Raw genomic sequence first — 71,459 nt, forward strand, 5'->3', positions numbered from 1 at the left:
ACCTATAATAACCAAAAGAACTTTGAAAAAGATGCAGTTGGATGACTGTATGACCTAATGTCAAGACTTACTATAAAACCATAATCAGAACAGTACATCGTAGAAAGTAGATCAATGGAACACAATAAAGAATCCAGAAATAAACACATGTAACAACAGATATTGACAAAAAACAACTGAATGGTACCAGGATAATAGTTCTTTTCTTTTTAAGATTTATTTTTATTTATTTGAGTGGGAGAGAGAGAGAGAGAGAACACGAGTGGGAGGAGCAGGGAAAGAGGGAGAAGGAGAGAAACCAAAGCAGACTCTATGCTGAGCATGGAGCCCGACTTGGGGCTGGATCTCATAACCTTGAGATCATGACCTGAGCCAAAACCAAGAGTTGGGCACTCAACTCATTGTGCCACCCAGGAGCCCCATGACAGGATAGTAATTCTTTTTGTTTGTTTGTTTAAGAATTTATTTATTTATTTATTTATTTATTTATTTATTTATTTATTTATTTATTTATTCAAGACAGAGAGCAAGGGGAGAAGCAGAGGGAGGGGGACAAGCAAATTCCATGCTGAGCACGGAGCCCCACCTGGGGCTTAATCTCAGGACCCAGAGATCATGACCTGAGCTGAAACCAAGAGTCAGATACTTAACCAACTGGGCCACCCAGGCCACCCAGGATAGTATTTCTCACAAATGTGCTGGGTGATTATATCCACATGTAAAAAAATAGTATCTTCTATCCATACCTCATATGATATATAAAGATTAACTCCAAATGGATCATAGGCCTAAATTAAAACCTTGAACTCTAAAACTTGTAGAATAGAACATGAGAGATAAATACCTGAGACTTTGGCTTATGCAAAGGCAGCACCGAAAGCACAATTCGTAAAAGTAAATATTGATACATGGGACTGTTGTGATAATGAAAAGACAAGCAGACCAGCAGAAAATATTTGCAAATCATATAGCTGAGAAAGACTGGCATCTAGATGGATTAAAGTATAAAGAATCCTCAAAACTCCATAATAAGAAAACTTACAATGCAATAAAAAAATGGGCAAAAGTTTTAGATACTTCACCAAAGAAGAAATAGATCATAAATAAGCATGGGAAAAGGTGCTCAATATTATTAGTAATTAGAGAAATGCAAATTAAAACCACAAAGAGCTACTTTAACGCACCTGTTAGAATGCCTGAACTCACCAAGACTGACTACATCGGTGTCGATGGGATGTGGAGACAGAAGCCCCTGAACACTGCTGTCAGGATTGTAAAATGGTACGACCCCTTTCAAAACCAGTTTGCCAGTCTCTTAAAAAGGGAATGGTACATCTACGAGTGAGCCAGCATTCCACTCCTATGTATTTACCCAAAGAAAGTAGAGCATTTGTCCTTACACAGGCTTGTATGCAAATATCTATAGCCGATTTATTTGTAACGGCCCCAAACTGGAAACAATGTAAAAGTGCATCCCTAGGTGAGTGGATAAACCAATTGTGGTATATCCATACAACAGAGTACTGCTCAGCAGTAAAAAGATAGGAATGATGGACAAGTGCTACAATATGCATGAATCTCAAGGTAATTCTGGTGAGTGAAAGAAGCTAACCTCCCCCCCCCAAAAAGTACATACTGTATTACTTCAATTATGTAAAATTATAGAAAATGCAAACTAATCAGGGCACCTTGGTGGCTCAGTCAGTTAAGCTTCCAATTCTTTTTTTTTTTAAAGATTTATTTATTTATTTATTTGAGAGAGAGAGAACGAGAGAGAGCACATGAGAGTGGGGAGGGTCAGAGGGAGAAGCACACTCCCCGCTGAGCAGGGAGCCCGATGCAGGACCCGATCCAGGGACTCCAGGATCATGACCTGAGCCGAAGGCAGTCGCCCAACCAACTGAGCCACCCAGGCGCCCTAAGCTTCCAATTCTTGATTTCAGTTCAGGTCGTGAGTGAGATCAAGCCCCGAGTCAGGCTCCACACTCAGCAGGGAGTCTGCTTGGGACTCTCTCTCTGTCTCCCTCTGCTCCTCTCTCTCTCTCAAATAAATAGAATCTCTTAAAAATGCAAACTAATCTAAAGTTACAGAAAACAGATCAGTCGCTACCTGGGGGTAACTTTTGGAATAATGGAAATGTTCATTATCTTGACTGTGGGGTGGTATCATGGATGTATGCATATGTCCAAATATCAATTTGTACATTTTAAATAAAAGAAATGATTAATAAAAATATTTTTAAAATACACATTGGTAAACCACCTGTCTCTAGGCAATTGTCCCTGCGATGGGGAGTTGGTTGTGATCTTGGAAATCAAGAGGCTTAAAGTCTGGTCCCCACTCGGCCACAGACTCCATGTCCTAGAAGCAAGCCCCTGAATTTCTCGGGATTTCTTCCCCATGTCCATTGTACCGACAGCGTTCCCTCCATCAGCTACCCCATGGAGGTGGCACAGCCTTGGAGAGCAGAGTGCTTGACGGCACTTAGCGTATGCCTTCCCAGCGCTTCCAGCAGGTGCTCAATAAGTGCTTATTGACCGGGTTTAATTCCCAACCAGGTGACCCGGGGCTCCAAGCTGTAACAGCCGCAGCCCCTCCCTGGGCGGCCTTGGCAGCATTGTTGTTCTGAGGTTTGGGGTTCAGACTGAGTCACTGCACGTGCCCCCGTCTCGTGCTTCGTGTGAGAATGAAGAATAGTTCTTTGTACTTTGCTCGGTTAACACAGCAATCTTCATGCCTAAGCCAGGTGCTGCAAGGACGTGACTCTGCAGATAAAGAAGGATGCCTAGGTCAAGGTTCCCAGAAGGAAGGGCGTGAGCCGAGATCTCGGGGTTCTAACTACTTGATTAACAATCTGCCATATGTTGTGTACTTGAATGAAGAAAACATACAGCATATTGTAAGGATCCCACAACTCAGGCTTCCTTGTAATTCGGACCGTGCCGTTCTCGGCTTGACCAAGAGTGACTTAGCTGTTCTAGAAGCCCAAGCTTGGCCGCCACTCCCTTGCCTGAACCCCGCAGTCCCCGAACTTGGGACCTCGGTGATGGTCTCATCACTGTCCTCATCTTACAGGTGAGGACCCTGAGCCCAGGAGGGGCAGTGGAGCCAGCCTTGTCCACGTGGGGTCTGGACTGCCCTGAGCTTCCCTGAGGCTAACAGGGCCCACGGGCATCAGGAAGGGCTTGGGGGAGAGGCCTCCGGGCTGGCTGATTGCACAGCTAGCAGGGTTTGGGCTCTGATGTGCTGTCCCCCAGGTGTGGGGCCAGGTGTCTCCCAGGCAGGCCCTCACTGCCTGCTTGGTGGCTAGTCCGCTAGAAAACCAGCCCGCATGTCAGTTAATTGCCCGGCGAGTCCTGTGTGAACTCGAGGGGGCAGGGGTGTATTCGTGGGACTCTCAGAGCCCACTCAAGCGGTGGGGGGCGTTTTAGCCTCTCCGCAGCCCTACCCATTCAAAAGATCATGGATTTCAATACTGAAAGGGACTTTGTCTCTTAGTCCCTGTCTCTGGTAGGAATCCCTTGTTCAACATTCCTACCGTTGTCATCAGGCCTCTGCTTGAATGCCTTCATTGATGGGCAATTCACCACCTCTAAACACAGCCCAGCCCATTCCAGCCGGGCTCTGGAGCCAGACAGCATGGCTTTGAATCCCGGCTCTGCCACTCGGGTAAGTTACTTCTCTGCCTCATTTTCCAATCTGAAAAATTGGGATAATAATAGGATTTGTATCTACCTTGTAGTATTGTTGAGAAGATTGACCATGTCCGTGTCCGGGGTTGGGGGCTTCTTGGCTGAGACTCTGTATGACTGGCTCTGCTCTCCTCTTTCCCCGAAGACGTTCTTCTGAGCCCAGGGTGACCCACGAGAGCTGGGGGTGGCTGCCCCTGCAGCAGCCCTGCCCCCCACTGGCCGGTGGAGTTGATGTGCAGACGCCCCGGGGTGCCCTCATCCCTCCGGTGGGATCAGTCCGAGGGTGTTCTACACATTTGCGCAACTCTGGGGGATGAAGCAGCGGCACCTGCTGATTTTCTTTCCCTTTCCAAATGACAGACTTGCCCTGGAATCCTCGATCAGGCTCTGCTTCGGGGGAAGCCAACTCAGTCAGCTTGCAGAGTACTGCTCGCAGTGGGTGACCCCAAGTGTGTGCGTATTCAGTGTGAGTGAGAACAGGCAGCTTCCCCCAGCTGGATGTCCTTCCCACATGGGTCCCCAGCCTTCCTGCTCGGAGCCCAGCCCTTCGTCCCCACCTCTGTATGGCCCCCGTCCCTTGGTCCCGTCCTAGACCCCTGCTCGGCATCTCAGTGAGGGTGGGCGCAGACATCACACCCTCCTTTGTCATTCAGGTCCAAGGGAACCTGCCATCTCAGCCACCTTCTGTCCCCAGAGTCTGCCCCCAGGCCATGTCCTGGTGGAAAGGGAGCCCCACTGATCATTCCCATCCTCCGGACGGGAGCCTCAGAGTGAAAGCCTTTTCTTGGGTGATGCAGGGTCTGTACCTACATGGACTGGTGGGTGCCAGCACCCTGGCCCTGTCTCGGGGTCACCAGGGAAGGAAGGACTTGAGTGCTTTGCTTTCTGAGAGGGACAGGTCAGCACCACTGGCCAAGGCTGGAAATGGGGCGTGAACAGGGGTCAGGGATCCTGTCAATTTACCTGACTTTGCAATTCACCTGTTCGCTCCTGTAAGGGGACAGGATGTGACCAACCATGAGGGTCCCGGGCCCCATTTCTTGTTCCCCTGCTGTCTCTGTTCCTGTTCTCAGTCTAGAAAGGCTCTAAACACCTACGACTCCTAGACACGTCCTTGTAATGACCCTTTCCCCCCCTCAGGAATAATTCTTAAAAACAAAAAAACAAAAAAACCTTATAAATTTGCCATATTTCCTCTCCTCCTCCTCCTTCTTTGTTGAAATATTTAAGGGTAAATTACAGACATCATGACATTTCATCCTGAAATATACTATGGATCTCTAAAAAATAAAGCCTTGTTGGGGTGCCTCGGTGGCTCAGTCAGTTGAAGATCTGACTATTAATTTTGGCTCAGGTCATGACCTCAGGGATGTAGGATCAAGCCCCACGTCAGACTCTGTGCTGAGCAAGGAGTCTGCTTGAGATTCTCTCTCCCTCTGCCCCTCCCCCTCCAAATAAACAAATAAATCTTAAAAAAAAAATAAAGCCTTGTTTTTATACAATACCTTTATTTCATATGCCAAAATTCAAAAGAACTTAATGTCACCTAAGATTCCCAGTCATTATTAAATATCTGCAATTATGCCCAAAATATTTTTGTGTTTGTTCCTGTCAGTCACCTGAAGTTGTTAAACTTTTGGTTTACTTTTTTCTTCCCTGTTGTTTTTATTTTTGTATTCTTTTAACATGCACATCATGTGCATTTGAACCCTAAAGCCAGCAGAGGGCTGGCCTGTGCTTCTGGAATGCCAAGGCCTACGTTTTTTTTGTTTGTTTTGTTTTTAAAGATTTTATTTCTTTATTTGACAGAGACACAGAGAGAGAGGAAACATAAGCAGGGGGAGTGGGAGAGGGAGAAGCAGGTTTCCCACTGAGCAGGGAGCCCGATGCAGGGCTTGATCCCAGGACCCTGGGATCATGACCTGAGCCGAAGGCAGACGCTTAACGACTGAGCCACCCAGGTGCCCCCCTAAGGCCTATGTTTTTACCCCTCCCCCAGTGTCTGAGACCTGGACCGTCAGGTTTCCTCGCCATTTCCTGTTACTGGGTGGACTTCTTTCCTGCTCTCCCTTTTGCTGAAGATCTTCTCTCCAGGGTCCCACTTTGGATGGGGATCTCTATTCCAGGTCTCCCCCTTGGCTGTGGAGCTGAGAGGAGGGAATCCTGCAGCTGCTGGGACCCACCCTGGGGGGGAAGGCTTACGTGAGAACAAGACCCGCAGAGGGCAGAGCAGAGCTGAGGGACAATGAGCTCCACGCTGATGACATGGTGTGAGCACTGGGATCAGCTCTGCTCGAAGCCAGACCTCACCTGAATTTTCCAGTTAGGTAAACCAATAGACTTCCTTTGCTGCTAAAACCTGTTTGATCTGGATTTGCTGTCTCTGAAAACAGTCTTATATAAAATAGTTCCCTAAAGAACAAAGCCAATCAGAGCAATATTTCACTGCCAGCTAGAGATTTAGACCTACTCTATTAGCTTGCCCTGTAATGTTTTCGTTTTCAAAGAGAAGCTTGTTGACCATAGAGGATTTTTTTAAAGGTTTTATTTATTTATTTGAGAGAATGAGTGAGCGAGAGAGCACGAGCAGGGGGAGGGGCAGAGGCAGAGAGAGAAACAGACTCCCCGATGAGCAGGGAGCTTGACTCGGGACTCGATCCCGGGACTCCAGGATCATGACCTGAGCCGAAGGCAGTCGCTTAACCGACTGAGCCACCCAGGCGCCCCGGATTTTTTTTTTAAACTCACAACCCTGAGATCAAGATCTGAGCTGAAATCAAGAGAGTCAGGCACCCTGACCATAAGGGATTTTTAATCTCTGATGGTGAACTTGTGACAGGAGCCCTACGAGGCCCACTCAGGTGGGAAATGTAGTAGAGAGATCACTGGCCTGAGAAACAGAAGACCTAGGTTCTAGATCTTGCTTTGCTGTTTCATACCCGAGGCACCTGGATCAAGTTGCTTGATGTCCTTGCACCTCTGTTCCTTGTTCTTAAATGTGGAGAGGTCCAGGTGGACTGGGTTTGGCGGACAGAGTGAGCAGAACATATGGTGCCCTTGTTCTTGAGCATGGGCAGTGGGGCACTGCCTCAGATGCCCCTTCCATGAACGTGGGGCCTTTTATCCTTGACAAGGGCTAGCGGTCCCATCTGGATTTTTACTTTCCTGGTCCAGGGCTCTGTTTGTCCATCTCTGTCTGCTTCTAGGACGGGTGGGCATCAGGGGCGCCTGGCTGGCTGTCGGTAGATCATGCAACTCTTGATCTCAGAGTTGTGGATTTGAGCCCCACATTGGGTGTAGAGATCACTTAGAAATAAAATCTTAAAAAAAAAAAAAAGAAGAATGTGCGTCAGTAGGCTTTTCTCATGTCTGCACTGAAACAGAGACCAACATTTGAGTGGCCCACCCTGGATTGGCTGGGGATCCCTCTCCCCTCAGCTTGCATCCACAGGCGTCTGTTAGGCTGCCAGGTGCGGGGCAGGGAACTCTGGAGTAGGGGCCAATGGAACATCTAACACGAGTTCGGAAGATGCTCAGGTCCCAACACCCAAAAACTCAGCCCAAGGGGTCTCCTTTGGTGAGGCTGCTGGTATGCACCCCAATGCACCCTCTTCTTCTTGCTGACTTGTTCCCTAGGCCAGTCCCAGGGGGCCGAAGCGTCAGCGAGAAAGTGGCTGGAACACAGGACTTGGAGTTGCGTTCCCACTTGTCCACTAAGAGGCTGTGTGTCAGAGCACACTCTCTGGTCTCAGTTTCCTAACCAGGCCCTCCAGCCTCCATGGTTGTTTCTGAGGCGCAAACAAAATGAAGGCTGTGTTGTGTCCTCGTTGGAAAGTGTGTGTTTGTGAGGATCAGAAATGCAATAAAATCGGCTCCATGGAGGCCTTGTGGGGAATTTCTGTGGAAGCCGAGGGCGGGCATCCAGCCGTCACCAGCAGCTCATTGCCCACCACCCTCAGCCACACTGACCCTCCCTCTCTCTGCACAGCAGCTGTCCCTGGAAGGACCTGGTGTCTGCAACCCGAGCATCCACTTGTGGGAGGCCCGGGGTTGCCCGTGCGGGCTCCCTCTGAATGGCCTAGGCACTCAGATGGCAGCGGGGCTCTAGAGGGGCATCTGAATGGCCGACTTGTCCCTTTCAGCTGGGGGGAGGCAGCCTGTGGTGACAAGAGGGTGGATAGGAAGAACTGGGCATCTGTCAGCCAGGTGTGAAGGTGCTTTGATATTCAGAAAACAGTGGAGGCAGGAGGGACCACAGCCCAGGGCAATCCCACGTCCGCCTTCCTGTGTGAGAAAGAACAGGAGTTCAGGGACATGCGCTGTGGTGGTTGTAACTTACCCCGAGACCTTTATGGGTTCCCCGTACCTCAGTTTACCAATGTGAAAAATGGGAGGAAAGCTCTCCCAGGGGCCCCGCCATCCTCAGAGTGGCCACTGGGGGGCAACACCTCATCTGCAAACCCAGCCCGCCTGCTCAGCCCTCCCATCCGTCTGCAGCAAAACCTTTGCTTTCCTTAGTTTTCACAAAATGGCAGCAACACAGAAGGCCTTGTGGAAAGTTCTGGCACTGGCGAGAGAAACACCCGGCTGAGAGCACCCTGGAACTGCTAACAGGCGGTATCTGAGGGATGTTGTGTTACTCACGACTGCTCTCGAGGACCTTGAAGGCACAGAAACCCCATCCTGGAACATTGGGATTGGGATTCAGGGCCTGCCAGGGGGTCTTCCCGCTTCTGCTCCCAGACCGGCCCTGTCTGGCCCCGAGGGGGCGGCCGCCCGTGGCTTTTTTCCAGTGACAGCGTGAAGCTGGTTTTGAGGCTGTTTGAGGAGCAGATTCTCTGTGCTGTCCCCGGGATAGGATGTGCCCTGGGACCTTCTGCCGCTGCCAGGGGAGAAAGCGCAGGGGAAACAAAACTGACCCCAGCAATTTACTTCAAAAAGTGTTCACAAGGACACTCTGAGGGAAAACAACATCAGCCTGAAATTAATACCGCCTGAAGCCTTTTAAGTTTTTTTTGTGGGTGTTTTTGTTGTTTTCGTTTTTAAACTAAATTCAGCCAGATTCCTGCTGTGTGTTGTTTGCAACAGTGAACAGCTGGGATCATAAATTAACAGTAAAGCAGTAACACAATTAGACAATAATATTTATAGTTTCCAGAGAAGTTGTAAAAATGTCAGTGGATGATTAAAAACTTTCATTTTCAACCTTTCAATACAATTAACACAGAATTTAATTGACTACAGAAAAGTGGAAAAATTGGTCCTGCTAGAAGATTCCAGATTTTTCCTTCTTTCTTTTGTTGTGTGTGTGTGTTTTTTTTCCCCCTCATTACAGAGGTAATGCTTGTTCATGAGGCAGGAAAATGTCATACTCTAACCCACCCAAGAAGACTCTATGATTTAAATCCTTGGTGTGGAAACTTCCGGATCTCTTTGTACACACACACACAAATGTCATGCCCGCCTGGTCTTCAGATGAATTCTTTAGGGTTAGACATTTGCAAAATTCCCAATTTCTTGCTACATCAAAACTGAGCAAGCTAATGGGCTGAAACGTACTAAGGTGTTTAAAAACTTTAATAGAAGAATATAATAATAATAAAAAATAAAAACTTCAATAGAAGAATTTTACCTGCAAGTGTTGCAGGGTGGACAGCCCCTCCCGGGGTCACTGCCTGGTCTCTCCCTTTCATTTCTGGTGCCTCCAAGGGGTCTCCCCCAGGCCCAAGGCCTCCACTCCCCCAGGAGCCCCTGGAAGGCCTGATGATGAAGGTGGCCCCTCGTCTTCAGCAGTTCTTGACATTGTCAGACTTTTGGAAGTTTGTGCCAGGCTGGGGGTGTGAAACGGCAGCTTATTGTGGTTTTCCTTTCCATTACCTTCGTTACTAGTGAGAATGAGCCTTTTCACGCATGTATTGGCATTCCCATTTCCTCCCCTGTAAATTGTCAGCTTCTCCCTGTTTATGATTTTTCTTGTAGGTCGCTAGTCCTTTTCTTGCTGAGTTTTAGGAATTTTTTCTGTGGTCTAGATTCATTCATTCAGCACATTGTCATTGAGCACCTTTAGACGCCAGCTACTCTTCTCAGGTATTTGGAATAGTTTCTTGGGAAGGACAGTCTTCATGGAGCCTTTGTCTTCCCGGTGAACACCTGGTCTTCTATCCCCTGCATTTTCCGAAAACTGCTCATAGCTACAGGCTTAATTAGATTCAGGCTCAAAAAAAAAATTCTCTTTTGCAGCTCGTCTTCACTGACACTGCTGTGTATGCCAAGAGGCACAGAATGTTAGCTTATTTCACGCGGAGTGATGTTAAAACTGCTGAGTATCTCCAAAGGTGGCCGGCCCAACCAGGCTGTTGGACAAAGACCTTCTCAACCTTCCACCCACAGGTGCTAGGAGCTGATGACGATCATCACCTGGGTCCACCACTCCACTGCGGTTGTAAAACGATTCCTTCTGAATTTATTAGCTGGAATTGCTCCAAGAAGAATTTCCATTCACCACCTGTAGTGGGTTGAATGGTGCCCCCTCCAAAAAAGATATATCCACCCAGAAACTGTGAATGTGACCTTATTTGAAAAAAAGGGATCTTTGCAGATGTCATTAAGGATTTTTAATTTTATTTTAATGAGGGATTCTGAGATGAGATCATCCTGGATTGTCGGGTAGGCCCTAGAACCGACGACAAGTGTTGTAAGATACAGACCGAGGGACACAGACACAGAGAGAAGTGATGTGAAGACAGAGGCAGAGATTGGAGGCAGGCAGCCCTGGGCAAGAAGAGCCTGGAGGCATCAGAGTTGGCAGAAACAGGGAAGGTCTCTCTCCTAGAGGCCTGGGGGGACCTTGGCCCGGCCAATACCTTGATTTCGTATTTATGGTTTCCAGAACTGTGGAAAAAAAAAAAAACATTTTTGTTCTTTTAAGCCAGGCAGTTTGTGGTCATTGGCTACAGCAGCCTAGGACCCACTATGAGATTTCTCCAAAATACAATTTGGACAGAAAAGGCAGGACAAACACTTGCTTCTTCCCCTCTATTTTCAATTTACAGAATAATAAATTGTTCCCCTAGCAACCTCCAAAGTTGACCAATGAGTTTTCTTTCATTGTTTTAGCACCATATGAGCTCATGAATTTTCTATATATTTGATATGTTTTGATCCACTGCAGTTTTATTCTTTCTCTGATATATATATTTTTTTGACGCTTAGGTTTTCCCAAGAGCCCATTCCAGATGGCCCCTGTGTCTTTTGGGCATGACTCCAGTAGTCTTAGGTAAATTTCTTGTTTTCTGGCCTAAAAAGATATCCCGGACCCATCCTGTATATCCTTGCCCCAGATCTGGACTCGGCATCTCTCCAGCGAGCCCTGGTTCCTCCTGGTGGGAAAGAGAGAGACCCCTGTCCAGGCACAAGGTGTCCATTGTTGCTCCTCATGGTTGTTTCCAGGCCTGAGAACTACATAAGGCTATAAAATACATGCCCCTTAGAAAACAGAATTTATCAAGTCACGCTGACATTTCCAATTCGAATTTACAATTATAGGGTTTTTACTTAGCTTTTTTGCTTTTATATTTGGATCTCTGTTATATTATCCTGAAAATCTTGTTACTGAGGGCATAAACATAATTATGTCCATATAGTAACATAGTGTAGCAATTACACACACCTGGGCACACACAGCTTCAAAGTAACAATACTAATACCGACCAGATACTGACAAGGTTCCTGAGTACTGTTTGGATTTCTTTGCAGTTCTTCTTGTCCTTAGGACATACCTACCCCACTAGGTGTGACAGTAAAATCACCATGTTTAAAGGTAACTTGGATGGGGCGCCTGGCTGGTTCAGTCGGTGGAGCATGCAACTCTTGATCTTGGGGTCATGAGTTCAAGCCCCACATTAGATGTAGAGAATGCTTAAAAAGTAAAATCTTTAAAATAAATAAATAAATAACTTGGATGGGAGCCTGGCTGGCTCAGTCGGTAGATCATGCAACTCTTGATCTTGGGGTTATACGTTGGAGCCCAAGTTGGGTGTAGAGATTACTTAAAAAATAAAATCTTTAAAAAAATAAATTAGGGGCGCCTGGGTGGCTCAGCTGGTTAAGTGTCTGGCTTTGGCTCAGGGCATGATGTCAGCGTCCTGGGGTAGAGCCCCACACTGGGCTCTGTGCTCAGTGGGGAATCTGCTTCTCCCTCTGACCCTCCTGCCTCTCGTGCTCCCCCTCTCTCAGATAAATGAATAAAGTCTTTTAAAAAATAAAATTAGTAAATTAAAATAACTTGGAAAAAATTCTTCTCTGTGATGCTACCAACTCAACATACAACCGTTTGGTCATTTTACTATGTTTTCACATTTTAAGTTAAGTTTTAGGGATTTAAAGAGATCTTTAAAATTTAATTTTGTTTTATAAGGATGTAAAACGGGGGCCGCCTGGGTGGCTCAGATGGTTGTGCGTCTGCCTTCGGCTCAGGTCATGATCCCAGGGTCCTGGGATCGAGCCCCACATCAGGCTCCCTGCTCAGCAAGGAGCCTGCTTCTCCCTCTCCCTCTGCCTCTCCCCCTGCTCATGCTCTCTCTCTGTATCTCTGTGTCTCAAATGAATAAATAAAATCTTTTTTTAAAAAAAAAGGATGTAAAAAGGAAGTTTCCAAAGTTAAAACTACGGAACAGGGTGCGCTCAGAAAAGCCCAACTTCCAGCCCCATCCTCCACTCTTCTTCTGCCTCCCCTTTTAGGTAACCATTATAATTAATTTTTGGTTCATTTTCCCCTTGTTTCTGAGCACAGACACGCATGTGTAATCCTGTTTATGTCTCTCGTTCGCTTGTTTACGTAAACCCCTGGGCTGTGCTGTTCACTGTCTCCACTGCAGTTCATCGCGGACCCTCGTTGCTGGTGGAAAGGATGAATCTTAGCACAGCGAATGCCATTTCCTTGCTGACCATCCTGCAGCAGCCGCCCATCATCACCCACAGGAGAAGATCCAAAACACCTCAGTGGCACAGAGGTGCTGGTATGCCTGGCCTCCCCCGTACCCCCTTTCCCTAGCAGCACCAAACTCTCCCTCCCGTGTGTTCTCCCTTCAGCACAAGCTACCACGCCCCCAACCCCCCCACCCCGCTTGCGGCGCCCCTCGCCTTCCCGCTGGGCTCCCCAGGTGAACTTCTTCAACCCAGGCCAAGCCCCAGCCCCTCTGCGGAGGTCACAAACCGTTGTTCTCTGGGGAGAGGGCGATGGGTTAGCTCAATGTCTGTCCTGCTCACAGGACTTGAGCTCCCAGTGTGGAAACCATCCCTCCCGCCCCATCTCTGTGGCCCGGTCCTCAGCCCCACGCCTGGCACGTGGCAGGTGCTTTACGACGCTTGGATAAATGAAAGGGAAGCCTTCTGTAGCTGAAACAACTTGGATACAAAAGACCAGGCTTCAGATCCTGGCTCTACCATCTTTTGCCCGGGAGATGGTGGGCGAGTCACCGGGCTGTCCTGCATCTTGGCTTCTGTTTCAGTAAACTGGGGGAAATGCAGCTCCGCTGAGGACCGCCCTGAGGGGTAAAGGAAGTCAGAGGTGATGGACGACAGTGTGTGCGGGAACAAAGCCAGTAAGGAGAGCGGACAAAGGAACTGGGAAGAACGGGGGGGCTGGGCCGGAGACGGGGGAGTCGAAGAGCGAGTGGTGAGAAAGGGGCCTCAGTCAAAAACACGCATCAGTGTACCCAAACCTCGGTGATTATCGCAGTAAGCGATTATGACAGTGAGCAGTAGGACTGGCCCTTGAACCCAGCTCTACTGACAAGGCCCAGCCACCATCTGACTGATGAGGATGAGATCTGCAGGGAGGTCCTCTCTCCTCTCCTCCCCATCTCTCCTGGGAGCCCGCAATCCTGCTCCTCTATTTTTCCTTTGCTCACACAGCCTGGCCAGGGCTCCAGACCTTCCCACCGACAAGTTCCCAAGGTAAGACTCTCTCCTTTTTCCTAAACTTGGTCCTGGAACCCCTCCCACCTTGATCTCTGTCCCATCCCCGGTGTCCCTGGGGGGATGGCAAAGAAGGCATATTCAAAGTGGTACTAGGAAGAGAAAAGAGAAATTTTCAAATGACAAATTCCCAAAGACACTTTATTACACCTAAATCCCACAGGGCAGGCCGGGCTGCTTTGTAATTTACACAGATCAACATGCATGATTTGATAGGAAGATACTTAGGGCTCCATTTCCTTTAAATTTCTATTCCAATCAATTCCCATTGGTGTCATCTAACAAACCCCTTCTCATACCCTTAAACTACCTCATTTACTCTCACAGATGATGGTTTCCCATGTCTTTTTTTTTTTTTTTAAGATTTTATTTATTTATTTGACAGAGAGAGACACAGAGAGAGAGGGAACACAAGCAGGGGGAGTGGAAGAGGGAGAAGCAGACTCCCCGCTGAGCAGGGAGCCCGATGCGGGGCTTGATCTCAGGACCCTGGGATCATGACCTGAGCCGAAGGCAGCCGCTTAACAACTGAGCCACCCAGGCACCCCAGTTTCCCATGTCTTAACTCAGAAACTGAACAGAAGCCTCGGGGAGGCTGCCATTCCGACATGGGATTTCTCAGAGCCGGGGGGACCCAGGGGGAGCCCGGCAGGGCGTGGGCTCAGGGGAGGACCACCTTGTCCTGTATACCCCCCTCTTCAAGCTCGCCGCCTGTAGTGTTTTTCTTTCCTGTTTTTCTTTTCAGTAAGTCTTCTCAAGTATTCCAGCTTATCGTCGAGCTTGTTTATATAAAGCTGGAACTCAGGAAGGACCTGGATTATATCCTATAAAAAGAAGAGTTAATACAGAAAGGTCAAAAGTTTGGTGGTACTCGTGAAAACAGAATGTGGGACAGCCAGACACCGTTCCCCACACCTGTACTTAGGGGAAGGATTTTAGGTTCCTTAGAATGCCCTCCATGTTCCCATCCCATTGTCTTCAAGCACCTTCACACTGTCTGAGTTTAGGCGTGTAAGCTGCCAGAATCCAAGGGCTAAGATGTCAAAGGTGGTTCTACCCTTGGACCTTGGTTTCTCATGTGATGCTCAGGAGCCCTGACCTTAAGGGGATGTGGGTGTTTTCTAATAAATGAACTGCAAAACATCTATATTTGACCATTATCTTGCTTTTGTAATCTTGCTTCTTTGTCAGGTCATTCCTTATTGATGGGTTGATCATATTAACCCATCAGGGGGTGGAATTCAGTGGAACTATGAGGCATCAGGTGGGTGACACAACTTCACTGACAAGAGACCAGAGCTGCTACCTAGAAGTCTGGGTCTGAGGGCAGGTGGGGCAAGATGATGCCCAGTTCTGTTGTCTTAACACAAAGGGAGGCTGTCGTTCCGGTCACCTGGCTGCAAGTGGGGGAAGAAGCTCAGTCGTTCAGCGTCTGCCTTTGGCTCAGGTCATGATCCCAGGGTCCTGGGATTGAGCCCCGCGTCGGGCTCCCTGCTCCGCGGGAGGCCTGCTTCTCCCTCTCCCACTCCCCCTGCTTGTGTTCCCTCTCTGGCTGTCTTTCTCTCTGTCAAATAAAAAAAAAAAAAAAAAAAGAAGCCTTCTTACTATCTACTGGGAGCTGAAGTAATAATCTTAAACAGCGAGTCTCAGAAGGGTGGGCACAATGGACATCTAGGCAAACTGCAATGTGGGGCATCTTGGTTGGATATCTAAACCATCTGAGCTCCCTCCTGAGGGTGAATTGGAGTGACACGCCCCTCTCGTGGAAAGAGCATTTGGGTGTGGCATATGGGAAACTATACAATCTGCAGGGAAAATGGGAACATGGCAGGATTAGAACAAGGAGGCCGATCAGGGGTCTATACTCCCTTTGGCTAGGCTGCTAGCATTTGGATCTTCTTAGCAGGATGTCACCCTTTGGAAAAGGAATGGGCACTGTTAATATCGTATATAGTGTAATATGAGGAAATGATCATTATAACTGGTGTCCTTTTTCCTCTGTTAGTATTGTTGGAGAAGCAAACAAATGCAAGGGAAAACAATCAATGAACCAGGAAGGAAAGATCGGGAGAAAATCACAAATGGGCCTTTACTGATGAGGAGGGAAGGGGAGGGCATGTCTGGATATTTAAAAGTTTTGAAAAGTACATACAATCATTTGGGGTAAAAAAAATTAGTTGGGGTAATATTGAGTGGGCAGTATTGATTGGAGACCAATTCTATTGTATTAGAGGATGTAAAGGTTTCAGGAATGGTTAGGAGAAATAGACTGTAAAGACAATGAATTCAGGGAATGTGTACAGATCACCACAATTTTACAGAGAAACAGACAAAATAAAGATGGGAAAATTGCAGAATAATTGCATCTTGCAACCACAGCAATAAGGTGAGCCAAGAAGCCTGACCCAGTGAGTTAGAGGGTCCCAGGGAGGCTGGACTGGTCATGCCTACTTCCAGCACCCTGGTATCTGGGGCATGGTCCCCAAGAAAATGTAGTAAACAATACATGCTCTAGCAAACCCCACCTTGAGGGAATGTGTGGGAGTTGGGGATGGGCTTGGGAACAGAGCAAGATAAAGGTGTGAGGGAAATAATTTTGAGTTGTGTTTAATAAGCTTACCTTGAGCCTATACTCTTACGGGAGCATCAGGATGTTGCTGAGCATCTTGCTTCTCCTACTGTCTCTGGCCAAGACTAAGTAGGAAATAAATCATGTAACTGTCCATCCTTGTGGTCTCTGCTCTACCCACTGGCATCACTGCCTGGATTGGGAAGATGAGCCATCTCCTCTGCCCACACATGCCCTGTACAGATTGGCCCATCCAAGCCTCCTGCCCTTTAGATGACTCTCCCTTCCCTACTATTGCCAAAAGAGATGCGTCCACCCAGGGAAAGAAGAAAACAGGACTCAAAAAACTGCAAAGGATAAACAAGAGTTGATCTTACCCTGGTTAGGGAGATTGATGAGGTTGGTTTCCACCACTCTATTGTTCAGGGGCTGGGTCCTCCGGTAGTCATTGTGGAGGGTCTTGTTCTGGTGATCCACTACGGAATTCTCTAGCTTCCAAATCTACAGGCCACATGAAGTGAATTATGGAGGGGAAGAGGTACTGGGTGGTTTAAAGGAGCATAATTAGCCACTGAACTAGAGCTTGGGTTTACTTCTATAACCCTGATAAAGCAGGTATGAGAAGATCTCAAGTTCTGCTACATGGCAGGCAGAGCATCCATCCTTCCATCCCTCCATCCATCCATCCTTCCATCCATGCATCATCCATCCTTCCATCCATGCATCCATCCATCCTTCCTTCCATCCATCCATTCTTCCAACCATCCATCCATTCTTCCAACCATCTCTTTTAATTGTTTCCTATGAATATTTGATCACCAGTAGAAAGGAGGAAAAGAAGCAAACAGATTTGTGTGTGGGTATCCTTGAATAGGGGTCTTTCCACCTTTTCCTGCATTGGGGAAGTGAAAAGTTTAAGAAAAAGATCTATTTGTTCCTGAGGAAGAACATCACCCAGAAGGAAATGTAGCTTTGCCTCTGTGACCTCAGTTACATTTGTCCTTTCATTAACGCAACAAATATTTATTATGCACCGTGCTATGCTGGGGAACAAAAGGTAGCGGATACAGCTCTTCTCCTCAAAGGGCTACAGGAGTGTTAGCATGGTAAAGAGCTAACGATGTCAATATGTCAATATGTCCTTGCCTAAAGCCATTTATGAAGTTAGAATGTAAGCTCCGTGAGGACGGGGGTTCTGTCCATCAAGGGCCTAGAACAGTACCTGGTGGGAGCATCCGCTCAGTAAATATTGCCTTCACCATGCAGCTCTGAGGTCAGGTCCCAGTCCTTTTGCTGCATCCAAGGTCTCAGGGTTCCTTGGATTCCCTGATGCCTCAACTTGCTCATCTCTGCCAGAGGGCTAGTAAGATCATCCATGGCAACAGAGGGGAGGCACAGTAGCCCCGGGCATGAAGGCGCCCTAGGAGCCAGGTGTTGGCATGAGGTGAGATGTAGGGGAGCACTCTTGTCAGCCAGGCAGTCAGAAGGGGAGACTGGGAGGTGATGCCATGCCTTACCTGTGCGCTGGAGAGCGGGACATGACGGACCAGCACAAACCAGTGGACGTTCTCAGTACAGGGAGGAGTGGTGAGTGACCCTCTATAGCTGTAGTAGTGGTGGACGTTCTCGGGGAGCATGTCCAGAATGTCAAGGACACTCAGAACCATGCTTTGTCCTAACAGAGAGGACAAAAGATAAAGGAAGGTGAGGGGCCACCGATGTCCCTTGGGAGGACAGCTCAGGCTCAGACCTCTCCATGTTTGAATCTCCTGATTCACCAGAACATAGAAGCTGATCATTAGAAACATTTCCCCAGTCTGCTGCTTCCTAGAAGGGGGTAAGAGCAAAGACTTTGGGGAGAGACCCACTCAGATACTTCCTCCTAGCCGCGTGGCACTGGTCAGGTGCTCACTCCTCAAAGGCTGCTCCCTCATCTGTGACAAGGGAATATTCAATAGGATTGCTATGAGGATAAAGGGGGAGGGGGTGTGCTTATAAAGTCTGGCCATTGAACTTGAACGTAGGAAAGTACTCATGAGCCTAACTCTCATCACAACTGTTGGCAGAGAATACGCTTTATGATAAATGAAAGAAAAGAATTATGACTGCTAGGGGCTCCTGGGTAAGAACTCTCCAAGAAAGAACAAAATTCCTTGGTTTGGGCTTACTTAGAAATGGGTGGATAGAGGGGTGCCAGGGTGGCTCAGTTGGTTAAAAGTCTGCCTTCGGCTCAGGTCATAATCCCAGGGTCCTGGGATCGAGTCCCGCATCAGGCTCCCTGCTCAGCGGAGAGTCTGCTTCTCCCTCTGCCCCACCCCCCTCTTGTGCTCTCTCTCTCTCTCAAGTGAATAAACAAAATCTGTAAAAAAAAAAAAAAGAAAGAAAGAAAGAAATGGGTGGATAGAGATTAGAAAGGCAGACTCAGAACCAAGTGGGGGTGCAGGCACCCCGCCCTGAGCTCCTTCTGCCACGCCCCCAGGGAACCAAGCTCAGCCACAGGTGGGGTGTGGGGAGAGGCGCTTCGGCAGGGTGTCCGGAGACTCCCAGCCACTGGTACCCATCAGTGCATCTAGAGAATCCCTCTTCCGTTCCTGTCATGACTCCGAGCCCCTGAGCTCAGCATGACACCATCGAAGGAACGTGGAGTTGAGCTGAATTTTGCTTCACTTTCCCTGAGCACTTTGCATCTTTTTTAATGGCAAAGAGGTTATGATTTTTACATAGACGTAAATAGGCTTGCTAAACCAAGGCATCAGAGTCTGGTGGTGCATAATCCCATGAGTAGGCAAAAAGAATTCTAAATTTTAATGTTATTGGAAAGGCTTCAAGATACAACCTTCTAAAGGCTCTAGCGCATAGTTTCATCACTAATATATTTAAGTGAGTCAAGAATTCCAGAACCATGGTGCAGCCGCTATGGAAAATGATATGATTTTTAACTTTAAAAATTAAACATAGACTTAACCATATGATTCAGCAATTCTACTTCTCAGCTTATACACAAGAGGATTGAAAGCAGGGAGGTGAAAACAGTAAGACCTGCTGATGGTTTGGACGTGAGAGATAACGGAAAGAGGAAAATCAAGACTGATTCTGGGAGGGGTGCCTGGCTGGCTCAGTTTGTAGAGCATGCAACTCTTGATGTCATGGGTTTAAGCCCCACATTGCGGGTGGAGCCTACTTAAAAATAATTTTTTTTTAAAGATCTTATTTATTTATTTGACAGAGAGAGACATAGGGAGAGAGGGAACACAAGAAGGGGGAGTGAGAGAGGGAGAAGCAGGCTTCCCACCGAGCAGGGAGCCCAACGCGGGGCTCGATCCCAGGACCCTAGGACCATGACCTGAGCTGAAGGTCATGAGCTACCCAGGCGCCCCTTAAACAGAATTTTTTTTAAAAAAGTTAAAAAAAAGGGGCGCCTGGGTGGCTCAGTTGGTTAAGCAACTGCCTTCGGCTCAGGTCATGATCCTGGAGTCCCAGGATCGAGTCCCACATCGGGCTCCCTGCTCGGCAGGGAGTCTGCTTCTCCCTCTGACCCTCCTCCCTCTCATGCTCTCTGTCTCTCATTCTCTCTCTCTCAAATAAATAAATAAAATCTTAAAAAAAAAAATTTATAAAAAAAAAAAGTTAAAAAAAAAAGAGTGATTCTGGGATTTGGGGCTTAAACAATGGGATGGATTATGATGCTCTTTGCTGAGATGAGGAAGTCGGTTTAGGGACAAGCCTGGGGGTGGGTGGTAGGGAACCCAGTTAGGTTTGGGCCGTGTTAAGTTTTAGATTCAGAGGGCAATATCAAGCAAGCTGTTGGACAGAGGAATCCAGAGTTGAGAGGGAGGCCAGTGCTTTGGGCAGTATTGATCAGAAGCACAATTTATTGAATTGGAAAAGGAAACGGATCTGGGTTAGTTCGTAGAAACAGAATATCTGAGGTCCGTGCATTCAAGGCAACGCCTCAGTTAGACCACAGGCCTGTGGTTTCTCCTGCTGGCCTTGCTAATGGTCCGTAGAAGAGCCGGCTGGTTTTTGCATCTGCTTTGCCTCCCCTGTCCCATCTGATACTGTCACGGCATGGAGGACCAGACACGGATTTTTGGAGTCCACAGCCCCTAGAGGGCAATCGAGGCCCTGGGACTGAATGAGGCCCCCGGGGAAGGCAGGGCCGGTGCCCCCCACCATCAGAGCAGGGGCAGAAAGAGAGCGGAGCTGGGGGTGAGCCGGAGTGTGGCCAGAACGAGAGCCAGGTGCGATGGATCATTGTTTTCAGGTCAATTAAGAGAAAAGAGAAGGGACCGGACAGTCTAACAGAGGTGACTTTAAAGGGATGGTGGCCTGCCGGGGCCAGCCGAGGGCAAGTGAGAAAACAGAACAGAATAGGAGCTGGGAGGATGGTGAGGGAGTGGCTGGGTCAAAAGACACTCGTGTTTGCTTGTGTTTTGAACCGGGAGGTGTTAGAGCACAGATTTGTGTGCTGAGCAGGATGACAGATAACAGTAAGGAATCGGCGCTGCGGGACAGGAGAGAGGCGAGCAGGTGGAAGGACCCTAAGAGGGAGGGGCGGCGGGCGCGCGTGTGGAGGGCCAGTCTTGGGGTCTTGGTCGGGAGCAGAGACTCTCATCCACTGTAATAGAGGAGGGGACATAGGGCTAGGCAGGTGCCCATGGGTTAAGAAGATGAGTAAGCGTCTAACCGTCTTCTCGATGAAGCGGGAACAAGGCATCTGATCTGCTCCAAGGGGGAGGCTGGGGCCGGGGCAGAGGGGCTTCGAGGGAGGGGAGAAAATGTGAAATAAGCATTCTGGAGAAGGGAAAAGCAAAGGCCCATATGAGTAGTTTAGGATTTCCAGGCAGTGTTAATACATGCTCATATTTGTAGCTATGAATAAAAATAACAGCCGTTGGGGGCGTCTGGATGGCTCAGTGGGTTAAGCATCTGCCTTTGGCTCAGGTCATGATCCCAGGGTCCTGGCATGGAGCCACACGTCATCAGGCTCCACGCTCAGAAGGGAGTCTGCTCCTCCCCCTGCTTCTCCTCCTGCCTCTCCCCCCACCCCCCACCCCCACTCATGCACTGGTGAGAACAGAAGGCCCATGGGTCAGAGGTCAAGGGACCCCCTGGGGGGGCGGGACCTGAAGTCAGGGAGCTGGAGTCTGGGCGAGGGGGCCAAAGTCAGAAGCACAAAGCCAAGGTGTCAAAGCTGATGTGGCTGTTGCTCGGGTCACAGGCTATAGGGGTAGGTGGCCTCTCAGACAAGAATTCTGCCTTCTGGAGGCAGGGGAAAGGGAGACCAGCCCTGTCCAGGCATGATGATGAGGGGCTTTTTCTGAGCCTGAAGCTAAGGAGGGCATCTCTCTCTCTCTCTCTCTCTCTCTCTAGTGCCCACAGTCATCCCTACTCGCTGGAGCCAGAGGTGAAGCGAAGATACCCCCATCCGTGGTGCCCCGGCTTCCAGCTGTGGGAATCAGCAGGTGGGTTTGTGAACACGTTTCTCGTTTCTTGGGGGTGTTCGCAGCCTGAGCCGACAGCAGGAATTGCTGTGACGAGAGCCCTGGTGCGGGGAGGGGGCGCTCCCCTGACGGGGCCTGTGTGCCACCCTGTCTGCCCCCGTCCCCCGTCCCGGCCCCCCTGCCGCTGCTGTGGCCTTTCCTCACCTGGATACCGGATGTTGTTCAAGTGAGCAATGAAGTTGCTGTAGTAAGTGTTTTCACCGAAATCCGTGACCTGGAGGAGAAACACAGAGCGGTGCATCGAATGGAAAAGGGACCTCCGTCTGGTAACCCAGCTGTTTGGTGTCCCTGCTGCCTGGGCAGAGCCTGGGGGCCAGGGAGGAGGCAGCCCGTCCACATCCCTCCCCCCGCCGTTGTGTGGGGAGAGATCGTCTGGCTGTTCTTTGCCACCAACTGCCTGGCCTCACTAGTCTCTTCCAGGGAGACAGGACGGAAGCATTTTACAGCTTCCAGGGAAAGAGCTTTCTCGGCGGTGACCGGCGAGGCCCTCAGGGCCTGGCCCAAAGTCACTGTCACCATACCCCCCAGGGACTCTGGGCAGGGTTCACCTCAGGCAGGGGGGCTTGGTCTCATGTGCCCCCTTCCTCATCCTCAGGACTCGTGACTGAGCTGGGGACACCCTCTGTCCAAGGCAAAACTGCTCCAATTCTGCCCTCAGTTGGGTCACCGTTGTTTTGTGTAAGTGTTGACTCTTTAGAAGTCAGAAAAATTGCTTTTGGTGGAAAAAGGTGAATTTTCAATGGTTCTTTTCAGTGAGTGGTATTGATCCAGTTCTTTTTCCGCTGTGTATGAATTCCGATTTCTTGGATCTATGACTGTCGCTCGCTATTTGTTTGGCTAGGTGCCTCGTGGATTTTTGTTCTGTTCCACCTTCTGTGTGAAACCAATACTTTCCATGTACCATTTAGCCATTTTTTTCCTAGATTTTACTAATTTATTTGACAGAGAGACAGCGAGAGAGGGAACACAAGTAGGGGGAGCGGGAGAGGGAGAAGCAGGCTTCCCGAGGAGCAGGGAGCCCGATGTGGGACTCGATCCCAGGACTCTGAGATCATGACCTGAGCCGAAGGCAGACGCTTAACAACTGAGCCGCCCAGGTGTCCCCCATTTAGTCATTTTTAATTATTAGTAGTTGCTCTACTGGTTATAGCTGTCCCCCCTTATCTGAACGGAAGGCATTCCAGGACCCCCAGGGGATGCCTGAAACCACAGGTAACACCAAACCAGATATAATACCACATTTTTTCCTATACATACCTGTGATAAAGTTCAGTGTATGAATTAGATGCAGTAAGAGACTAACAACAATAACTAATAATCAAATAGAACAATTATAACAATATACTGAAATAAAAGTTATGTGAACGTGGTCTCTCTCTCTCAAAATATCTTATTGTACTGCACTCACTCTTCTTGTGATGACGCGTAATGATAGGTGATGCCTATGCAAGGAGGTGAATGATGTAGGCGCTGTGACCTAGCATTAGGCTCCTGGAATACGTCACTAGAAGGAACGTCTGCTTCTGGGCTGCACTTGACCAAGGGTAACTAAAACCAAGTTAAACCACGGATAAGGGGGGACTACTGTTCAATCTACAACTTATCACAACCTACGTCAGGTTAATACTAACTTCATTCCCATAAAATATAGCAACTTAGCTCCAAGCTAGCTCTATTTCTATTTTTTCCCACTTTTGTCATCGACATTACATCTGCCTATATCGTAAACCCAACAATAAGTGGTATAATGATTGCTTTCAACAATCCTATGGGTTTTTTAAAAGAAAATTTTTAAAGACAAGACAAAAATATATGTACATAGTCTTTTGTAGTTACCATTTCCAGCATTCTTCATTTCTTTCTGTGGATTTGAGTTACTGTCTGTTGTCATTGCCTCTCAGCCAGAAGGATTTTCTGTAATATTTCTTGCAAGACAGATCTGTTAGCAATTATCTCAGTTTTTCTTTATCTGGGAATGCCTTTGTTTCGCCTTATTGTTGAAGGGTGTTTAGTTGGATTAGGATTCCTGGCTGACTGTCTTTTCACCGACTTCCGATGACTTGTTTCTAATGAGAAGTTGGCTATTAGTTGTACTGTCAGTCCCCTATTTATAAAAAAAATCCTTTTTCTCTTGTTGATTTCAACAGTTTGACTTTGACTCTGATCAGACATGGGCTTTGTTCAGTTTCCTGGTTTAGTAAATTTTTTTTTTTCATCACATTTGGGGAATTTGGGGTCACTGTTTCTTCAATATTTTTTCTATCACTTTCTTTTTTTCCTCTCCAAGACTCCCATTAGGTATATGTTGGGCCGTGTGATCTTGTTCCCGTGAATCTCTAAGGCTTTGTTTATTTTTCGTCAATCTTTTTCCTTTGTTCCTCAGATTGAATAATTTCTTTCATCTCTCTCCAAAAGTACTGACTCCTTCTTCTGCTGCCTCATATCTGCTTTGAGACCATGTCATGATTTTTCAACTCTTCAACTCTAGACTTTCCATTTGGTGCATTTTTATCATTTCTGTTTCTCTATTGAGATTTCCCTTTTTTTAGTCATTGTCATTATACTTTCCTTTAATTCTTTGAACACAGTTTATTTTAGTTCCTTGAACCCGTTTATGATGGTTGTTTGAAAATCCTGTCTGCTAATCACTGAGTCCACTCAGAGTCATTATCTGTTGACTACATTTTTTCTCCTAAATATGGATCATATTTTCCTATTTCTTTGCATGCCCAACTTTTTTTTTTTTTGGAAACTGGACATTTAAATAATATATGACAGTAAATATGAACTCTGATTTTTTAAAATTGTCCTGATAATTTGTTTGTTTGTTTGTGTATCTGTTTAATAATTTGCTTGGCCTTCATCTGCAGGATGTGTCTCCCTGGCCATGTACACCAGCTGATGTCTCCACTCTGTTCTTAAATCTTATTTTTAGCCTGGATTCCTAGAGCCCTCTAGGAACTGCCTAGGGTCAGTATAGCTTTGTGGTCGGTCAATGATTTTAGCAGAAGTTGTTGTTCAAACCCCTCAAGCCCATCAGATTCACACCCTCTGCTGATGGATTTGTGTGTGAGTTGAGAAGCACATTCAGAGATCAGCCAGTTATCAGGTCAGCCTCAGCTTTTGCTTTCCACTACTTTTACTGTTAGAGCCTGGGGCATGAGTTTTCAACTCACACTCCAAATCAAGTGAGTTGCCTGCCCCCAGGCAGTGAGGCTGCTCGTTCTCCTGTCCAGCCTGCCCCAGTAAAACTACCTTGCTGACCAAGCTAGGGAGTGGGGATAGGAATAGCCCCATTGTTCTTACTCAAAATTCTAGTCACTTTTCATAAATAAATGCCTCAATGCGTTGTTTGCCTTTAGTCCATTTCCAGAGTAGGGATATAGTGGTTTTTGGCCATTTTATCCAACTTAATGCTTGTTTGGGGGAAACTGAGTTCATTGACCACTTCTTGCCACCTAGCCACAAGTCCTGCCCTCCAGACTTTCTGAGAAGAGCAGAGGTGTTCACTTTATCTGGCTTCCCCTTGCCCTCAGGCTGGTTTATGTTTGGTCAACCATGCTGTGATCCTAGCTCTTTTAAGTCAGTTGTCATACTTATCCAAGGTCTCCAAGATTGGTGACACAGAAGGAACCCAGTGACTGGGAGCAAGGGCTTCACTGAGTCAGAGTTTTTTCAAGAACGGTGAGCTCAGACACAGATGAGGAGGGACAGGGAGGAAGACCCTTTGTCTACACTTGATACTTTGGACACCAATCTATGACTTCACATGTGTTGTTTCAGCCTACCTCAACAAGGGCTGCGAGCACAGCCAAACCATCCGGTTCACTCTGGGCTATATCGTAGCTCTTGTATTTAGAATTGTAGTGAACGATGTGAATCTGTGGGAGCAAGAAAGAGTAAGTCAAGGGCAGTCCATACAGACTTCAAATGCTTCAGGTTCCCAGGGAAGAATGAAAAGAAAGATGCTGTCCCTCCTAAACAACTCCGACCTCTTTCTTTCTGGGTATGAGATCTATCAAGACCAGAAAGTCCTCTAAGAATGGAAAGAGCATGAGTGGGATTCTGGGGAGATGGCAATTCAAAGGCATTTCCCTGACCCCACCTCCCTCCAGGCAGAATATCTGGCAGTGTCCGGAGGGCTCAGATGAGGCCACTGGGTTCTCCTGGGGTCTCCCAGAGTGGGCATGAGTCACCTTGCTCTGGAGGACACTGTAAACCATGGTCATCCTGAGGACAGATCTATGCAAGAGAGAGAACCCTGAAAATCTAACACATAGAAATTCAGCTGAAATCAAAGAGGGCTTGCCCCATTCTATGGGCTGTAAACTCCTGCCTTGCTGTGCATTTTGTGAGAGCGGGGACCCTGCTTGAACCCCTGGCACATAGCAGGGATCAATAAATAGTTGTGAATGAATGAAAAAAAAAAAACAACCTTAGGGTGACTTGACTGTCATCATGCAGTCTCTGTGGCTGTTTTCATAAGGAAAGTGACTGTGAGACTTGAAAGAGGAAAGAGGACCTGGCCGGGGTCCTCAAAGTACCTCAGCCACAAATCTGATCCCGTCGATGGTATGCTCGGAGCCACTGATCTCGGAGGACGCGCCACCCCAGTGGAAGTGCAGCTGCTCCGCTATGTACTGGGTGCCATCGCTGGCCGTCATGCGCATGCTCGGGGGCAGGCTGATCTGCACTGGGAGAGAAAATGAGCGAGGGCTGCAAGTGGGGCCGATGGGTATGGCTGGGTCAGGTCTACCGGCCAGGCAGCTCCCCTGCTCCCCTGCCCACTTCTGGTGCAAGCCAGGACTACACTGGCTTAGAACACCATAAGCAGGGTCGCCCATGGGGAGGATGTGACTGGCACACAGGACAGGATGGGAGAGCCGGGCTGGGCAGGCACCCATGTCAGGGCACACGCCCTCCTACCCAGAACCGGAGGTCTGGGACAGGACCACGGAGTGGCAGGGCCAGCTTGTCAGCCCTAGGGAAGGAGGGTGCCATAAAAAATATGGCCAGTGGGTGTGCCCCAGAATTGCACTCTCCACTTCTGGCCAATTTTGTAATTTGCCCACAGCATAGGAATAGGAAGGGGTTGGGGACCTCTTGGGACTAGTTTGATGACTTTTACTCCCAGAGTACTGTTTATGAGGCCAAGTTGAGGTGTTTAATACAGTCATCCTGGGTAGCCTTTCAGAAATAGCCCAACTGAGCTCCCTGCTCAGCGTGGAGCCTGCTTCTCCCTCGGCCCCCCCCCCACATGCTTTCTCTCTCTCTCTCTCTCAAATAAATAAATAAAATCTTTTTAAAAAAACAATAAATAAATAAAAGAAATAGCCCAACGAACAGCCAACTCCATTCCATAAAAGGGAGCATCCCTGCAGGCTTCAGTGCTTTTATTTTCTGGACAAGGAAGCCAACCTGGGAAGGTGGAAAGATTGCTCAGAGGCGCAGAGGTGGGGGGGGGGGGGGTCAGACCAGGCCAAGAGCGGTGTGTGGCCGGGATAGGATGTCACCTGTATTACAGGCCTCCACCTGTCTTCAGAAGACTAGAGACCAAATTCTACAGCAAATTGGGAAACGCACAAACCCCTGGCCTGGGGTTTAACTTGACATTCTTATCAGTGGATGCGTTCAAGTGTTAAGTTCTTGCCGACGGGAAAATGGACCACTCATCCCACTTCCTCCTCCTGCCCTGTGCCCTACAGATTGGCCCCAGGGAGGTCACTCTGGTCACCTAGCTACAGTTGTTCCCTTCACTGGCTCAGGCCTCAGAGACACCGCTAAGTTTTGGAATGAGCCAGGCCAAAGGGAGACACAGGAGGGTGACAGCAGAGAGTGATGAAGAAAAAGATCTATGAGGATGTACATAATTTAGGACTGGGACAGGGACAAGCAGCATCTATGCTGTTAGCCAGGTCTTTCTATTTAAAGTCATCAAAGAGGATTATAAACAAGCAGGCTTTCTTAAAGAGTTAGTGTTAGGGATTTGATATCTATCCATAATGTCCCCTTCTTCCCTTCCAATTTGTCAAAAGCAGCAGCGAGCTGTGATTAAGTTCATATGCTTATAAAATAGGAATCTGACCCCAAAGAGTTTAACATGTTCTTTGGCAGAGCTTTGTATTTATTTAGTGCTTAAAATGCAGCCAGCCTCCAAATCAATGTTCATAGGAAAAAAAAAAAATGGAAAAGCCTTTAAAAGAAGATATGCCGAGTCATCTCTGCCAAGAGATTGGAAAGCAGAACACCAGACCAGAACTTTCTAATTGGACAGTTAGCCCCACGTGCGCAATGACAAAACTCCTGACGGGGATGTTTCCCCCAAATATAATTCCCTGCAGACAGAGTGTTTTGTCCCTCAAGTTTTATCGACAGGATTGCACGGGCTGGATTGAAAAATGGCAGCATGTTACTTCAGAGCATGTTACCGTGCCTTTGGAAAGGTGAAGCCAAATACCTGTCCCCAAAGGTGAACTTGCTGAGCCTCCCAGATTCTGAACATTGATTTAACTGTTAGCAGAAGGTGCTCCTCTTTGTTTGAAACTAAGTTCTTCAAGCTCTTTTCAAGCCAGAAGAACCACGTGATTTAAGCATTTTCTGTGCCCGAGAAAATGACAGCGAAGCGTCAAGGTCGTGAGGGTCAAAGAACCATGGAGGAACTGACCGCGGTTGGAGGAGACTAAGGAGATGGGAGAGCTCCATGGATTGTGGGATCCCGGATGAGGTCCACAGAGAGGACATCTGTGGGAACGTGATGAAATTCACATGGGTCTGTGAAGTAGTCGATCGTGTTGTATTATCAAGGTAGTAAAGTTATAGGATGTTAATATTAGAAGTGGGAGAAGGGTATGTGGGAACTCTGTACTATTTTTGCTGTTTTTCTAGTCTAAAACTATTTCAAAATGAAAGTGGTTTTTTGTTTTGTTTTTGTTTTTGTTTGTTCTTGTTTATTAAAGACAAAACCAGCCTTGCTCCCTCAGCCTTCAGAGATGGAAACCTGCTGAGAAGCCTACATCACTCATGGGCATCTACTTGGGGATTTATCCTCTCACACGTAAGTGCATCTGACCCATGTCTGGCTCTGTGCCAGGTACGGAGATAGAAGGGTGAATGAGAGATCCTTTCAAGGAGCCTAAGAAATGGACTAGCTAATAGTACCTACTAAGAGAACAGTGTTGTTTCTCCCACCGACCTGTAGAGGCCAATGTCTCAGGCCTGTAAGCTTTTCTGGAGCCTATGAATATATATTGTGGGGGATAAAAAATACATATATTAATCAATGAGTACTGGTCCACCCACTGTTACTAGTCCACACCTAAATAGGGAAATTGAGAAGAAGTTTTGGAAACCTTGGTAGCAATTTAAGTTTGTCTCAATACCAAACTATGTTTTCAATTTCTTTTTACTGAAATATAATTTTATATCTGTTGGATCTAATAATAGAAAATGGGTGCCTAAAAATGTAAACATAAAGTAGAATTTTTTTTTAAAAGATTTTATTTATTTATTTGAGAGAATGAGAGACAGAGAGCACGAGAGGGGGTCTATAGAGTCAATGCAAGCAAAATTCCAGCAAGTTATTTTGTGGATATCAACAAACTGGTTCTGAAGTTTATATGGAGCAGCAAAAGACCCAGAATAGCCAACACAATATTGAAAAGAACAAAGCTGGAGGACTGGCACTACCTGGCCTGAAGACTTACTATTAAGTGACAATAATCAATACAATGTAGTATCAGCAAAAGAAGAGATAAATAGGTCAATGGAACCGAACAGAGAGCCCAGAAATAGACCCACATAAATATACTCAACTGATCTCTAGCAAAGGAACAAAGACACTACAATGGAGTCTTCACCAAATGGCGCTGGAACAACTGGACATCCACGTGGAAAGAAACCAGTCTAGACACAGACCTCACACCCGTCACCAAAATTAACTCAAAATGCACCACAGACCTAAATGTAAAATGCAAAACTATAAAATTCCTAGAATAGAACATAGGAGAAAACCTAGATGACCATGAGCGTGGTGATGCCTTTTTAGACATAACACCAAATACAGTATCCATGAGATAAGTAATTGACGAGCTAGACTCCATTGCAATTAAAAACTTCTATTCTGTAAGGGGCGCCTGGGTGGTTCGGTTGGTTAAGCATCTGCCTTCGGCTCAGGTTGTGATCTCAGGGTCCTGGGATCGAGCTCCGCGCCGGGCTCCCAGCTCAGCGGGGCGTCTGCTTCTCCCTCTCCCTCTGCCCCTCCACCTGCTTGTGCTCTCTCCCTCTCTCAAATAAATAAAATCTTTAAAAAAATAAATAAAAACTTCTATTCTGTAGAAGACACTATGAGGAGACTTTGAAGGTAAAACTCAGGCTAGGAGAAAATATTTGCAAAAGACACACCTGATAAAGGACTCCTAGCAAAAATATACAAAGAACCCTTTAACACTCAACAATAAGAAAACAACCAACCTAATTAAAAAATGGGCCAGAGACCTTAGCAGATGCCTCACCAAAGATATACAGATGGCAAATAAGCATGTGAAAAGAGACTCCACATTGTATGTCATCAGGGAAATGCAAATCAACAATAGTGAGATAGCACAGCATACCTATCAGAATGGCCAAAATCCAGAACACGGACAACACCAAATGCAGCTCAGTAATCATGCTCCTTGGTCTTTACCCAATGGAGCTGAAAACTTACGTCCACACAAAATTCTGCACCTGGATGTCTATGACAGCTTTATTCATAATTGCTGAATTATGAACTTGAAAGCAGCCAAGATGCCATTCAGTAGGTGAATGGATAAACTGTGGGCTATCCAGACAATGGAATATTATTCAATGCTAAAAAGAAATGCGCTATCAAGCCATGAAAGGACATGGAGGAACCCTAAGTGCGTTACTAAGTGAAAGAAGCCAATCTGAAAAGGCTACATGCTGTATGATTCCAACTCTGTGACATTCTGGAAAAGTCAAAACTATGGAGACAGTAGAAGGATCAGTGGCTGCCGGGATGGCAGTGGGGGGAGAGATGAACAGGCGGAGCACAGGGGATAATTAAGACCGTGAAAATACTCCGTATGATACTGTAATGATGAATAGTGTCATTCTACATTTGCTCAAACCCATAGAATACATAGAGCAACCCTTAAGGCAAACTCTGGACTTTTGGTGATTTTGTTGTGTCAAGGTAGGTTCATCCGTGGTAAAAAAAAATAAAAAAATGTACTATCCTGGGGGCGCCTGGGTGGCTCAGTCGGTTAAGCAACTGGCTCTTGATTTCAGTTCAGGTCATAGGATGGAGCCCCGTGTGTGGGGCTCCCTGCTCAGCACAGAGTCTGCTTGAGATTCGTTCTCCCTCTCCCTCTGCCCCTCCCCCTGCTCACTCGCTAAATAAATAAATAAACAAATAAAATCTTTTTAAAAAACCATACCATTCTGGTGAGTGATAATGGGGGGACAATGTATGTGGGGGCAGAGGGTGTATGAGAAATCTCTGTACTTTCCTCTTAATTTTGCTATGAACCTAAAACTGCCCTAAAAAATGAAGTCAATTAAAAATACGTATATATAAATACATATATACATTTATATCTTAGGTTCCAAGATCTAGAAAGAACCCTGCAAAATAAAAATTAATAAATGTTTATATCATATCAACTTTATTGTTAAACTTATTCACCAAAATGTTATCAGATTTGAAAATTTGTTGATTAAGGTAGTGGTGTTTTTTCCTTCAGTAGAATTCTTAAAGTTCGGAGCTTGCTGACAATGTAAAGCCAATTGTAGAGTTCTAAAAATCTTTCAAAATCCTTGACATCAAAAAAATATAAGTAATGGGAGCTGTTTGAGTGCATTCCAATATGTTTGATATGATGTAGGGTAGATTGGGGACCTTTGGCTTCCAGCCTTCAGAGAGCCCAGTACAGCCCATAAGAGGAAGGTCCAGGGCCCTTTCCAGACTGGGAGGAGGGAGCTGCTGTAAGCTTCGTCCCCCACCCCCACCCCCCGCCTTCCCCGGGGAAGCTGGGATCTTCCTAACACCTCCCCTCTCCTGGGTCCCCAGCACAAAACCCTACCAAGCAGACATGCAACACAAACAGCCCATGTTACCAGTGGGGGTTTTCAATCCTTCGATACTTCTGGCTGCCTGTCCTGGTGGGGTCAACCAAGCTTCTCCCCTGCCTTCAGCTGCCACCTTTGGCCCTTCTTCCTTGAGGGCAAGGAGAGCAGGGGAAGCTCCAACCTGCCAACCTGCTGGAGGCTTCAGGGAGCAACTTTGGAAACAGGAGTTTGACATTAATGATAAAATCAGGCTTTCATGAATTATTTGTGGAGTTCAGGGATCTAGGCCACGTGTGCCTGAGGCCTTTTATAGATCTTCACTCTCCTGTGTCCACCAGCTCCATTAAGGGCAACTGGTTTTATCTTCTCACTTGTGCACATGGGAGATCTAAGTCCTATGACCCCCATGCACCTCTGTGGGTGGGCAGTAAATCGGCCCAGCCCGGGTGGAAGTGGGGGGGTGTCCAAGGAGGACGTGGTTGAGGAATCAGACATGAGGGGAGGGGCCTGGGTCCGGCTCAGCCACCAGAGACTGTGTGACCTTAAGTCCTTCAGCCTCCCGAGGCCCCTGGCCTCCAGCCTAAACAACGCCCCCTGCCAGGGGTGGGAGGTATCATGAAGCTCGGAGGAGATGGGCCCACTTGGAAAACTCAGAAGTGTGTTCAGTAAACATAAAGCATGGATTTTCCAGTTGTCCAGTCCAGACTTCTAAAGGCAGGGCGGGGGGGTCTCCAAGACCCAGGTCAGCCTTTTCCTATCTGGCCTCCACCCCCTTCCTAGAAGAAGACCTAATTCAAGACCTCAAGAGCCTCTTTGCAAAACCTTTGAGGGCGCTGAGAACTCAGTCGATTAAATGTCTGAGTGAACTTCGGTTCAGGTCATAATCCCAGGATCCTGGGATCAAGTGGGGAGCCTGCTTCTCCCTCTCCCTCTGCCTGCCCCTCCCCTTCTGCCTGCCCCTCCCCCTGCTTGTGCTCCCTCTCTGTGTCAAACAAATAAATAAAAAAAACCTTTGAGAAATACTGGGCCCGCCTGTCAGGCATTTTGAGCCAATCAGACTCAATACAGAAAATATGGAAAAGTCAGAGCAGGGCACAGATCACAGATGGCAGGCGGGTCAGGGCCTCGGTCAGCTGGATTGCATGCTGGCTGGGTCAGACTGAGCTGGGGAGAGGTTAATGCGCAGAAGGAAGTAGCCAGCCAGGAATTGAGGCCAAGGACAGAGACCCTCCCACGCAGCTTGGGGTGGAGGCCACCGCCTGCCTGGGGCCTGCAGCTCCCAACCTGCGCTCTGCGTCCCCCGCATGCCCCTCTGTTACCCGGCACCTGCCGCCACTGCTGAGCGCCCGTGGACAGCGTCCTGCCGCCTGCCCCTTACCTGTGTGGCCGTTGTTGACCATGGGGAACTCGCCCGCCGGGACCTCGTAGCCTGACAGGTTCAGAGCCTTCAGCGACGGGTTGTACTGAACCTTTCTCCTCTGCAGGTCGATGGGTGACTGTCTCGTCCCCCCACAGGTGGGGTACTCCCTTGGCCAGTGCGCTTCGTCCAGTGCCCCCTCTGTGACAGGAGAGAGCCAAGGGGGGGTCAGAGTTCGGGGGCAGTTAGCTCTCAGCAGGGTCTGCCCAGCGGGAGGCCAGGATCAAGGCCAGAGGTCTGCCTTCTGGAAAACAGAGCCTGACCCCCAGAAGGAGGCGGGAAGGACACTGTCAAAGTCCGCTCTGTGGAAGCTGGCGTCTCAGGGGCTTTGACACGGATTCCAGACTCCCCTGTTGCTGTCTCTGTCGCCGAGAACAGTCGGCGTTTGGAAAACAACGAAGGTCTTTAATATACAGCTTTAGTTTTCCCCTGGAATGGGAATGTGCTGATAAATGCACTGGAAGGCTCCTTGGGGCTTGGCATTGCTGTGTTACTCTCAGGGGTCCTGTCCCCGTTTCCTCCTAAGGGCACAGTTTTTCTTCCCCTTCCCCAACAATCTTGCAGTCCCCTCCCCAACTGCAGGACCCCCCCCCCCAACCTGTTTACTTGCTCCAGCCCTTTCATTGGGTCCCAGTAGGGTAGAGACCACCTGGGTGCCTTCACCTGTGGATTCAGGGCAAGAAAGGGAAGCATCAGGTTCAAAGATGACCAAAGTGATTAGCTGAAAAAAATCAAATTAAGGAAATGTCTCTTTTTTAAGGTGGGCAATAATTCTAGGGAGAGAAGGAGGAAAGCTAGTCGTATTAACAGGCCCACCCCTTCGCAGTGGAGGACCCAAGCTCTCTCCCCCATTAGGGGGTAGCTGCATGGCAAGTGCATGGCTTGTTTTAAGGAAGATGTTTGTATTGGGGCCCGTCACAGCTGCTTGGTTTTGCAATCAACAGAAAAGTCAATTTTTTATTTCTCTGCTCTTCTTGATTTAATACTACAAACCAATATTTAAACAATTCTTTCCCAGAGGTGGAATGCCAGGATCAAGGCCAGAGGCCCCGAGCACAGCCCCCTGCATGGATCCAGAGGCTTTGGCCTGTGTCCCTATGGCAGTGGTGTGGGTTTCTCAAATATTCCTGAAAGGCCTTTGAAGTAGCTGCCCGCCCCCACCCCCACCCCCCGCCCGCCCGAGTGTTCCCTGGGCCCTGTGGCTTTCCAGAAGGCCCGCAGTCTCAGAGGCTGGGCTGAGCCTGGAAAGGACAAGTCCTGACTGTTGGAATTCGCTCTCTCTCGCTTACCCGTCTGAACCATCCCGAGTACCAACAAGCCACACGAAGCAGAGGCCCAGGGCCTCCGTGGCACTGGCCGCACATGGCCTCCTCTGCTCCAGAGCGGGGCGCTTGGTCAGAGCTGGGGGCCCCTGCCCTCTGACGCTGGACTCTCTGAGCCTCCCATGATGTCCCTAATTCTGTTGCCTTGACTTAACAGGACATCCATCCACCCTGAATGTATGCTTCCCCTGGTGTCCAAAGCTGGGGGGCGCCATGTGGAGAGTGGGTCAGCCAGCTGCCCTGAGGGTCCTCCAGAGCCCCATCCCTGGGTGCAGTGCAGGAAAAGGGGGGCAGGGGCAGGAGCTCTCTTCATCGCCCCGTGGGAGGGGTGACTCGGGTCCAGATGTGCAGCTCTGGGCCTCAGCAGGATCATGGCCACTGGGAGACGGCAGTCCAGGGGCCATGCAAAGTCGCCGGGTTCTCGGCAAGTCGGGATGTTCTGGGTAAACCTCAGACCATGAACTCTCCAAGAAGAAAGCTCTCACAAACCCACACACCCTCTGTGAGATGGCAGGAAGCCCTTTCTAGCAACCTCCTCCTCCACCTGCAGAGCCGGGGAAAGCAAAGGGCTTCGCAGTCAGAGGCGGCAGGTGGGCTCCCAGCCAGCACCGTGGCCAGAGAAGGTTCTAAAGCAGAAACCCCGGCTGGGGCAGCGGGGGTCTGGGGAAGGAGAGCAGACTCGCCTTGTCCCGATCAGGGGTCTGAGGTCAGTGCGCTCTCCGGAGGCAGGGAGGGCAGGCCCAGCAGGGGTGAGGGTAACGAGGAAAGGCGCAGCCCCTGGGGTGGGGGCTTACCTGAGTAGGTCCACTCGGAACTGTGCTGGGCCCGGGCCCCCAGCAGGAGCAGGGCCAGCAGCGGGGCCGAAGCCCTCATGGTGCCGCGGGTCTGGAATCACGCCGATTCTCGGGCCGCACTCTTCTTTTAAAAGCTCAGAAACTGTAAACAACAATTTACCGAGTCTCACCGACTGACCCACCCTCAGCTGCACCCACTAAAACAATAACACCTTCCCACAAGGTCCTTGTGACTCGGGTGGCGGGGCCGGGTGGCGCACTCGTCCGAGCCCCACTGGCGTCACCGCCTTGGGCCCTGCGCCCACGGTCTGGATTGTTCTGTGCCCTACCTTATGAAAACTCACTTGAAGGACCACACAGTGCGCGCTTTGTGGATGAGTGGCGACAGGACAGGGCAAAGGCCCAAGGCAGAGAATCAGGATGGGGAAGATTTCCCGGGACAATGACACTTCCTGTGCCCTTGCTCCCAGCAAGCGGGGACTCTGAGAGTGGGTGAGGCCGTCCCTGGGGGCCTGGAAGCCCTAGCTGGATTTGGCTTGCTATTTCCTGCCCATCTCAGCAGTCCACACGGGCTGCCCCTGCAGACCTGGGCTGTCCTGGGAGATGGCCTGGCCCCCTGGGCTTGGGCACGGACCTGAGAGTCCCACCTGGAGGCCCTTGTGTTCTTAGCCTCACTCTTTTTTTTTTTTTTTTTTAAGATTTTATTTATTTATTTGACAGAGAGAGACACAGCGAGAGAGGGAACACAAGCAGGGGGAATGGGAGAGGGAGAAGCAGGCTTCCCACGGAGCAGGGAGCCCGATGCGGGGCTCGATCCCAGGACCCTGGGATCACGACCCGAGCCGAAGGCAGACGCTTAACGACTGAGCCACCCAGGTGCCCCTTAGCCTCACTCTTGAATCGCCTGTAGACCCTGGAGCCCCAGCTCGGGAACCACGTCCCAGGGCATGCCTCGGGGCCATGGAGCGTGGGCATCCTGTCTCTCCACGGAAAGCCTTCGTTCTGACAGCTGCAGGCGCTTGGTCACACCCAGACGGGTTGGGTCAGCCGCGTGCCTAATCCTCCTGTGTCTACTTGGGTAAACAGTCCTTGAAACCAGCTGAGGGAGAAACTTTTTGAGTTTATACCTGCTGACAGGCCAGCATTTCCCATGCCCTTCCGAAAGGGCAAAGGCACAGGGCAGGCAGCGTCCTCACAGGGCGCGTGGGGCACTGGCCAGACACGGAGGACCGTCCTGTTCTGGAGAGCAGCGCTGACGCGACCCCTGCTACCCGAGCTCAGCCCTGGAGCCCGGGGATGCGGGACCCGCTACTTGCCAACGCCAAAGGAGCCTGGCCCAGAGCAAGGGTCCTCGGAAGCCAGACTGACAGGGTTCAGATCCCCGCTCTGCCACTGACGAGCTGTGTGTGGCCCTGAGCAAGTTCCTCACCCGCTCTATGCCTCAGTTTCCCCACCTTGAGTAGGCTTCCACGATAGGAAGGGTGCGTGGCGAATGGCTTGTATCCTCTGTTCAGATCCCTCCCTTTATGAAGAAAGGAAGGAACTTCCCATCATCAGCCAGCCTGTTAGTGAGGGAGCTAGAGACAAAAATGAGGGGCTCATTCTTCCCCTCCTGGAACTCTCTTCCACATTTTCAGAAATTGGAAGCCCACTCTCCTGTCTTTGCAAAGTGAGTCATGCCCTGCCTGCTGGGCCCCGGCCCAGGGTGAGACCCTGCCTCTCCTGAGGACAGCAAGGACACCAGGGACCTTCCCATGGGCCAGGGACCCCTGACGTTCAAAGGGCAGGGAAACACAAACTGAGGCGTCTGAGCATTTTTCTTGGGAATCTGAAGTGGGACTCAGGGAAAGAGGGAGCGCAGAGGGAGCCTGAAAGGTCATGGCCTGCTGACTGCTGGGGGTGCAGAGCCCGAGCAGGGGAGGCGGGGGGGGGGTCCTGAGTGAGGGGTCGGGACGGCCTGCAGAAGGAGGGAGGGAGGAGACAGGACCCGTGCTCACAGTAAGGAGGGCTCCAGGAGCAGGTGTCCGCTGCCTGCCAGGGAGTTGGAGGGCGTCTGTTACTACCCATGACTCCATTTCCCACGGGTCCCCCATCCTGCGCTTAGTGCTTTGGGGATGCCCAGGGAGCCCCGGCCCTTTTCTTGCCCCACAGAGTCCTCACAGTAAGCGCATGTGAGTCTGTAATCTTAGCCACCTCACCATGGAGCCATCCTGCAATATACTCATCCATCAGACCCGTAGCCTTGCCCTGGTTTCTCCGAATCCTTGGCTCAGGCAAGAGCCGGGGCGTGCTGGGAAGCTGTGCAGCTGGCCAATGTGGACAAGAGGGGGTTAGAGTGAGTAATTGAGTTAACCAAGTGATCAGACCAGGCAGGACCCACCTGCTAAGGAGGGCGCCTTACTGGAGAAAGAGGGTCCCTCCCTCTCCTTGGCGGCAGATTCCAAGGACATAGTGGACAGAGTCAAGCAGGGTCCCTTCCGTTGCCCACTTTCTAACTCACTGTCTTCTTCAACCATAAAATTTTCCATTAACTTTGAACATGAGTTTCCTCCTTCTTGTATTTGCAAAGCACGTTGCTTGTTTTGGTTCGGGTTTTTCTTTCATTTTAATTTGTTTCTTCGGGGTATCGCGTTTGATTCTGAACTCACTTTTGCCATCATCCGACCACATCTCCGGTTCAAGGCTGTGTCTTATTCTAAACGCCTGTTTTTCTAGGCCTATGGCTTGAGTGACTGGCTGAGACGAGCTGTCAGGTTGCCAATTTCATCATAACATCAGGTCAGAAATGAGAAGGGAGCTTTGTTCTTCCTCAGTGCCACCACAGCTCCATGACAAGACCCACAGAGACAAAGAAAAGGAAGAGGCAAGAATGTGTGGTCAGCCTAGGCAAACAGGGAAGCACCATCAACCCAAGTGAGCAGGGAGGGGTGGTCAGCCCAGGTGAGCAGGGAGGGATGATCAGCCCAGGTGAGCAGGGAGGGGTGGTCAGGTCAGCCCAGGTGAGCCAATGATCAGGTTTGCATAAGACGCCTGGGTGGTTCATTCAGTTAAGCATCTGCCTTTAGCTCGGGTCATGATCCCAGAACCCTGGATCCCAGGACCCAGGACCCTGCATTATGATCCCATGATCCTTGCATCATGATCCCAGGACCCCGCATCAGGCTCCCTGCTCACTGAGGAGTCTGCTTCTCCCTCCCTCTGTCTCTTCTCTGGCTTGTGCTCTCTCTCGCTCGCTCACTCTCTCTCTCAAATAAATAAATAAAATCTTAAAAAAAAAAAAAAAGACTAGCATAGAAGAACGGATCTGGCTACCCAAGAATATGCACATTCTGGTTGTGGTAATACAGACGGGCCATCATTTTGTTTCATTCAGGAGTGCTAGCTCTGGAATTCTGAAGAATGAGTCATTCTGGACAAGTGAACTTTCTAGATGGTTAAAGGCTCAATTCTATATAAGTACCAACACACAGTCTCTTTTGGGTTAAAATTAATTTCTCAAATGTATCACACTCATGCCTGTTTTCTTTTTTTTTTTTTTAAAGATTTTATTTATTTATTTGAGAGAGAGAGAATGAGAGAGAGAAAACACATGAGAGGGGATAGGGTCAGAGGACGAAGCAGACTCCCTGCCGAGCAGGGAGCCCGATGCGGGACTCGATCCAGGGACTCCAGGATCATGACCTGAGCCGAAGGCAGACGCTTAACCGACTGAGCCACCCAGGCGCCCCTCATGCCTGTTTTCTTAAACAGATTGAGCTAATGTAATTAAGTTTTTCTTAATGACTGAGGCTCACTGATATGAAAATCAATTATCCTGCATTGTCATATATTAAATGCCCACGGGCCCATAACTATATAAGACTGTTCTCCCTACATGAAACAATCCCTAACTGTTTTATTTTTGGATTTCTTAGATACTGAGGGGGGAAAGTTAGCTAGCTTAATTATTAAAGCAATATACATTGGATGTTCCTGAGTGATATTCTAATTATTAACATCGATAAGGCCAAAGCATGACCAATCAGGACAGAAGTGATACTTGGTTCTGTAGCAAGGTCTGGAAGCCCCGTGCTTTGCCAGGAGTTAACCCTTTCGTTGGTGGACTATATGGAGATTGTGAGGCTGGAGCCGGGCTGGGCAGCAAGAGGGTCTGGAGGTACCACTGTGTATATGTTTATTTTTTGCAGTTAGCATTGCTCACACAGGTTGTCAACTGTTTCCTCTTAGGGTCGTCTGTTTGCCTGCCCTTATCTTCCGGCTTCCTAAGAAGTACTGTTTTTTATCTGTTTGGCCAGAAATCAGATGACTACGCATCTTAGAATTACATGCACAAGAAGAATGGATAGAGCTGAACTGAGAGCCCACAGAATGTACTAAAAACAAAATATGCAAACCCTGAAACATCTTTTTTTTTTTAGTGTATCTTTTATTTTATTTTATTTTTTTAAGAAAGCTCTACACCCGGGCGCCTGGGTGGCTCAGTTGGTTAAGCGACTGCCTTCGGCTCAGGTCATGATCCTGGAGTCCCGGGATCGAGTCCCGCATCGGGCTCCCTGCTCGGCAGGGGGTCTGCTTCTCCCTCTGACCCTTCCCCCTCTCGTGCTCTCTGTCTCTCATTCTCTCTCTCTCAAATAAATAAATAAAATCTTAAAAAAATAAAAAAATAAAAAAAAAGAAAGAAAGCTCTACACCCAACATGGGGCTTGAACTCACAACCTGAGGTCAAGAGTCGTATGCTCGACCAACTGAGCCAGTCAGGCACCCCTGAAACATCTTTTTTGACTACCCAAAAGATTTTTATTTCCTTTCTGACTTTCAGCTATGTCCATATAAGTGAAGCATTAACATAACTAAATTGTCATGTTAAATAATCTGCTTGCAGAATATTCAGCCATATCCACCCACAATCAGTGAGGATGCTCATGCTTTCTCTCACCAGCCTCCCTGGGAAGAGACCCAGTCTCACAGGGTATCTTCCAACTCATCCGTTCCCCTAGAATTCAGCACTTAGGGTGTCTACCAGCCGGCATGTTCCTCCATCATATCTACCCTTCTTCCAGTAACCCACATCAAAAAAACACCCAGACCAAAACCCTGGTGGAAATTCTCTTCTCTATTATTAGTTTAGGTATTAACAAAACTGGAATCAAATTCCTAACAACATTTGCAGCCAGCCTGCCTTCAACATTCGGAGCCCCTTATCTGTGTAAACTCACCATAGGACCTGCTGTTGGAATTGGTCATCCCTTTTGCACCTGCTGGATGGACCTTCTACTTCTTGGAGCAGGCCAGAGTCTTGCTTATATCCCTTTCACGTACTCCACGCCCACTTGCCTTCTGGAGGACAGGTGCGTGCCTTTCAGCTGCACCCCGAAACCAGTCAGTAAACAATTCCAAATCTATGCTGAGTCCTGACACTCCCCTTACACCCAAGAGAATGGTTATGAAAGTAGACCGTATCAGTTTCCTATTGCTGCTACAACAAACTGCCACGAAACAACGTAACGTATTCTCTTACGGATCTGGAGCTCAGAAATCCAAAACCAGTTTCGCTGGGCTCAAGTCAGGGTGTTGGCAGGGCTGGTTCCTTAGGGAGGCCCTGAGGGGAAAATCCGTTCCCTCACCCTTTCAAACTTCTGTAGCCACTGGCCTTCCTCCCAGAATCCCTCCCATCTCGCTTCAACCATCACACCTCCTACATCCCCCTTGGGTCTTCTTGCTTCCCTCTTATGAGGATCCTTAAGATTGCATATAGGACCCACCCCAAAAATCCAGGATAATCTCCCCATCTCAAGGTCTTTAATCACATCTGCAAGTCTCCTGTGACAGTCACAGGTTCTGGGGAATAGGACATGGTCGTTTGGGTAAGGGGGCGATATTCAGCCTACCACAAGGTAGGCGATATTCAGCCTACCACCAAGCTAAATGAAACTTGGAGCCACTGAAAACTGGATTTAGACTCAATGTCACGAAACACGCCAGGAATGTGTGTCCCCCCAACAGGGGCTGTGGGGGAGCAAGATGGACCAGGGCTGATCTGTGGGGAGAATACCTATTGCTGGGCACTTCTCTGAGCTCTTAACAGTCACCACGGTGTGACCAGGGTCAGCTGGTTGGACTGTACAGCAACCCAGTAACCTGAACAAGTGTCTCTAGCACTTTAGGAGAGGGTATCAAAGACCCAGTGTGGTCAGTCTTCCAGGAGCGGGCAGGACCAGCACCCCTTGATGTGCATCAAGAGGGACAGAGGAGTCACCTTTGGCCTGAGGGACAGCCTTAGCGGTGCTCACATCAGAAATAGGGTGTCCTTTGCCTTGTGCCCACACACACCTCTGCGATATCGATCGAAGCGTGAAAAGGAGAGTGTAACGGGTAGACTGAAATTTAAAATCTTTAAGGTTTTTCTGCTTCAGCAAAGGAAGCCCAACTTATTTTTTTACCAATACTTCCACCAGGAAAACTAGAAATGCCGGACAAATTAGTTTTTGGGGTTTTTTTTTTAAGATTTTATTTATTTATTTGACAGAGAGACACAGCGAGAGAGGGAACACAAGCAGGGGGAGTGGGAGAGGGAGAAGCAGGCTTCCAGTGGAGCAGGGAGCCCGATGCGGGGCTCGATCCCAGGACCCTGGGATCATGACCTGAGCCGAAGGCAGACGCTTAACGACTGTGCCACCCAGGTGCCTCGAGTTTGTTTTTTTTTTAATATTTTATTTTTAAGTAATTTCTGCCCCCAACGAGGGGCTGGAACTCACAACCCCAAGATCAAGAGCCATGCATTCCTCCGACTGAGCCAGCCAGGCACCCCAAGGGCAAATTCGTTTTTTTAAAAACCTCTTGGAAAACATCAGAGCTCACCAAGACAGGGATATATAAACAGGATAATACGTCACCAGAGGTTGGGTTTGTCCCAGGAATGCAAGGTGAGTTTAACAACCGAAAATCAACGTAACAAAAAATAGGAGAAAAAGATATTAAAAGCATTTCAGCGTATGCAGAGAAAATCAATCAATAAAATTCACCATCCAAAAGAGAAAATCAAAATCCACTTATGATTTTTTTAAAAAGCCTCTTAGGAAGCTAGGGGAAAGGGGGAATTTTCTCAATCTGATTGAGAATATCTGCAAAAAATTCTACAGCAAGCATCATACTTAATGGTGAAACATTGGAAGTTTTCCTCTGACGTTAGGAAACAGACTAGGATACTTGCTACCCCAACTTAAAATTTAAAATTTACCTGGAACTCCAGGCCAGCGCAATAAAGGAGGGAGGGCGCCTGGGTGGCTCAGTTGGTTAAGCGACTGCCTTCAGCTCAGGTCATGGTCCTGGAGTCCCAGGATCGAGTCCTGCATCGGGCTCCCTGCTCAGCGGGGAGTCTGCTTCTCCCTCTGATCCTCTTCCCTCTCGTGCTCTCTGTCTCTCATTCTCTCTCTCTCAAATAAATAAATAAAATCTTAAAAAAATAAATAAATAAAGGAGGGAAAGTTTTCGGGATTAGAAAGGCAGAAATACAACTGTCTTATTCACAGATGACATAACTGAGTACATAGAAAATCCAAAATATCAACAAATATATTATTACAGTTAATAAGGGAGTATACAAAGTTGATGTATACAAGGACAGTCTACAGAATGCAATTATATTTCTATATAACAGCAACAAACAGAAAATGAAACTTTAAAAAAATTTTTAAGTAAACTCCACACCCAACCTGGGGCTCAAACTCACAACCCTGAGATGGAGAGTTGTACACTCCTCCGAATGAGCCAGCCAGGCGCCCCAGTGGTGGTATATTTATACAGGGGAATGAATTAGCTACGGTTACAGGCAACTACATGGAGGAAGCTCACAATATGTTAGATGAAAGAAGGTAATCACAGAAGAATAAATGAAAAATGATTCTATTTATATAAAGTTCCAAAGCAAGCAAAACTCATCTCTGGTGGTGGGGGTGACTGGAAGGGAACACAAGGAGCCTCCTGGAGAGCCAGTAAGGATTCTGACCTGGGCATTGATTTGAGATGATTGAGTGAAGTGTGCATGTCTGATTTATGCGATCACCGATGCGTAAAACTTCAATTAAACAGTTAATAATGACGGAAAACCGTTTGGCAATTCCTCAAAAAGCTAAACATAGAATTACTGTCTGATCCAGCAATTCCTTTTTTTTTTAAGTTTTTATTTATTTATTCATTCAAATAATCTCTACACCCAACGTGGGGCTCGAACTCACCACCCGGAGACCAAGCGTCTCATGCTCTTCTGACTGAGCCAAGAGCCCCTCCACTTCTTGATACACAGCCCAAAAAATTGAAAGCTGGGACTCAGACAGATACTTGCACACCCATGTTCACAGCAGCGATATTCATCATAACCAAAAAGTGCAAACAGCCCAAATGTCCTTTGACAGATGAATGGATAAACTAAATGTGGCATATATATATATACAATGTCATATTATTTATTGAGCCTTTAAAAGGAATGAAAGTATTTTTATTTATTTATTTTTTCCAGCTTTATTGAGATAAAACTGACATCTAACATTGTGTAAATTTAAGGTGGACAGTGTATTAACTTGATATATGTATGTATCACAAAATCATCACCACCATAGTGGGAGCTAGGAATGAAATTCTGACAGATACACACTACAACCAGGATGAACCCGGAAAGCGTGCCAAGTGAAAGAAGCCAGACACAAAGGGACACGTACTGTATGATTCCACTTACGTGAGGTACCTGGAGTAGACAGATTCATAGACACAGAAAGTAGAATAGAAGTTACCAGGGCCTGTTGAGTAGGTCCAGTTTCTACTTGGGAAGATGGAAAACTTCTGGAGAAAAAACTTCTGGAGATGGATGGTAGTGGTAGTTGCCCAACAATGTAAATGTGCTTAATGCCACCAAACTGTACACTTAAAAATGGTTCCAGTGGTCAGTTCTGCACCTTCAGCTCAGGTCATGATCTCATGGGTCTTGGGATAGAGTCCCGCGTCGGGTTCCCGGCTCATCAGGGAGTCTGCGTCTCCCTCTCCCTCTGCCCCTCCCCCCTGTTTGTGCTCGCTCTCTCTCTCAAATAAATAAATAAAATCTTTTAAAAAAATAAATAAAATTTAAAAATTAAAATGGCTAAGATGGTAAGTTTTATGTCATGAATATTTTACCACAATTAAATTTTTTTACTTTTTGGTGGTTAGAATGGTAAATTTTACTCTATAGAGAGTAGTAAGATATAGTAAAATTTACGTATATAATAATATTATATATATATATTTATAACCACAATTTAACAAGTTAATTATGGGCTCCTGGGTGGCTCAGATGGTTAAGCGTCTGCCTTCGGCTCAGGTCATGATCCCAGGGTCCTAGGATCGAGTCCCACATTGGGATCCCTGCTAGGCAGGGAGGCTGCTTCTCCTTCTGCCTCTCTTTCTCTCTCTCTGACTTTCATGAATAAATTAAAAAAACAAGTTAATTATGAACAATTGTTTGTCCATTGGTGTGAAAACAGATCAAATGGGCAACTCTCTACAAGAATATAATGTAATGTCTCTTAGAAAGAGACAAGCAGAATTATCTTATAATTTAGATATAATTATATAATTTAGATATAATTATATAAATATAATTTATATAAGAAATTGAATCAACAGTTTAAACACATCTTCACAAATCAAAAGCAGGTCCATGAGGTATCACAAGACTGTTTTCTCAACCATTTTAAGACACAAGTAATTCTAAACTTACGCAAAACATAGCCCAGAGCGGGGATAGGTAAACCACAGTTTGCAGGCTGAATTTGGCCCTGTCTGTTCTACCCGTCGTCTGTGGCCACAAACACTAACTAGCATGCTGAGCAGTTGCGCCAGAGACCATAGAATCTGCAAAGCCTAGTGTGTTTACTATCTGGCCCTTTACAGAAAACATTTGCCAATAAAAGAGAACTCTCTCTGACTCATTTATAAGGTTAGTATATCCTTGGCACCAAAATCTAACAAGGACAGCATAATAAGGAAAAATTATAATATCACTCATGAATTTAGATACAAAAACCCGAAACAAAACAGGAATGAATGAATGAGTGAATGAATGAATGAATGAAAGAACGAACGAACTAACGAGTGAACAAACAAGTTTCCTAAGACTTTCTGAGTTTTTGGGCGCCTGGGTGGCTCAGTTGGTTAAGTGACTGCCTTTGGCTCAGGTCATGATCCCAGGGTCCTGGGATCGAGCCCCACATCGGGCTCCCTGCTCCGCGGGAAGCCTGCTTCTCCCTCTCCCACTCCCCCTGCTTGTGTTCCCTCTCTCGCTGTGTCTCTCTCTGTCAAATAAATAAATCTTTAAAAAAAAAAGACTTTCTGAGTTTTCAGTCTGCATTCCCTGGGCCTGTTTGGTTCCTTATGGGAGTGTCATTTTGTTATTGATCAATCTCTTAGTTCATTTACTCAACCGTGGAAGGCACCATTGCTGACTAACTGTCCCTTTTCCTTCGCCCACGTCCCAGCCCCTCTTGTGGCTAATAGTGGCCACACCACTCACTTTTGGCCAATGAGACATAAAGGGAAATCAGCTGGGGAGACTTCTAGGAAAGCTCTTGTTTTCTTTTTTTTTTTTTTATAACAGTTTCTTTTTTTTTTTTTTTTTTAAGATTTTATTTATTTGACAGAGAGAGAGTGAGAGCACAGGCAGGGGGAGTGGCAGAGGGAGAGAGAGAAGCGGGCTCCCTGCTCAGCAGGGAGCCCGATGCGGGGCTCGATTCCAGGACCCCGGGATCATGACCTGAGCCGAAGGCAGCCGCTTAACCGACTGAGTCACCCAGGTGCCCCAAAGCTCTTGCTTTCTTACAAAAACAGGCAAGAAGAGAGCAGAGCTTGCCAACATTGTTTCTTCCTCTTTCTTTGGCACTAAAATTCAGGTCTGATGCGTGGAGCTGTGGCAGCTATCTTGCGACCACGAAGGTAAAAAGCCAGCATGTTAATGACAGCAGAGCAGAATGAGAGGAAGAATCTGGGTCCTCAACGGCTTCATAGAGCAGCTAAGGCACTGCCAGAAACTGCCTCTGGACTTCTTGTTATCCGAGGAAATAACCCCTTTTTTCTGAGTCTCTGGTAGTTGGGAGTTCCGTCACGTGCATATGAAAGCATTCCGAAGAGATACATCCACAAATATGCAATATTTCTGTCACTTTTCTAAGCTATGCTTTCACAGAGCTTACATTCTGGTTGGAGGAAGCCAATATTTAAAAAATTTTAAATAAATAAATAGAAAATAAATTTAAAAAAATTGGGGCGCCTGGCTGGCTCAGTCGGTAGAGCATGCCACTCTTGATCTCAGGGTTGTGGGTTCAAGCCCACATTGGGTGTAGAGATTACTTAGAAATAAAATCTTAGGGGCTCCTGGGTGGCTCAGTCTGTTGAGTGTCCCAGCTCCCTTGCTTGGACACCTGTAGTGGTCTCCACCCAGTCTCCTACTTCTACTCAGGTCCTCCCTTATAGTCTATTCTCCAAGTGGCCATAGAGAACCTTCTAAAACATGAACCAGCTCAGGGCAATCCTTGCTCAAAGCCATCCAGTGGCTCTGGTCTCACTCAGGGTAACACCATCTCCTACCACCTTCTGCCCCCTTTCCTGCTCTTCTCCTATAAAATGTGCTCTCACCACAGGGCCTTTGCACCTGCTGTTTCTCTGCTTGGAAGGCTCTTTCCCTAAATATTCATATGACTCCTCCCTCATCCCATTCAGGTTACTGGTGGTTACAGGTTACTCTTAAGAGAAGGTAACTCTGGCCACTCATCCCAAAACATACACCTGTCACTCCCGGTCCTTCCTATTTCTTCTTGCACCATCATTCTAAAGAATGATCAGATTTTCTTTTTAAGTTCCGAATCTGATCTTTATTCCATACTAGAAGTTGTTAGTGTGAAGGATGGGGAGAATTTAAGTGCATTTTTAAAGTATAAGCTTCCCTTCTTTCATCCTGGGTTTGCTCAGGTGCTGGGCTGCTACTTTACATCACCTACTATTGAATACCTCATAGAAATAAAAATGTAGGGGTGCCTGGGTGGCTCAGTCGGTTAAGCATCCAACTCATGGTTTCTGCTCAGGTCATGAGCTCATGGGTCGTGGGATTGAGCCCCGTATCCAGCTCCTCGCTCAGCAGGGAGTCTGCTTAGGAGTGTCTCTCTCTCTCTCTCTCTCTCAAATAAATAATCTTTAAAACAAGAAAGGAAGAAAAATGTATTTTTTAGATGTCTTATCTAATTTTGTGGATATATTGTTTGTTTCCAGCCCCCTGTTTCCAATTTCTCTAAGCCCAGATTTCAACACTTCCATCTTCATGAACCTGAATTGGCTTTTAACAAACCATTCAAATCCTTATAACTTGCAGACAGACCCACCTGTGGAGGGGGCGGGGAAACCTGGTGTCCTTGGAAGTATGAGATTTAAACTATCAAGAGCCCAAATTTATTTCCTACTCAATTCATTGACCTTCCTTCCTAATTAAAAAAAAAAAAGTTAGCAATGTTATTGACACAGATGATTTCCCACAACCAAGAGGAATAATTAGAGCTGCTGGTTGGCACACTCGGGCCTCCCTAACTGCCCCAGCTTCGAGAGGGAACAAGAGTACTTTCATAAATGAGGAAATACTGATATCAAAGCTGGGTATATCTGAACATTCCATAGCTGTCCGATTCTGAAGTGGGATCAACTGCACTCGGGATGATTTACACAGAAGTTACTCTCTAGAGGAATTAAAGACTATTCAGTGGGGAGGCCGGGGTGGGCGCGGGGGACCTGCTGGCGCCCTCAGTAGAGCATGCCACTCTTGATTTCAGGGTCGTGAGGTTGAACCCTGTGGTGGGCATGGAGCCTACTTAAAAAGAATAAAGTTTAAAAAATTTTAAAGACCATTCAATGGGAAATAAGATAGTGACAAGCATCTACTTGTCCTTATTTTAATTTGCTAAATGAGTGAAGCTCGTACCGTCTAAGGCCAAAAGGTACTCTTAATGCCTCTCAATGTCATGCTTGCACAAACAAAACTTTTACAGCTCATCCCTTGCCCCATGCCCTCTGCTCAGACATACGGAGGACGACCACCGCCATGTTGAATGAAGCTGAGTTCCTCCGAGGGCAGTTTTTCTAGCTGAGGTATATACTGTGCGCTCATGACATCCAGTGGTCAGAAAAATACTGTGCAGAATTTTTATTTATTTATCTTAGTTTCATACACGATCCTCAGTGCAATTGCAAACAGTTGCTCTGTAGAGGAATAAAGGATCCACAATGAAAGAGGAATGAGTTTGTTGTCTCCCTGCTGCAAGGTTAGCAAGAGTCCAGGCTGACCCGGGAAACCTATTTGACGGATGCCCATAAAAGGTCTTTTGGCTATTTAGAAAATTCCATTGCCCCGGCGCCTGGGTGGCTCAGTCGTTAAGCATCTGCCTTTGGCTCAGGTCATGATCCCAGGGTCCTGGGATCGAGCCCGGCATCGGGCTCTCTGCTCGGCTGGGAGCCTGCTTCTCCCTCTCCCACTCCCCCTGCTTGTGTTCCCTCTCTAGCTGTCTCTCTCTCTCTCTGTCAAATAAATAAAATAAAATCTTAAAAAAAAAAAAAAGAAAATTCCATTCCCCACACCATCCAATACGCGGTTACAGAAAGAGTGAAAAATTTTGTTTAATTTTTTTAAATTGAGGTGAAATTTACATAACATAAAGTTAACCTTTTTGAAGAGTACAATTCAGTGGCATTTAGTATATTCACAATGTTGTGCAGCCACCAACCTCTGTCTAGTTCCAAAACATTTTCATCACCCCCGAGAAAATCCTGTACCCATTAATCAGTCATTCCCCACCCCTCCTTCCTTCACTCCCTGGCAACCACCAGTCTGCTTTCTCTCTCTGTGGATTTACCCATTCTGCTTATTTCATATACATGGAACCATCCTATATTTGACTTTTTTGTCTGGCTTCTTTCACTTAGCATAATTTTTGGAGGTTCATCCATTTATAGCATTGTATTAGCATTTCATTCCTTTTTATGCCTGAGTAATAGTCTATTATATAAATATATCACATTTGGTATATTTATCAAATTCATCTGTTGATGGACATTTCAACTGTTCCCACCATTCGGCCACTGCTCATGGTGCTGCTGTGAACATCTGTGTGTGAGTATTTGTTTCAACACCTGATTTCGATTCTTTGAGGCATAGACCTAGGAGTGGAATCCCTAGGTCACATGGTCATTCTAACTCTTGGAAGAAAAAAATTTTAGAATCCTTGAAATCAATAGAAGAAATTGAAATAGATTTTTTAGACTCTTTGAAATTGATAGAGGAAGAATTTTATTTATTTAAACCAGGACCAACTTTTCCCAAATGACCCATTGATTTTTTTTTTTTTTAAGTTTCCATCATTCATTTGTTTCTAAAGACGTTAGCCCAGCCTGAAAGTACCCACGGGAATGAATGCAGATGGATGAGATAAAAGAACCCATTCAGGGGAAAGTTAATTTGCCTAAGGATACTCTGTTGACATTTGTTTAGCTTGAGGTGACAGTTCAGCAAACGGAAATCCTTGCCCCAAATCTTTCGTATGAGCTCTGTCATAACATTTTGTTCGAAAATAGCCTGCAGACCTAAAATGAGTTTGGACAGCCAAAGTGAATTAATTAAGCTGAAAATAACTCTCAAAACAATGATTTCCCTGGTGTGTTTTTTATTCAAATCTTCCGGGTCACTAATTTGTCATGTTTTCTTTAAAAGGAGAAAACAATGAGGGGATGTATTTGGCGCCCTCTACGGTAAAATATTCTTGACTTAACAACAGTGGAGAAAGAGCTGCTTGGCGTAAATGAATGTTCCCGTAAGCCCCCATTATAAATACGTTAACCATTTTGGATGAAATGCTTTCTAAAACAGCACTCGATTTCCTGTCTTCTTAAACAGAAGATTCTGGGGGCGCCTGGGTGGCTCAGTCGTTAAGCGTCTGCCTTCGGCTCAGGTCATGATCCCAGGGTCCTGGGATGGAGCCCCACATCGGGCTCCCTCCTCTGCAGGAAGCCTGCTTCTCCCTCTCCCACTCCCCCTGCTTGTGTTCCCTCTCTCACTGTGTCTCTCTCTGTCAAATAAATAAAATCTTTAAAAAAAAAAAAAAAGAGCGAAGGGTTTCAAAAGGGTGTTCGAGTGCCTGCCATTTACTCTAAAATCCTTCAGCGCCATTTGTACATGTGACTTAGTTTCAGTCTACGTCCTGGGGACAGCCTGCTCTGATCAATCAGAAATGCAAAACTCCAGAGATAGTTAGAACCTATTTGAAAGACTCATCGAAACCCCACTCGGGCTCTTTTTAGCTCCAATCAACACCAGATGGTTTGCTAATCAGCATAATGGGTGCTAAGAATAATTTTTCACTGATGGATTGGTGGAATAGCCAAGAATATTGTCTAGCATCTAGACTCTAGACACTCTTGCCAATGTATGAGCAATGTGTGTGTGTATCCGATGAGCCCTGTGTGTGATTTTAATTTTCTAGTAGCCACGTTTAAAAAAAGTAAAAGCAGGTGAAATTAATTTGAATAGTAAATTTTATTTAATCCAATATATCCAAGACATCATTTCAGCATGTAATTAATATTTAAAATATTTACGAGATATTGTACGTTATTTTTCTTGTACTGAGTCTCGGAAATCCAGTGTGTATTTTGCATATTACTAGCCACACCAGCACTGTGCTGGAAGCTCTAGGTGTATTTTATATCTCTAATCCTTAAAGCAACCTTGGAAGTTAGGGTATTTTGACCCATTTTACCGAGGAGCAAACTGAGGCGTGGAGATCTGAAGTAACTTTCTCAGGTGATACGCAGTTGTCAGGGCGGCCAGAGGTAGGAGGTAATACGGTCACACTTAGATCCTCTCTTGGTGGCAGGCACCACACTCCACCTGCTGACGCAGGGATACAAAGGCCCAGCGCCCCGGTCTCAATTTCAGACCAGCGCTTTCTCACAGAACAGGCCTCAGTTGCAGACACACTGGGCTCACCTTCTCCCCGTGCCGGGTCCTGCCCTCCTCACAGCCAGGCAGCATCTCTCCCCAGAGACTCCCCAGGCAACATCTGCCGTGTTTCAAAGGGAACCAGTCTTAGACCCCAGGACTCCAAAGCCCTCCCTTAGATATGCCCTTCTCTTGAGGCGCCTGGCTGGCCCAGTCGGTAGAGCGTGTGACTCTTGATCTCGGGGTTGTAAGTTCAAGCCCCACATTGGGTGTAGAGATTACTTAAAAAATAAAATCTTTAGGGTGCCTGGGTGGCTCAGTCGGTTAAGCGACTGCCTTCGGCTCGGGTCATGATCCTGGAGTCCTGGGATCGAGTCCCGCATCGGGCTCCCTGCTCGGCGGGGGATCTGCTTCTCCCTCTGCCCTCTTCCCTCTCGTGCTCTCTGTCTCTCATTCTCTCTCTCTCTCTCAAATAAATAAATAAAATCTTTGAAAAAAATAAAAAAAAATAAAATAAAATCTTTAGGGTGCCTCGGTGGCTCAGTTGGTTAAGCGACTGCCTTCGGCTCGGGTCATGATCCTGGAGTCCTGGGATCGAGTCCCGCATCGGGCTCCCTGCTCAGCAGGGGGTCTGCTTCTCCCTCTGACCCTCTTCCCTCTCGTGCTCTCTGTCTCTCATTCTCTCTCTCTCAAATAAATAAATAAAATCTTTAAATAAATAAATAAATTAATTAAATAAAATCTTTAAAAAAAGAAAGAAGAAATGTTTTTCTCGTCAGGAGCTAACTGCAAAGAGGGTGTGGTGCCCTGCATTGCTGACCATTTGGTCTTTAGAAGCTAGGCAATATGAGCTCATTAGGCAAACAAACGGGGGGTGGAGGGGGGGTGGTAAGCTCTCTGCAGTTTTAGAGCACACAGACCTATGGAGACAGACAAATCAACAATAGCATCGGCTTGATTTCCGAGGAGTCCCCCAACTAATAAAATGTATCTTCAAAGTACTCTGAAAATGGCAAATCTTCAAGAGACCTTAGTCACCGTGGATCTTTGTATCACTTTCCATCAGCCCAACCTCAAAAATTACAACAGCAAACTTCTCAGGTTGACCAGCCAGCAGGCCAGGGGTCACCGGGGAGTCAGCCCTGACCCAGTCGCCTGGTCACTCGGTCTGCTGGGTTGGCACTGCCCGCCCCCCCAGGGCGTGGACTCACCCAAGACCTGAGGGGCCCTCCAGGACCAGCAAAGGCATTACCGGTCTTTTAGATATCCCTTCCCGGGAGATCTGGGCAGTTCATGTATCAAAACAGCCCTGTTCCCTAAATTTGAACTTCCTGTTCAATGCATCCCGTGGCAAGGATGCATTCAATTCCTGGGGTCCCTCTGGTTAAATTATGTAGGACTTTTTCTAAATAATTATTTTAAAGATTTTATTTATTTATTTATTTAATTGACAGAGAGAGAGAGAGAGACAGCATGAGAGGGAACACAAGCAGGGGGAGTGGGAGAGGGAGAAGCAGGCTTCCCGCCCAGCAGGGAGCCCGATGTGGGGCTCGATCCCAGGACCCTGGGATCATGACCTGAGCCGAAGGCAGATGCTTAACGACTGAGCCACCCAGGCGCCCCTTTTTCTAAATAATTAAAGGGACTTTTAGAAACAGGCCCTGGCCTGTCCTTAACACCCCACCAGGGAAGACCAAACAAAAAGAGGGGGAAGAAAATGACAGATCGCTTTTATTTACATCTGGAGCCCAGGGGCAGCTCTGCATAGCAGGAAAACTCATCTTCAAACAAACAGCCTAGGGCCACAGTGGGCCTTGGGGGCTGGGGGGTGCCCACCAAGGGATCTATCCAGCTTGTCCCTCGTAACCCAGTTGGGCAGGGGGAGGAAGTGAAGATAAAAACCCAGCTGGAGGGGCGCCTGGGTGGCTCAGTCCTTAAGCGTCTGCCTTTGGCTCAGGTCATGATCCCAGGGTCCTGGGATCGAGTCCCACATCGGGCTCCCTGCTCCGCGGGGAGCCTGCTTCTCCCTCTCCCACTCCCCCTGCTTGTGTTCCTGCTCTCACTATGTCTCTCTCTGTCAAATAAATAACATCTTTAAAAAAAAAAAAAAAAAACACCCAGCTGGATCGGGGCTCCTGGGTGGCTCAATTGGTTAAGTGACTGCCTTCAGTTCAGGTCATGATCCTGGAGTCCCGGGATCGAGTCCCACATCAGGCTCCCTGCTCGGCAGGGAGTCTGCTTCTCCCTCTGCCCGCCCCCCCCCCATGCTCTCTCTCTCTCTCATTTGCTCTCTCTCTCTCTCAAATAAGTAAATAAAAATCTTAAAAAAAAAAAAAAAAGCAGGATCTAGGTTGGCTGCTTTGCCTCCCCTTCCCTCTCCCCGCTCATTTCCCTTCTCCAGCCAGCCCCAGGGACACACGGAATGTCACCCCCTCTTGCCCCAGCCACCCCTTATTGTACCTGATCTGAGTCCTAGCCAGAAGCAAACACGTGTGGTCTCCAAAAATTGTACACCACAAGGAGTAATGCTTGTTGTAAACAAAACAAAACGAAAAGAAACGACATAAATAAAATAAAGGAATAAATAAAATATCCCAGCAGTGTGTAGAGGAGTAAAAATAAATCCATTTCCTTCCTCCCTGCAGCCCCTCCCCAGGGATTGCCGCTGTTAGCCATATGGTGTGTGTCCTTCTAGACGTTCTCCGGATGCACACACGCGCACACACAGTTGGGTTCGTGAGACACGTGTGGCCCGGAGCTTTGATTCTTCTCCCCTCACTACACAGTGGACACCTTCCCGCATCACGCATACACGGTAGGTCATCTGTTCATGGTGGAGGCCGGTTCCACTGCATGGATGCCCCATAACATGGTGCAGAGGAGGACCGCACACATGTGCTTTCTTCTGCTTCCCCTCGCAACGTTGGCGGGTCCCCTCCTCGGGCTTGGCCAGCTCCGCCACTCGAAATACAGCCTCTCCTTTCCTTTCGCCGCTGTGGCCACAGCCATGAGTAAGCTCAGGCTTCAGAAGAGGCTTGTCTCGGGGCGCTCATGATCCTGGGGTCCTGGGATCGATCCCCGAGTCGGGCTCCCTGCTCAGTGGGCTCCCTGCTTCTCCCTCTCCCTCTGCTGCTTCCCCTGCTTGTGCTCTCTCTCTCTCTGTCAAATAAATAAATAAAGCTTTAAAAAAAAAGAAGAAGAAGAGAAAGAAGAGGCTTGCCTCCAGTGTTCTTGGCTGTGGCAAAAAGAAGGTCTGGTTGGACCCCAATGAAACCAAGGAAATCGCCAATGCCAACTCTGGTCTGCAGATCTGGAAACTGATCGAAGACGGGCTGATCATCCGAAGTCAGTGACTGTCCATTCCCAGGCTTGGGGCTGGAAGAACACTTTTTGGCCTGCTGGAAGGTCAGGCATGTGGGCATTGGTAAGAGAAAAGGTTTATTTTTTTATTTTATTTAAAAAAATTTTTTAAAGATTTTATTTATTTGACAGAGAGACACGGCGAGAGAGGGAACACAAGCAGGGGGAGTGGGAGAGGGAGAAGCAGGCTTCTCGCCAAGCAGGGAGCCTGACGCGGGGCTCCATCCCAGGACCCTGGGATCATGACCTGAGCTGAAGGCAGATGCTTAAAGACTGAGCCACCCAGGTGCCCCGAAAAGGTTTATTTTTTAATTCTACCATTCATTCTACATTTATTAGCTGGGATTCTTGTGTAAATAGAGCTTTCCCTCATCAATTGAGCCTACTTGTTTCCTATGAAATATAGAGTATATTCTACTGGGATAAATGCTCTAATTCTTTTCCTTCAAGTACCAGTTCTGAGAGAAGGGAGGTTGCATTACAGTCATTTTCGATGGTAACAAGTGAGATGGGCTGGTTGTTGTTGTTGTTGTCTGTTTTTAACTTTTCCTTCTTAGGTATCATTGACTTGTGGATTTTCATACGTTTATTACGCTAGAATTAACTACAATCATCTCCTCCTATTCTTCCCGTATCCATTAGAATTGATCAGAATCACCAGAATCAACTACAGAAGAAAGGATTCTTTTGTGGCTTTGACCTTGGGTAACTGTAGGAGCTGATTACATAGTTCCTGTGTGGTTGTGCTTCTGTGTAGGCAGGCCGTTGAACAGGAAAGATGGGTGTGAAATGGGGAAAGGAAGGGCAACTGGAACCCACAAGGACGAGCCAGACCCATGTTGGTCTATCACCGCCTCAAAGCCTCCAACTTCAGGGGTGTGGGTGACCTGCAGGAGAAGTCAGCGCCTTCCCCGCAGAGCCGCACACAAACCCGGCTGGAGGGGATCCGGCGGGACCTGGCGTTGCCTTGGCTCACCTACGGCTCCGCTCCGAAGAGGTGAGCCAGCGATCAGCCACCCTTGTGAGCTGCCACAGAGCCTGACCTAACACAGACCTTCCCACCAGCAGAAACACATCTGCTGCTTCACTTTTTCCTTTTCTTAGAGAGAGAGAGAGAATGGAGGGCGTGGCTGCAGGAGGGAAGGGCAGAAGGAGGGGGAGAGAATCCAGGGCAGGTTCCACACCCAGCACGGAGCCTGATGCTGGGCTCAATGTCATGACCCTGAGATACTGACCTGAGCTGAAATCAAGAATTGGACATTCAACCGACTCGCCGCCCGGGTGTCCTGTTGCCTCACTTCGGAAGCACCTTCCTGCTAAAGAAAGAGCTGCACATGCGTCCTGAGCCCCAGAAATGTGGGTAAAGTGAGATGCGCTGTTTGCTTAAGATATACACTGGATTCCAAAGACTTAGCCCAAGGGAAGGAATGAAAATATCTGATGAATAAGCTTAATATTGATCGCATATTGAAATGACGTTTTAGATCTACTGGGTTAAATAAAATACAGCACTAAAATTAATTCCACCTGCTTCTTTTTACTTTGTTTGATGTGCCTACTACCAATTTTTAATGGCCTATGTGGCCCATGCTATAGTTCCGTTGGGCAGCAAGAATATAGGCAGACAGTCATGTCAACTTCAAATGATGACAGTTTGGTTTTTTTCCAAGTCTACATTTCATTTATTTTTCTTGTCTTACTGCATTAGCTAATACCTCCTCTTTAATACTAAATAAAATCAGTAATGGTGAGGATCATTGTTATGTTTCTGACTCAAAAGGATGGTTTCTCAGATTAAAGAATTTCCTAGCTTACGTTATGGCTAAATTGTCCCCCCCCCCCCCCCCAATTTATATGTTGAGGTCCTAACCCCCAGCAACCTCCAAATGTGACCCATTTGAGGACAGGGTTTTTAGAGAGATAATATTCAGTTAAAATGAGGTCACTGGGGAGGGGCGGGGGGCTGGCTGGCTCAGTCAGTAGAGCACGTGACCCTTGATCTCAGGGTCATGAGTTCAAGCCTCATGTTGGGGGTAGAGGTTACTTTTAAAAAATTCTTTTAGGGGTGCCTGGGTGGCTCAGTCAGTTAAGTGCCTGCCTTCGGCTCAGGTCATGATCTCAGAGTCCTGGATTCCCTGCTCTACAGGGAAACTGCTTCTCCCTCTGCCTGCAGCTCCCCCTGCTTGTCCTCTCTCTCTCTGTGTCAAATAAATAAATAAAATCTTTAAAAAAAATTTTTTTAATGAGGTCATTGGGGTGGGGCTTAATCCAATATGACTGGTGTCCTTACAAAAAGGGGAAAGTTAGCCACACAGAGGGAAGATGCTGGGAAAAGGCATATGGGAGATGGTCATGTACAACCCAAGGAGAGAGGCCTGGAGCAGATTCTCCCTCACAGCCTCAGAAGGACCCTACCCTGCCGACACCTTGATCTCAGACTTCCAGGCTCCAGAATTGGGAAGATATACTTTTCTCCTGTGTAAGTCACCTAGTCGGTGGTACCATGTGATCGCAGCCCTAGCAAACTAATGCACTCAGATTAAGGAATTTCCCTTCCATGCCTACCTTGGTAAGCATTCTTACCATAAATGATTGTTGACTTTTCTCAAATGCCTTTTCCATGTATACTGAGATCATCATATGGACTTTTTCCTTCAACCTATATATCAATAGTCGGTCGCTTTTCTGACTGAGCCAGCCAAGCGCCCCCCATCTGGTCATTTTTGGAAGTCTCTTCTGTTGCTCAATTTTTAACTCCTTTTTCTTTTTGTCATACATAGGTATCTAGTTTTTGTTATTTTGGTTTTTTTAGATTTTATTTATTTATTTGACAGAGAGACACACAGCAAGAGAGGGAACACAAGCAGGGGGAGTGGGAGAGGGAGAAGCAGGCTTCTGGCCGAGCAGGGAGCCCGATGTGGGGCTCGATCCCAGGACTCTGGGATCATGACCTGAGCCGAAGGCAGACGCTTAACAACTGAGCCACCCGGGCACCCCCATAGGTATCTAGGTATCTGTATCTGATCACTCCACGGTCTGAAATCTTCCACTGGCCTAAATCTGTTGTTCATAGTTTCTGCTGACTCTCACTCATGATGGCTTGTTTCCTTATATGTTTGCAAATCATGTCTCATGAGTTTGTCTTTTGTTGAACTTGGTATAACCCTGAGGGCTAATTCCTCCAGAGAGGAGTGACATGCAGCAGAGTCAGCCACAAAATGGAAAAGCAGTGAATGAGATATGATAAAACACCACACGGTCTGACACCGTAGAAACTGTTAAGTGCCCCAGGAGGTGAGAGGGGAATAGATCTGAAATGAGTGTTAAAGGTAGTGAGCGAAACAGGTTGTTAAGAAGTCATGTGATATCCTTTTCCTTTAGAAACAATTATTCTCGGGACTCCTGGGTGGCTCAGATGGTTAAGCGTCTGCTTTTGGCTCAGGTCATGATCTCAGGGTCCTGGGATCGAGCCCCACATGGGACTCCCAGTCAGCGAGGAGTCTGCTTCTCCCTCTCTCTCTGCTGCTCCCCCTACTTGTGTGCACTCTCTCTCTCTGTCAAAATAAATAAACAAAATCTTAAAAGAAAGAAAGGAAGGAAAGAAGGAGAGGGAAGGAAGGAAGGAAGAAAGAAAGAAAGAAGGAAAGAAAAAAAGGAAGGTACAGGGAATGTTAAACACAGCTCAGGACCCTGGGGTCCTGGGAGGGGACAAGGAGTGGGTGGAACGGGGGTGCAGGGGGCCCAGGGGTCGTCACCGAGAACCGCCCCATGCTTTCTCTCCTGCCGGGTGGTCCTCCCAGCACTGAACAGTAACTGACCTTTAAAATATCATTTCGTTTCTAATAAAAATTTACTCAAAACAATGAAAAACAAGACACATGTGCCTGGGTCTCTGCAAACAACTTTCCCGCTCCTGCCTCTTTCCATCCCTTGCCTTTGCCTCCTCACTTTGGACAAGAGCAAACCGGCTGGTGTGGAAGCACGAGTCTCTTGCATTACACCCCAATAGAATGTTTTTATTTTTAATCATTTTTAATCACAGAACTTCATTTTAAGTACTTATTTTTTTTTTAAGATTTTATTTATTTGACAGAGAGAGACACAGCAAGAGAGGGAACACAAGCAGGGGGAGTGGGAGAGGGAGAAGCAGGCTTCCCGCCGAGCAGGGAGCCTGATGCGGGGCTCGATCCCAAGACTCTGAGATCATGACCTGAGCTTAAGGCAGATGCTTCACCAGCTGAGCCACCCAGGCGTCCGTAGGTACTTTTTATGTACTTGGTATTAGACCTTTTCATACCCAAAGTGACCGTATTTACAAACTGAATTGAGAAATCCCTAAAACATGTCTTGGGAGGTCTGCTCTGTTGCCAATTCAGGCCTCTCTGCCACGGGCAGGGGGTCAGTGGTCCCCCCGCAGCGAGGACAGTGGGAAGCCCCCAAGTGGCCCCTCACTGGCCACACACTTAACTGCTCCCTGCGGTGTCTCTGTTGGGGAAGGAATCCTGGGGCTGAAGGTATCCAAGTGGAAATAAGTAGCCCAAACTCCCAGCCAAAAGGACTCCTTGTTACCCCTTATTATTGGATTGTTAATATTTAAAAGTTGTGCATCACTCCACATACACAGGCTGCTTGTGTGTTGACTTTACTGTTAAAATAATACTAGAACCTTCCAGATAGTTTGGGGCGGGCACACCTGGAGAACTGCCCTCAATTCCACCCCCTCAATATCATTTTCCAGGCTTAGGCTGTATTTTGCCTAAAACACTAATTCGTTTTTCAGATTATAGGTTAGAAATACTTAATGATATGAAAAGATGTCTCAGAGTATGTTTTTAAGTTGGGGGGTGGGAGCAAGCTAAACTTAACAGTGTGTTCAAAATTAGTCCATTTGTTGGGGAGGAGGGCCCTATATCAATAAATAAGCAAAGGAAAAACGATGAATGTGATCCAAGAGTTTCACTTCTAGGTTTAAACACAAGAGAAATGATAATATATGTCCACACAAAAACATGGGCGTGAATGGTCATAGAAGTATTATTCATAATAGCCAAAAGGTGGAAACAACCCAAAAGTCCACTGACTGTTGAATGGATTAAAAATGTGGTCTATGTGGGGCACCCGGCTGGCTCAGTCGGTGGAGAATGAGACACTTGATCTCGGGGTTGTGGGTTTGAGCCCCACATTGGGCACAGAGATTACTTAAAATAAATAAATAAAATGTTTTTAAAATGTGGCATATCTCCAGAATAAAATATTATTCCGCAAAAACAAGAAGTATTGACACATATTACAACAATCTTTGGAAAGATTATGGTAAGTGAAAGAAGCCAAACACGAAATATCACGTATCCTATAAGGCTATTTGTATGAAATATCCAGAATAGGCAAATTTTGTCAGAGATAGAAAATAGATCAGTGGGTGCTTAGGGCTGGGGAGAGCAGGAATGATCTGCTAATGGGTGGGGGGTTTTATTTTTATTTATTTATTTTTTTTTAAAGATTTTATTTATTTATTTGACAGAGAGACAGAAGAGCACAAGCAGAGGGAGTGGCAGAGGGAGAGGGAGAAGTAGGCTCTGCACTGAGCAGGGATCCCGGTGCGGGACTCGATCCCAGGACCCTGAGATCATGACCTGAGCCGAAGGCAGACGCTTAACCATCTGAGCCACCCAGGCGCCCTGGGTGGGGGGTTTTAGCAGGGAAGATAAAATGCCCCAAAATGAGATTGTGCTGGTGGCATAATGTTGTTAACATACTAAGACATTTTTGAGTTGTATACTTCAAATGAGTGGATTCTATATTATGTAAATTCTATCCCAGTAAAGTTGCCAAGGAGAGAAAAAATAAACCCCAAGTTGTTAGCAGGCTCGTTTATGAGTGGATATATGCATGGGTTTTATTTGCTTCTTTTCATGTGTCTGTACTTTCTAAACTTGACTACATTTGTAAAACGAGAAGGACTATTTTTAAAAGATTATGTTTTCAGTGATGATGCATACGAACATTGCAGCTTTGTTCCTTTTGTTCTGACCTTGGTTCACAAGCTCCATCTGCTTTCAGAAAACAAGGGAATTTTTTTTTTTCACTTAATACCAGTCAACAAACACTTATCTAGGTCCTACTGGGCCTTACTATACACTCTCTTTGCCACAGAATCTCATTTCTACTTGTCCTAAAGCTCACTGGGGACCTAGGTCTCCACCTCCATCTGAAGCTAACTTCAGAGATTCGAGCTTAAAGACTTGAATAGATGCCTTGACAGTATTTTTTTTTAGTTTGAAATTTACATGACATTATTCTAGCTAATTCTAAAAATGCATGCAGGTTGAATAGCGCTAACTAACGGTGATCTTGTGATTTGGTGGTCCTTATTTTGGGGGGGAGAGTTGTTTTTGTTTTCGCTTTTGTTTGGTTAAGACGGTAAATTTTATGTCATGTGTTCTGACCACAGTTAACAATAAAGTATAATAATTAAAGTTGATAATAGAGGTACAAAAGTTTATAAAAATTACCTTCAATTCAAAAAAGTGTTTCACACAAAGAGAATATAAATTCATCAATAAATAAATGATGAAATTACTTCTATTTTTATGACAACTCACCCAGGCGGGATAACACAACCATTGACCTCTAACCAACAAAAGAAATGAACAAGGTAAATCATGAACAAAGCATGGGTAACATACAGACAAATACATAATTTTACTGACGATAGACATATGGCTGATTTAAACTTGAATTAAACCCCATGTTGTCTTAAAATGCACTGAGTTGAAAACTCATCGAAAAACAGTACATAGGTGAAAAACAGAAACACAATTAGCTAATGTTGTGGAACCTACCACTAAAAGGGAAGCACATTGTTATGGAATTGCAAAACAAGAGTAAGAGAAAATTTAACCCCCCAAATTCTGAATAAAACAGATGTACCAAGTATAAAAAGGAATCCTTCTATATACCTGCAATTTTAAATTGCGACTGTGTGCCCATGAAAAACAAGTATTTTGAACCATTGTCATGTGTTTTATGGCAGTAAGACTGGGCAGAAAATTCATTACGATCAATCATAAAAGCTCTAATGAAAAGTTTTATGAATAAGCATTTAAATGACATTAGAGAAATTTTTTTTTTTAAGATTTTATTTATTTATTTGAGACAGAATGAGAGAGAGAGAGCACATGAGAGGGGGGAGGGTCAGAGGCAGAAGCAGGCTCCCTGCCGAGCAGGGAGCCCGATGCGGGACTCGATCCCGGGACTCCAGGTTCATGACCTGAGCCGAAGGCAGTCGCTTAACCAACTGAGCCACCCAGGCGCCCCTAGAGAAATTTATTATGTTATTAATATATTGCTCCTACTCTTACACAGAATGCAAAGGCTGTAATCCATCCCTTAGATGCAAAAAAAAGAAAGAAAGAAAAAAGAAAGAAAGAAAAGAGAGAAGAAAAGCTAAAAAAACAAGAAAACCTCTTCATTTCTGAATAAAGAAACACCATGAAAGTTGTAAAATATGCTGAGAATCACTGAAACATAAAACAAACATTTGGGATTAAGTTACACCACGATTCGGATACGTTTTGAAGAAAGTGGATGATTATTCCAATAATTACTTTTTGCCTTAAGTAAACCTATATTTATGAACCAAATGTTTTAATAAATATGGAGTGCCTACTAAGTATCTGACTCACTTATGAAATGTGTATACATTCCAGCACATTCTGTCAGAACTTACAGATCTAAAATCACAGGGGAATTTCACATAAAATTAATCAGAAAGTGAAAATATATAGGACATAATCCCAGGAAGCTTCATATTAAACAAGATGTAATTATGAAATGATAGTTATTAAAAAAATAAGGTGATGGGATGTCTCGGTGGCTCAGTCGGTTATGGGTCTGCCTTCGGTTCAGGTCATGATCCCAGGGTCCTAGGATCGAGTCCCGCATCGGGCTCCCTGCTCAGTGGGGAGCCTGCTTCTCCCTCTCCCTCTGCTACTCCCCCTGCTTGTGCTCTATCTCTCTCTGTCAAATAAATAAATAAAATCTCTAAAATAATGAACGACAAACAAACAGAAGAATTCTCTGATGTAAATACATACAGTAAGTTAGCTTACCACTGAGGAACTGGAACACAGAATTGAAATTGCTAACGTTAGTTCATACAAAGAAAAAGGAACGTTTGAAGTGAAACAGAGGATTAGGCTTTCTCGTTTTAAGGAGGTGTTCCGGTCTCTGATGAAATCACGGACTCCGAACTTTGCAGTTATGTTTGAAGTCTCCATTAGATTGGAGATAATAAAGCCGAAAATACGTGGCATCTGTCTCCGGTGTTCCTGAGATTTCTGAACCAAATCCCAAAATTGTCGCGCCCCTCACAGACTTCAGACATGAAGCCAAACCAGAAGCTGAATGGCTTAACGCAGGGGTCCTCAGCAATGGGCACAGATTCTTCCTGACCCCCCAGAAGGAAGCAGCGGGAAAGCAGGTCCCGCAGGCCTGGCAGTGACCGGGATGGAAGACACTGGAGTCGAGGAGAATCTTCAGAGGACCGGCGAGCGGGATGGTGTCGGGCAGGTGTCCTTCTGGGTGGACGGCCACTGTCTCTTTCACTTCACGTCCCTGGGCTCCTGCTTTTGTTCCATGAAGGTGCCCGGGTCTGGCTTAGGTACAGCAAGACCGCAGGGATCTGAATTCCAGTCATGCAAAGAAGCTGCCAAGAGACCTTCTTCGAAGGAAGGAAATAAGGCCCTGAGTGCGGTTTGGGGGATCCCAAAAGGAAGTTATCCTCATGCAAGGAGAGAAGGTTCATCCCTGGATAATTCCCGCTGAGTGCAGAATTCCCACCCCTCCTGAGGGAATTCTGTGGCCCCATCCCTGAGTGGTCAGCAGACCCCCAGGGACTATTTCTTTCTCTTCCTCCTCTTGCTCCACGTTTCTTTCCCAGAAGATAGGATGTGGAGAAATGACATCTGCATCTGGAAAATAGACTAAGTTTGCTTACATTTTGGAGCTTATCTCCATTAGCACAAGGGAATCCCCCCCAGCCCGTGAAAGGGGAGGCTGCCCTGCGGACAGAAGAACAAATCTCAAATTTCTTTGCCCCTCTCTCTGCTCAGAGGACTGGAGCGCTGAGGAGTAGGCAGGAAAAGAAGCTCAATTCAGCCAATGCTCCTAAAAATGCCAATTAAAGCAAGTTAATGCTTTTCACCTCACAGACTAGCAAAGATTAAAATGCTGGTGTTATTGAATGTTGGGAGAGATGCAGAGACAAGAGAGTTCTCTTCTGCTGACAGGGCAGCAATGCATGGTCTTGGTATGGTCACTTTAGCAATATCTATGAAAATGGTATAAACTCATGCCATTTGTTCAAATTCTAGAAATTCCGATTCTTGTTCAGTTCAAATTTAGAAATCTGTCCTACAGAAATACTCTCACGGGGGCGCCTGGGTGGTGCAGTTGGTTAAGCCTCTGACTCTTGATTTCGGCTCAGGCCATGACCTCAGGATTGTGAGACTGAGTCCTGGGTCCTCGGTTCCATGCTGGGCATGGAGCTTGCTTAAGATTCTCCCTCTCCCTCTGACCCTCCCCCCTCTCATGTGCTCTCTCTCATTCCCTCTCACACAAATAAATAAATAAAATCTTTAAAAAAAAAAAAAAAAAAAAAGATTCTCCCTCTGCCCCTCCCCCACCCTCTCTCCCTGTCTTAAAAAAAAAGAGTGAAAATTTGGAAACAGCCTAAATGTCCACCAGCAGGACACTAATTAAATTACGTGTGATATTTAAACTCTGATGTTCAGTGTTGCCTTAAGAAGAGCAAGGATAGATGAACTGAGAAATATACACATGATATAATGGGGTGGGGAGGAAAGCAAACGCAGTACAAGTATATACATCTAGTATTTTCCATTTTAGTCTTTTTAAAAAGTATTTATACATCTCTTGGGCGCCTGGGTGGCTCAGTCGTTGAGCGTCTGCCTTCGGCTCAGGTCATGATCCCAGGGTCCTGGGATCGAGCCCCGCATCGGGCTCCCTGCTCAGCGGGAAGCCTGCTTCTCCCTCTCCCACTCCCCCTGCTTGTGTTCCTGCTCTCGCTATGTCTCTCTCTGTCAAAAAAATAAATAAAATCTTTAAAAAAAAAAGTATTTATACATCTCTATATGTTTCTTGGAACATACGCAGAAAAAGTCTGGAGGGTCACACACCAGACTGTTAACAGTGCAATTGAAATAGGGATGAAATGCCAGGAGAGCATGAGGAGCAGGAGAGGCAGAGGGAGAAGCAGGCTCTCTGCTGAGCCAGGAGCCCAGGAAATGAGTATGCTTCTATTTTGCTTGAATTACTTAATAACTAGTATAGAGTACTTTTGGAATTTTAAAAGGAAGTAGTAAAAACTCAACTGCTTCTTTCTCTGCCCTATTTTAAGAACTGGGAGAGTCTCTAAACATATAAACTGCTAGAATTTTATATTAATAAGTTGATTTATATGGATCACATAGCACCTTGATCATACACGTCCCACTTGTACTCCCTTTCCGACTCCCCTTCCTGCTTTAAGGATCTTCACAGCATTTACCGCCAACTGACTATCTTTGTCTCACTTGCTTATGGCTTGTTTCCTACATCAAGGTATAAGTGCCATGAGAGCAAGAACTTTACCTGGCTCTCTATTCCATATCCAGCTCCTAAAACAGTACCTACCCATATAGTAGGCCCTCAATAAATATTTGTTGAATGAACCTTAACCAGCAGAAGAATAGCAAGGTAACTTTAGGGTGTGTAATCTGAATCAGATTTCAATACAAATCAGAAACCAGAGGTGTTGCTGCCCGAGGTATGACATTGTCAGAGAGGAAAAACCGTTCCTCTACTCTGTTGTGTTTAGTCATTGGGGGCCTGCAAATTAAACTGACAGGAGACAGATCAGCGAGAGAAAAGACACATTTTGTAACATATAATTGTTGAATCATTATGTTATGTACCTGAAACTTAAAAAAAAAAAAAAAGACAGATTTTCATTTTTGTATGTAGTGGAGTTCACAGAAAAACATGACTAAGGAGATTAGAACTTGACAGGGGAAGGGAGGAGTGAAGGGCCCTGCGGAGAACAGATGGGAATTTTGTGACAATGTCTATCGATAAGAGTCCACCTTCCCTGGTTGCTCCTTATGACAATTTGAGTTCCTTTAAGAGGTTCTACTTTTAGACAGATAAAGGAGACAGAACAGCAACAAAAAAATCCCATTTTCAAATGCCTTCAGCTCAAAATAATTCTCATGCCATAGTCCACATTGCAGACCCCTTCAACATTTAATTTTGCATCGTAGCTGGGTGTGTTCTGTCCCACCCAGCCCGCCCCCCTGCCTCAGAGGCAGGAACTACGTCTGACTCACCTTGGACTCCATCCCCAGCGCTGAGTTGGTGCCCGGAAGGCATTTAATAACCGTTGCTGCATGCAGAGCTTTTCAAAATCGCTCACACAGAAGGCAAACAAGAAGGTGGTGCTCTCTCCCCAACCAAGTCGAAGAACACCCAAAACTGTGTGAATCAACACATAAATGTACATTCTTTTATTGGGCAAGAACCTCAAACCCCAAAAGGGTTTGTAACCCTCTCTAAAAGGTAAAAAATTCATCAATATGAGTGCTAGAAATTGATGCCTCCCCACCCCCTTCTGATTCTCTTCTCCTGGCATATTTATCATAGATTCTGGCCCAAGGCATTTCTCCTGGCAGGGGGTAATGCTGCCTGCTAAGGTGGGTGCCTCTTCCCTGCTCCCCCACCCCCCAAGGTGCTAAGCGAGGCTCCTGATTTTGTATTTCAGGTAAAATGCCAGACTTTGTATTTCAGGTAATATGTCCCAGTAAATGGGACATAGTCTATATATTGACTCTTTGGGTAAATGAGCATAAATTAAACTCAGAGTATAAGAAGCACTGGCAAGATGTAGGCTCCTGCCTGGGGAGCTGGTATCTGTGGGTTTGGCAGCAGGAGTAAAAGCTTCTGTCTAGAGCGAGCCCAAGGACACCATTAGGATGGGACCAAGAGAAGGACCTTGGCACGGCCGGCAGGGGCCCTTCCCCTGCCAGGAGTCTGTGCATAAGCACTGCATTAGCACGGCCCAGGATGGCATCCAAATGGGACACTTTAATTGGAAAGTTACAGAAGCATCTTTGTCTTTGCCCAAGCATCTCTGTTTTTCCTGGATCCAAAAATCCATTTGTTATGAATGGAATCCGTGGCGGGTGTTCGTTCTCAGCCTTGGGGGTTTTGTTTGTTTTCTTCTTTTTTGTTTTAATCCCAAGTATTCACAAATCATCTTGAAGTTCTTTTAAAATCTCAAAAGGGTTGACAGTAAATTAATATTTATTCGCCTTAAATGTGTATCCATACATGCCTTTCGGAGCCAAGGGAGCAACGGCAGAGTCTGGGGAGACTCTCCCTGCACAGCTAGCCCCCAGGGGTGGAACCACGTGTCATCTGGAAATGTTGCCTCCTATTTTTCTCCTACATCCAGCTGTAGGAGACTCCCCAGCCTCCCCGAGACTCTCTTTCAGCTCTCAAGTCCCCCGAAGTCTGCTCTGCTCCTGGGGGTGGGGTGGTCCTGCCTGCCGCCCGCGCTGCCTCCCTAGCAGGGTCCTCTGTAGGCTGGACAAGAATCTTCTATCGACGGGGCGCCTGGGTGGCCCAGATGGTTAAGCGTCTGCCTTCGGCTCAGGTCATGATCCCAGCGTCCTGGGATCGAGCCCCGCATCGCATCGGGCTCCTGGCTCAGCAGGGAGCCTGCTTCTCCCTCTGCCTCTCCCCCTCCTCATGCTCTCTCTCTCTCTCTCTCTCTCTCTCTGTATCTCTGTGTCTCAAATGAATAAAATGAAAAAAAAATCTTAAAAAAAAAAAAGAATCTTCTATTGACCCTGCTTTAGCATCAGCTACCATATCAATCTGGGCCAGGAATTAGGGGGAGGCAAGCAGGCGCTCGTCTGGGGCACACAATTCAAGGGGGAGCTCAAACCTCAGTGATGTAGAGAAGTCATATCTTAAAACATCAAAATTGACACCAAAATCCACGACGAGCAAAATATTGCAATTTTATTTTGTTGCACACAGAGATTTCAAGTAATCTCTACACAAAACGTAGGGCTCAAACTTACAGTCGATCCCAAGTTCCACTGACTGAGCCAGCTAGTTACCCAAATACCACAATTTTAAATAAGAGGACCTGCAATATTGGAGCCCAGCACAGGAGGAAAAATGTATGTCCCCAAATACATGTGTTTATGTGTTTTATAATAGTTGATTTTTCCCCCCAGGACATTAAAGTGGTTGAGGAATTATTTAAAAATTGAAAAGTAAGGGGCGCCTGGGTGTCTCAGTCGGTTAAGCATCTGCCTTCGGCGCAGGTCAGGATCCTGGGGTCCTGGGATCGAGCCCTGGGTCGGGCTCCTTGCCAAGTGGGGAGTCTGCTTCTCCCTCTCACCTCTGCCCCTTCCCCTGCTTGTGCTCTCTCTCTCTCTCTCTCTCAAATAAATAAAATCTTTTTAAAAATTGAAAAGTAAGTGTATTAAAATTCACGTTATTTTAAGTGTAAATACTTTACTTATACCCCTCTCAAAAATCAATTACAATCTTACTTTCCCAGCTTTAGCAGAGGCGAACTCATCAGTAAGTCTTTTCAAAATCTTCTGTAATATATTCAGTATTACCGTGGCCAATCACACCCCCCGTGCTTACAGCCCACTCAGTGCCCAAGCAGGACCACTGCACACGTGTGGTCAGAGGATGCACCACCCAAGGGTGCCGCCTCTAAAGGGGCACCATTCCCACTGTGGCCATCTTTCTTCTTTTGACATTTTTGAATTTTTATTATAACCACATTGATTCCTAAGATGGAAGCAAAATGTCTCAAGGAACAAGTATCCTCTGGGCCAAGGCAGCCCTTGCTGCCAAGCTTTTCCCTCCCCAGTGGCTGCTTGCCCATTCTCTTGACCGTTTGGTATGGATCTTTCTAGTCTTGATTTAGTATGCGTTGATTTTATTGCACACAGCTTTCTTCAAGGAATCTCTCAGGTCCTTTTTGGAAGTAGGTGAGGTAGAATAAATAATTGTGTGCTGTGCCCACATCCAGTCCATCTGCCAAAAGCGTCAGCTGTGTTTGCAAATATATCTGGAACCCATCACTTCTCACGCATCCTTTGCTATCACCCTTGGGACCTAGGCAGCCACCACGCACCATGGTCTGTGCCCTGGACAGGCAAGAGTCCCCTCACCAAGCCTCCCCGTTTCTGGGCTGCCCTCTGTGGCTGACTGTTTCTTTGGGGTCCCCACGAGCAGGCCTTTTGGGAGCCATGCCTGCGGGTAGCCCCACCCACAATGATGCTGGGCTTGAGCATGTGACCTGCTTTGGTCAACAGGACATCAGCAAGAAGTGTCTCCATCAGCTTTGTGCTTTTGGATGGCTGCTTCGTGGGCCTCAGCCGCCGTGTGAGAACCTGGAACGGATGCGGGTAGAGACAAGCTTTCTCTATAAAGGGTTAGGTTAGGTTCTGTGGGCCTTGTGGTCTCTGTCACAACTACTCAACTTGGCCCTTGCGTCTTGAAAGCCGCCGCTGACAGTATGTAAACAAAGGGCCACGGCTGCGACCAGTAAAACTTTGTTTACAAAAACAGATTTGGCCCACGAGCCAGTTTGTCAACCACTGGGCTCGACTATGGAATCATGAGAGGCTACAGGGAGAGACCCTGCAAGATGGGAGGCTATACTTTGTTGAATAGTGTCCCCCAAAACGTCATGTCCACCTCAAACCTATGAACATGACCTATTTGGAAACAGGGCCTTTACACATGCAATCAAGTTAAGATGAGGTCATAGTAGATTAGGGTGGGACTTAAACCAACAGACACCATACTACTTCTCACCACCTCATGGAGTCTGTTTCCTCATGGACTTTCCAGCCTCATGACTGTTTCTTTGAGGTCCCCATGACCCCAAGACCACTTATGGTTTGTTCTGTGTCTTTCCACCATCAGATCATTCTCTTTGTATATCCTGAGTTCAAACTTGGCTGGCCAGTCACCCACAGGCCATCTCCTACCGGGCAGAGTTCTCAGGCCAGGCCAACTCATTGGCCACTTCTGGTGCTGATCCTCGCTCCAGGTGGCTGCACGCGGTGGTAACGACCTGCCCTATCTGAGAAATCCTTCCATGGGTGCTGTGGGCATGGCAGGCACTCAGAAACTCCTCAGGAGGGGGCAGTTTATCACCCCTGCATCTTGCTTTGGCCTGTCTGGGGCAAATCCTGAGTCAGCCATTCACTCACGCAACTGTCCGGCCCAGCTCTGATGACCTGTGAGTTTTTAGCCGCATGTCCTCGCCACCCTCATCAAGAAGCGAGCCTTCAGTTTGGGATCAGCCCCTCAGGAGACCCAGTCAGCCAGTTATAAATCGACCCAGTCTGCACGGCCCTTCTAGCCACAAGACGATCCTGACAGGCTCTGACAACTCTGCGCTGAAATCCATTCTGTCCACTTTCCTGACCATCAGGAAGCAATCATACAAAGAATAAAAGAGCAGCCAGGGAATTCCAGTATAGGAGGTCCAGGGACTTTGGCTTTTCAAGGGAACTGTAAAGGGTCTGTGGAAAATCAGAGAGAGTTTCTACCCTTTTGTTTAGGAAATGCCAGCAAATGCCACCATGAGTATGGGGCTGGGGACATTTTGTAATTGGAACTCAAACTGCAATACAATGTAACAGGTGCTCTGATTCTGCAAGCTGCCTTCTCCTTCCGGCTCCGAACTCTTTCTGGAGAGAATTACAGTATCTAGCGGATAAGGAAGCCTTCATGAGTCTTGTTTCTCAATGTGAAACTGTTACAGTTAAATTCCATGAGGGAGTTACAGTCCGGGGTAGATAACCCTAGTTAAGGGCAGGCTCCTTGGACTAAGTTCAGTGTTGTGGCAGCTCATTAAAATCCAAGGACAAGGTGAACTTCCTCTTGGAGGAGCAGGATGCCAAGTGGTTGGGGGAAGAGCTGATCCCCTTGGTGCCTCTATTCACTAGCTGCGGGCACGGGCAAGTCAGCCAGCCTCCCCGTGCTTTTGATAATGGAGGTGATCACACGGAACCTGTTCATGGTCTTGTTGACAGGGAAATGGGCTACACCTGGCAGGTGATAAGGCCTCAGTGCATCCATCTGTGAAAGGTGGAGGGAGAATTTCTCATTATCTTGCGGTCCTTGTAAAGCCCCACGGACACCCTACTCTCGGTGAATCACAAGGCGCCACTCCCTTCCGAAGGGAGAACTCAGCTCCTGCTTTTCCATCGGGAGCTCACACTGCGTCCTCGGACCTCTCTTTCCTTCACAGGGACTGGCAGTTCGGAGTGGGCCATCTGAAGGTCCTGCACTCCTCGCCTCCAGAAATGCCACCGGCCCAGCTAACAGGCAGGAGCCCTCTGTGCTGGCCACACAAATAGGGTTTTTTGGCCAAGGCTACAGCTGCCTGGGCCTCCCTTCCAGTGACAACCTTAAGAACTGGGAGAAAAAGAGGGTGGGGACAGATAGGGATAAAAAGAAAAGTGCCCCAGGGACCTGTCACAGCTGCTCTTAGAGATATCAGTGGCTGGCAGGTCTTCAGCTTTAAGAGATGAGTCTCACACTGATAAGAACTATACAGGGGCGCCTGGGTGGCTCAGCTGGTTAAGCGACTGCCTTGCCTTCGGCTCAGGTCATGATCCAGGAGTCCCTGGATCGAGTCCCGCATCGGG

At 47.0% G+C, this 71,459-nt stretch overlaps 1 protein-coding gene across 1 annotated transcript; it reads right to left on the reverse strand.

Moving 5' to 3' along the window:
- Positions 1–6,606: 6,606 nt before the first annotated feature.
- CA6 (carbonic anhydrase 6) lies at positions 6,607–35,424 on the reverse strand. The gene is made up of 8 exons (XM_064587567.1): positions 35,346–35,424; positions 33,191–33,370; positions 26,289–26,437; positions 25,533–25,625; positions 21,889–21,958; positions 17,758–17,915; positions 16,618–16,741; positions 6,607–6,710 (listed from the first exon to the last, which is right to left on the reverse strand). The coding sequence occupies exons 1-8, from the start codon at positions 35,422–35,424 to the stop codon at positions 6,607–6,609; spliced, it is 957 nt and encodes a 318-aa protein (XP_064443637.1).
- Positions 35,425–71,459: the final 36,035 nt, after the last annotated feature.

The sequence above is a fragment of the Mirounga angustirostris genome, unplaced genomic scaffold (genome assembly GCF_029215605.1).
Source record: "Mirounga angustirostris isolate CCGP_5_RB_7025 unplaced genomic scaffold, mMirAng1.0.hap1 SCAF_4, whole genome shotgun sequence".
In the NCBI taxonomy this organism is placed as follows: Eukaryota; Metazoa; Chordata; class Mammalia; order Carnivora; family Phocidae; genus Mirounga; species Mirounga angustirostris.

Coding starts and splice junctions, on each gene's coding strand:
- CA6 (XM_064587567.1), bottom strand. CDS start 35,424: ATGAGGGCTTCGGCCCCGCTGCTGGCCCTGCTCCTGCTGGGGGCCCGG. Junction 25,626..26,288: donor GGATCAGATTTGTGGCTGAG/GTACTTTGAGGA, acceptor TTGCTCCCACAG/ATTCACATCGTTCACTACAA. Junction 6,711..16,617: donor CATCAATCTCCCTAACCAGG/GTAAGATCAACT, acceptor CGCCAAACCCAG/TCCACCTGGACCTCTCCACA.